Source organism: Zea mays, chromosome 1 (genome assembly GCF_902167145.1).
Source record: "Zea mays cultivar B73 chromosome 1, Zm-B73-REFERENCE-NAM-5.0, whole genome shotgun sequence".
In the NCBI taxonomy this organism is placed as follows: Eukaryota; Viridiplantae; Streptophyta; class Magnoliopsida; order Poales; family Poaceae; genus Zea; species Zea mays.
The window spans coordinates 238,916,629-238,988,717 of NC_050096.1; the positions used below are offsets into that span (position 1 = coordinate 238,916,629).

Sequence of the window (72,089 nt, forward strand, 5' to 3'; positions counted from 1 at the left end):
ACAGGTATGAAGTGGGCTGACTTGGTCAAGCGGTCCACTACTACCCAAATGGAATCGTAGCCGGCTCGAGTGCGAGGCAATCCGACTATGAAATCCATACCAATTTCATCCCATTTCCACTGAGGGATCTGCAACGGTTGCAACAATCCAGCTGGTCTCTGGTGTTCTGCCTTAATTCTTCGACAACTATCGCACATAGCCACATGCTCTGCGATTTCTCTTTTCATTCCGTACCACCAGAATTTCTTCTTCAGATCCTGATACATCTTCTCACTGCCAGGGTGAATCGAATAAGCTGTCTCATGAGCTTCCTTAAGAATCAACTCCCGAATAGACTGGACATTGGGAACACACAAGCGGTCTTTGAACCATATCACACCTTCTGCATCTTCTCGAAAATCTTTGCCTCTGCCATCTAGAATCAATCGCCGAATCTCACTGATCTTCTCATCATTCTTCTGCGCTTCTTTGATTTCGCGCTCCAAGGTAGGCTCCAATTCAACTGTGACTCCTCGCGAATTGTTCAGAAATCCGAGACTCAACCTGTCAAACTCCTTGGCCAACTCATAAGGCATCGGGCGAGCGACCATCAGATTGACTTGACTCTTTCTGCTCAAAGCATCTGCCACTACGTTTGCTTTGCCGGGATGGTAATGAATCTCCAACTCATAGTCTTTGATCAATTCTAACCATCTTCGTTGCCTCATGTTCAACTCTGACTGAGTGAATATGTACTTCAGACTCTTGTGGTCTGTGTAAACATCGCATTTCTGTCCATACAAATAGTGCCTCCATGTCTTCAGTGCGTGAACCACTGCTGCCAACTCTAGATCATGGATTGGGTAGTTCTTCTCATGAACCTTCAGCTGTCGGGACGAGTAAGCCACAACTCTTCCCTCTTGCATCAACACACATCCCAAACCTGTGTAACAAGCATCACAATACACCGAGAAGGGCTTGTGCACATCAGGCAAGACTAGGACAGGCGCTGTAGTCAACTTCTCTTTCAGCGCTTCAAAGGCCTCTTGGCATTTCTGGGTCCACTTGAACTCAACCTTGTTGCCTAGCAACGCTGTCATTGGCTTCGCAATCTTCGAAAACCCTTCAATGAATCGCCGATAATATCCGGCCATTCCAATGAAGCTCTTGATTCCTCTAGCATCTGTTGGCGCTTTCCAGTTTAGAATGTCTGCCACTTTCTTCGGATCCACAGCCAATCCTTCCTTGTTGATTATGTGACCCAAGAACAGGACTTCACTGATCCAGAACTCACACTTGCTCAACTTTGCATACAGCTGGTGCTCTCGCAATCTTTGCAATACCATCCTCAAATGTTCTGCGTGCTCTTCTTCGCTTTGAGAATAAACCAGAATGTCATCAATAAATACCACCACAAACTTATCAAGGTAATCCATGAATACACTGTTCATCAGATTCATGAAGAACGCTGGTGCATTGGTCAAACCAAAAGACATCACTGTGAACTCATACAAACCATACTTGGTAATGAATGCCGTCTTCGGAATGTCCGAAGGTCGGATCCTGAGCTGATGATAACCTGACCTCAGATCTATCTTGGAGAACACACTGGCTCCTCTCAACTGGTCGAACAGATCTTCTATTCTGGGCAAAGGATACTTGTTCTTGATCGTGACCTCATTCAAAGCTCGATAATCGATGCACATCCTCTTGGTGCCATCTTTCTTCTCCACAAACAAGACAGGGGCGGCCCAAGGCGAGGTGCTTGGCCGGATGTAACCTTTCTCTGACAGCTCATCAATCTGCTTCTTAAGTTCATCCAACTCTGGTCCAGATATTCTGTAAGCTCTCTTGAAGATAGGGGCGGTTCCAGGAAGAAGCTCTATAGCAAATTCAACTTTCCGCTCTGGTGGCATACCCGGTAAATCCTTTGGAAACACATCTGGGAATTCAGACACAACCTTGATACTCTCATTTGGGTCTGCTTCACTGCTATCGACAGCCATCTGATAACAACTTCCTTTCTTTGGCTCAGGCGGGACTAACTCGGTCACCACTTCCTCTCCTAGTGGGGACACTAACTTGATTGTCCTTTTATCACAACTGATAACTGCCTGATACTTATCTAGCCAATTCATCCCTAGGATGACATCTATTCCCTGAGTACCCATTACTATAAGGTTGGCGGGAAATGCTATCCCCCTTATTTTCACACTTATATTCAAACAAATGCTATCGGCTCGAATTCTACCACCGGCTGAATCAATTTGAATGGGGGTTGACATGGTAGTTATTGGAAGATTATGCGCTTCTACCCATGATGCAGTAATGAAAGAATGTGTTGCTCCAGTATCAAATAACACTTCTGCAATATGGGAATCGACTGGGAACATACCTACTGTCATGCCGGGGGTCTCCTGAACTGCTTCAGCTTCCAAGTGATTCAATCTTCCATGATTATAGCGCTGCTGAGAGCGATTGCCTGCTCCAGGCTGAGGCACATTCTGCTTTGCTGGGGCATTGGGGCCTGACTGCTGCTGGGCTGCCTTTTTCGGACATTGCATCACCCAGTGGCCTTGCTCTCCACAGTGGAAACATGCCCTGTTTCCAACTTGAGCTGGTGCTGCCTGACTGTTCTGCTGATTCGCTGGGGCAGGAAGACGAGGTGCTTGCTGATTCTGCTTCTGAAACTGACCTCCTGACTGATTGCTCTGACGGTTCTGGTACTGATTCTGAGGGTACTGCCTTTGGAACTGCTGATACTGCTGACGCTGCTGATGCTGCTGAGGTGGACGCTGGTTCTGCCTGAACTGCTGAGGTTGATTGCCTGAGAAACGGGGACGGCTGCTGCTTCCAGGCTGGGGTCCACTGATCTTGCGCTTACGATCTTCCATCTCCTTGCGCTTTCTCTCTGTCATGATTGCTCTGTCAATCAGGTGCTGGAATGTCGGGAAGGTGTGATTCATCAGCTGATACTGCAGAGGGTCAACCAAGCCTCTCAGGAAACGGTACTGTCGCTTGGCGTCGGTGTTGACATCTTCAGGAGCATAGCGAGACAATTGCAGAAACCTGTCCCGATACTCACTGACAGACGATGACCCTTGCTTAAGGGCCAGGAACTCCTCCTTCTTCACTGTCATCAGACCTGCAGGCACATGGTACTGACGAAAGCTACTTCTGAATTCTTCCCAGGTGATGGTGTCGGGGTTGGCATGGGTGGCGAGGTAAGACTCCCACCATGACTGGGCTGCTCCTCTCAACAGACGGGGACCATACAGAACTTTCTCCCTGTCATCGCACTGAGCGGTATGCAACTCCCGCTCCACAGTGCGCAGCCAATCTTCAGCATCCATGGGGTCAGAAGAGTGAGCGAACGTTGGTGGATGACCTCTCATGAATTCAGCACGCTTGTCTCTAGGCATCTGAGGCATCTGAGGCTGGGGTGGAGCCTGCTGCTGTTGCTGCTGCTGCTGCTGTTGAATGGCGGCCAGAGTCTGACCGATGGCTTGAACTGCCTGAGTCTGCATCAGAAACATCTGCTCGATGGACATCGGGGGCGGGGGCGGCAGGTGCTGCTGCTGGGGCACCTCATCCTGCGGAGCGGCTCGCTCCTGCTGAGCACGCCTTCCTCCTCTACGCCTGTTCTCTGACATCTGCAGAACGCAACCACACATCAGAACTGATCTGGCAAAGCTTGCAGCATAAGAAAAGAGTATAGAATTCTCCAACAGCACTGAACAGATGAGCATCTTCACTGATCTCCAACACAGACCACACAGCTTCTCAGATAAAGAGGAAAGGAGAATAATGGGTTTCCCAACTATATAACTAACTTTATTGACATAGTACGTAAACCAAAATGCAGGGGATACCCACACTCTGGTGACAATCATTACAAAGATCCAAACCAAACATAGTTCATCATGACAAACATAAATGCACAGGATATAGCAAACTACCCTGTCTAACTAAAACTAACTAAGATCGAGACTAACGCTAAGACTGAAGCTTCCATGTATATATTTATTTCGTATTAATTACAAGATCCAACTCTAACGATCTATGGTTCTAGGTTGATCTTGGTCTTGCAGGCGGGATTGCCATAAGACTGGTGTCCACGCTGAGGTGAGCGGTACGGGTGCTGAGTCCCAACGGGAGCGGGGGAACCACCATCCAGAAAACGACGTTCCGCGCGCTCAGCCCGCAGCAGGGCGATCTCAGCACGAGCCCTACTCAGCTCATCTAATGCATGGTCCAGCTCCGTGGTTAGCACGGCGGCTAGGTTGACTGTGCTGCTCAACCTAGGATTGCCCTCACCGACAGGTGAGACAATCACGCCTCCTGTGCTGCCAGATGGACGGCGGGGGTAATACTTCAGGTCAAGACCGTCAGCTGCCCCACCGAAAACCGAGCAGTAGTGCGAAAGCGCACGCCGTGCAGCATCTTGCATGGCTGCCTCAGCTGAGTCCCGTTCAGAGATAGAATAGTGCTCTGAACAGGCCTCCGCACCCTGGAGACTGTCCTCCGGGCAGCGCACCAAGCAAGTCGCCTCCCAGCGGTCCGGGTAGACCCCGCGACTATGCTGGTAGACCACACAGCGATACTCGACGGACCAAGTATGCCGGTCAAATGCCCGACGTAGCAGGGTGTCGAGCGCATCGTGGAAGTGACACCCGCGAGCAGCGTCGCGAGTGATGGGTCGAGCAACCCATCCTTCCGGCTCAGGGTTGGCAGAGAAGTCGGTGTCGTGGCTCGAGCTGTCGTCGCCATCTCCGTCGTCTGGGTCTCCTCCAGCAGCTACTCCAGAAGCTGGGGCGCCCAGTGGTGGTGCAGGGGGCGGCTCCAGAGAAAGCACAGGGGAGCAGCTCCTCACAGACTCTATCTCCTGGTGGAGCGAGAGGGAAGAGCTCCGCTGCTCCTGTCGTCGACGCTCCTGCTCCTCACGCAGGCGGTGGTGTAGTCTCTCCAAGTGGCTGGACTGTCCGGCCACAGGACGGCGAAGCGGACGCTCAGCAAGGCGGGAAGGTAAGAAGGGGATGACTGACTTTCGTGCAGTGTGTCTAAGTCGAGCCATCTACAAAAGACATCGCAAGCAAAAGGGTGAGAACAGAATTAATATGACCAGCAAGTAATAAGTAAATGAAGGATCAGAATGAAACATAATTTTCAGCAAGGTATTATATATAGTAGAACATAGGTTTGGTCAGTAGGACCAACTTTTGAAGAGATATCAAAGTCAAGGAAGAGACAGAGGTCTATAGTCCTTAGAACGACCATTCTACTCTAGGTTAGCGGTCCTACAGTCAGCACGGCTTTGATACCACTTATGTCACACCCGGTTTTAAAAAGGCAAACCGAATGCGAACCATGTACGTGCCAGGATCAGTTATTCACGTACACAGCAGTTACATAATATGGACATCATCACACAGTGCTCAAAATAGTATTAATAAGGGGAAATAATCGATTACATCCTACGTCTGAGACGTCCATATAGTTCTTACAATAAATCAAAGTGCGGAAAAGAAACGTAGATAACGCGGCCTTCACAGGCAGCCGACTGGGGGTTGCCGCTAACCCACACCTAGAACTCGTCGTAATCTTGGAACTCCTGGAAGTCTCCTTCCACAGCTTCATCTTCGCCTGAGCAGTGGTTGCAATGCTGACAACCTGGGGGGGGTTTGGTGTGTAGAGCAAGGGTGAGTACACATCAACATACTCAGCAAGTATCCTGTTTGGCTGTAGTGGACTAGCTTTATGTGGGGATAAGTCAAGCAGTTGCTTTTAGTTGGTCAGGTTATTACTTACTAGTAGAAAGCCAAGTTTTAGCATTAACCCAAGTTATTAACCCAATGTATCCTTTCCAAACGGAAAGAATACCACTTACCAGCATCATAACCATAACCAGAACCATCAATCTCATAACCACCTGTACCACAATGTCTCTGATCAAGTACCACTAATCATTGGAGCTCCCTTGGCCGCTCATAACCGCGAGCACGGCTGATATATCAGTTTCATAACACTCTGCAGAGGTTGTGCACTTTACCCACAAGCCGTGATTCCCATTCTGCCCGGAGATCATGACTCTCCATTGATCACTACCAAGGTGATCCAGCAGGGCATCACTACGAAGCCTTTACAAAGATTCCCCGGGGCTGTAGCCACCCGTTAGGTTTCCTAAATGCACCGCACTCCTCCCCAAGGGGCGAACCCAAACTTGGCAGAGCGAGCCGCATACACCGAGCCCCATTGACGGCACGACGGCTAAGTGAACTACACCCCGGATCCTCTAATTATTCAGCTAAGGGCACCCCATTCCACCCTCATGGTTGCACTGTTTTCCCGGGCGGTCATCCATAGAACAGGTCCTTACGGAGAGGCACTCGAGAAACCGCTCGAGTCCCCTTGAAAACCACAAGTATAATCATAAAGAAGAACGGGAAAACAGCGTATCATAGATAATCACATCATGTTCATTGATTAGAGTTGAGCAATAGCATCAGACTAAGTAGTAATAATCCGACCCAAATAGGTAAACAAGGACATGGATAACAAAAGCTAGTCAATCCTTAGGTATAAATGTGTAAAGCGGGAGGTGAATTAAAGAATGAATAGGACATAGATGGGTCAAAGGACACTTGCCTCCACCAAACGACTGCTGCTCAGGGGCTTCTCCTGCGAATTCCTCGGGCTCTTTGACCGGATCGTTCTCTATGCGAGCGCAAACATACATACATACATCCACATATTTAATACAAAAGAACAGTACACCATACAAGATAACAAATAAAGCGAATATGCATCAAGTATGACATTCGATAACGCATTTGTTGTGGATAGAAAGAAACGGGAAAGGTCTCGCAGGGGGTTAAATCTTATGCACTAATGACACAATTGGTTCTTAACAAAATAATTCTGTTATACATATTTATATATACTAATGGAAACCTAATCACTTCTAGTTGATCAACATTGCACGGGGTAAACAATTAACTACGTGAATCAATAGCATAACGGAATTTTAAATTAAACTTCCTATTTTCCCATAGCATGAACAGTGATTAGCCTACTTAAAATACAGTAATTATGATCACAGAAAGTAAATAAAATAAAATAAAAAAAAATAAAAAACAGAGGGGGGGGGGCGGTTGAACCGGCCCTAGGGCGGTTGAACCGGCCGGGCAGGGGGCGGCGCAGGGGCGGGGCGGCCGAGCCGCTGGGCGCGCAGGGGCGCGGGGCAGGGCGCGGGGGCGGCCGAGCGGCCGAGCCGGCCAAGCCGGGGGCGCGCGCGGGGGGGGGGGTGGGGCGGGCGGCCGAACCGGCCATGGGGCCGAGCGGCGAGGGGTGGGGCGGGCGGCCGAACCGGCCATGGGGCCGAGCGGCGAGGGGAAGGGGAGGGAGGAGAGGGGGAGGGAGGAGAGGGAGGAGGGGGGGGGGGGGGCTCACCGGCGACGGGGACGGGGCGGCCGAGCGGGGCGGCCGAACGGCGACGGGGAGGGGCGGCGGCCTAGGCAGGGGCGGCGGCTAGGGCAGGGGGCGGGTAGGGGGCGGCGGCTTGGGTGGGGAGGGAGAAAATGAGGGGGGAGAGGGAGAGGGTTAGGGGATAAGGGAAAGAGGGGGGGGGGGCTCACCGGCGACGGGGACGGGGCGGCCGAGCGGGGCGGCCGAACGGCGACGGGGAGGGGCGGCGGCCTAGGCAGGGGCGGCGGCTAGGGCAGGGGGCGGGTAGGGGGCGGCGGCTTGGGTGGGGAGGGAGAAAATGAGGGGGGAGAGGGAGAGGGTTAGGGGATAAGGGAAAGAGGGGGGGGGGCGGCTGGGCCTACTAGGCCCAAGAGGGGGGCGCCAGGGGGCGGCTGGGCCGGCCGGGGTCGGCCCACGGCGCGGGAGAGAGAGAAAAAAAAAAGAGAGAGAAAGAGAGAGAGAAAAGAGAAAGAAAAGAGAAAGAAAACATTTTCGAAATCCGATCTTTCTACATGAATGCATTTGCACTTTCAAAGCAATCAAAAGAAATGCAAGGTTCGGCATGGTGCATCAAACAACATAAAGTATTTAGGGTTTTTATACGTACGGGAATTCCAAACCGAATCCCGCTAGAACTTTGGAAAAGGTCAAGGTTTAGCGAGGGAAAAAGAAAAAGAAAGGTAACGCCCGAATTTTGGCGAGTAAAGAAAAGAAAAAAAATTCAACTGCAAAATTCGGGGCGTTACAGTAACCGCAAAAACGAACGAAAAAACAGTCTGCTCGTTTTCGATACCGTTACCGAAGACAATCTACCGGTTTTCGTACCGAAACCGAAAAAACCGAAGTATACGAAAACGATCCAAAAAACCGGTACTCGGAACGGGACGGGACGGGATTTTCCCGTACCGTTTTCATCCCTACGTCTAGCTGTCTTTGGTAAACTTGGTTTATGAGTCTGTTTGTGAGCCTAAGCGCTCTTTGGATGTATCGATACGCGGTGTACGCTATCTTGGATGGCGTAGAGGCCGAGACCTTATTTTTATTCTATTATTTAAAAAACAACCACAACGATGGTTACTGATAGCTTAGAGGTTCCATACTTCCAACTTTGAGAAAAAAATTTCTGTGTTTTTTCTGCGAAAATAAATTGATTAATGTGAAATTTTATATGATTTTTCTAAAATTCTTGCATTCCAAAGAAGGTTTAAGATGCTCCATCAGTCCATCTCTCTCCTGCCAGCTGGAGGATGTACGCTCTACCTCCCTCTTGCTCTCCAACAAGATCCCTCGGTGCCACGCTGCATGGAGGAGAGAGGTTCCTCACTCGTATGGATTTTCTCCTTTCGTTATTCACTACTTTTACCTGTGAAACTAATTTTTTAAGCTTTATTACCTAATAGAAATATGTATTACGGTACTATAAATATTACATAATTTTTAAACTTTTAAAAAATGATATAAAAATGTCAAATAGATGAGTTACCATGTATAGGGACCGAATAGTTAGAATTGTTGGAGAAATAGGGGTATCTTTGACGCGTAGTTTGGATGCTTGGAATTGAATTCTATTCTAATAATTGGAATTTAGGCATAGATTAATTAAACTAATATAGTTTTATATAGAACATATATACTATTGATAGTTATATGAGAGATATTTATGTGCTATATTTCTACTATAGTGGAGTGAGCCGAAGAACGTAAGTTGCATGGTAGAAATATAGACTAGCGATATATAAAATTGATTTTCACCGCTTATCCTGTGCATTTGAGATAGAATTATATCCAAACTTTAGAAAGGTGAGGAATGCCAAATTTTAAATAACATAGCCTACTCTATTAAGTAGATTTTAATTCTTTTAAAATGAAGGAATCCAAACGGCCTTTAGGGGAATGTATTTAAATACAAATAGAAAATATGGATTGGAGGATTTAGGAGAGAGAACCGTTGAAATCAGTTTAAACTCTAATAGGGTGTTTGATTTGAGGAATGAGCTAGTCCATCATCTTCTTCTCACTCATTATTTTTTGTGGTTTGTGGAATGAATGAGTTGATCCATCACAACCTCATATACCACTATATAATCCACCGGTTTAAACTTTGCAAAACACACTCAATATATTGCATCCATATTTTACACACCATTAAAAGTAACAGTTCAAATCTCTAGACAACTCTGTTCCCACTTACTCAAATCTGATGGTCAGTGTTATACTGTTATTTGGATCATCTCTCATCATTTATCCCTCCCACTCTCTCGTGATCCGGTCACTCCCTGCCTCCCCCCTTCCCTGCGACCTCGCCGTCCCTCACGCTACCATCACGTCCCTCACGCTACCATCATTTCCCTTCGCCGCTGTTGTCGTTGACTCCTCAAAATCATAGCGTTAGCACGAGCTATATGTTAGTTCCTTGTAATTAGTTAGTACTAATATGAGGAATCATAATTAGTTAGTACTAATATGAGGAATGAAGTCAATGCCACCAAATTTAAAGAATGAACTCTAAAAGTCTGATGAAAGAAAGCAACTATAGGTGATGTGGTAATTTCATGTTTATGGAAACGATATCCTTTAGAGTTGATTTGGTGACAAGAGGATCACGGGAGGATTGGAGGGGATTGAGGGGGAAATGAACTAATTTCCCCCTCAACCCCCTCCAATCCTCTCGGGATCCCGGGTCACCAAATCAGCTCTCAGGGTCCGGGAATGTACACGATATAGAGAAAAAAATGAATTTGAATCCAGTTTGTTTCACTTTTTCTCTCTTTTTATCTCAGCATCATCCAATACAGTCCAGCAATCATGCCAGGTAGAACATTGACTTTAATGTTCCTTTTGACAGTTATCATCAATATAGGTCTGTTTATTGTGTTGATGATTTGGACTACACAAAGAAAATGGCATGCTCGATCCTTGCTGAGCCCGATACCAACCACTACGATCATGTTTCTCCTCCTCACCAGCCACATCAAGATGTCTTGCGGGTTGGCCTAGACATCATATGTTCAGATTTCTGCAGATGTGAAACGGCATCAGTATGTGTTCATATGGGCTAGTCAGGTGATAATATTATCGACATATATTGTTGACTATTCTAATTAAATCACTACCCTGCCAACCCATTCATGGATTATTTATTTGGTACAACTTCAACTGGTAGCGTACACACTAACTGTCTGAAAAGAACTATATGTTTGGTATTATATGGCTAGCAAGCAGATGCAGTTCAGCAGTTCAGCACCATGAGCTAACAAGTAACAGAGTGGCAGCTGAAAAAACAGGAAGAAGACACGGACCTGTTCAGTGTAAGGTAGATACTTCCCATCAAATGTGACCACCACACGATCTTTTCCGTCGGCCCCTTCAACCTTGTCAACTGAACAATAGAAGTCTATGGCTGACATGCTGCAATAAGAAGCAATGGTAATATGATAACACCATTTTAGCAAATACGATTCAATTTTTTTTAGAAAAATATTCAATGGAGCTTCATGGACAGGATTTCCAGTTTTCCACACTAATATACTTGCAAGCTGGACCTTTTCAAGTGTGTGGTTACAGAGGCTTCGTCAGGCTCAGGCTTAAATAAAGCTGCACAAAATTCAAAGCATTCCAGGTCCTAACAAGTGTCTACAAGTACAAGTGAACATCACAGCAACAGCATATAGCACAAAAACAATCTCAAATGTGAATCCAGGTGTCCATATTTTTAAAGGATTATCCGTTCATAATCATAACTAATGGATTTACTAACTATATCACATAATAGTTCATGCCAGATTACCAGGAACAGGAATTTATGCATAAATGAAGCACTGGTATCTCTTACATTCCATCACCAAACTCCTCATTGATGATTTCCTTGATGCTCTCTCCAAAATGCATAACAGCTTCATTCAATCTGTGAGCAACATATAGTAACAATGTTGACAAAAAGGTTATTCTAATATCTTGTTAGTGCTGATAAACTGAAATAAACTAACAAAGCTCTGGATAAAAGCTACTCCCTCCGTTCGAATTATAGTTCACTTTGGCTTTTTCCTAAGTCAAAGATCATTAACTTTGACCAGGTTTTTAGAAAATTATATGACATCAATAGGTTCAAATAAAAGCACTTTTAGAATATATTTCATGGAGAATTTTGGGGGTGTTTGGTTGCCAACCACACTTTGTCGTAATTCACCTTAGGGCTTGTTTGGTTCTACCCCAATCCATATGGATTGAGGGGTTTTAATCCCTAGTAAGTTAAAATCTCCTCCAATCCGTATCAATCCCCTCCAATCCATATGGATTGAAAATAACCGAACAAGCCCTTAGGCAAGTTTGACTGAATCTGCAAGTATTTGGTTGACAATTAACCTTAGGTAAGATTATAAGGTTTTTGTACTCCACATGTCGTAGAGTAAAAACGTGTGGCAAGATTTGCTTACACATGGCAAAGTACGGCTCCAAATTTTCTACCGACATGTTTTGTGGCTTGCCACACCCACACTTGCCTAAGGTTATTAATGGCAAATTATGGCTCTGTTTGAGACCACGAAGCCCAAGGTGGCAGCCGAACAAATCGCCACCAAACGCCACGCGGTCTCTTCAATTATCGCCACCACAGGCCACAGCAGCGCACACACCGTGAGAATGAACTATGGATGTGATTTTACGTACCGCTCAGCCACCGCAGCTTGGCTACTGCATAACACGGAACACGGTGGGATTATGCAGTCCAAAACAGAGCCAATGGCTGGGAACCAAACAGCCCTCTTAACGACACAAAATTTGATGTTGTACATATTGGTGTATTTTCCTGTAAATTTGGTTAAAGTTAATAAGTTATCCTAATTCCTAAACCTGAAAAGGCCAAAGTGAACTACAATTTGGAACCAGTTTCTAGTTATCAGGCTGTCGAAAAGAACAATATTGAAGACCGCCAAGCTCAACATGCAAACCTGCAGAATCTGAACATTCCAAACCAAGGATATGAGCCATTATCTTAAGCCTAGGAGTTACCTAGTATGTGGATTATGGACTTCATACATTCTTTTACATTAATTCAGTAATTCTTAACTCAATAGGGAGAACATCTTAAGACTATACCTATAGAGCAAGAGTTTTAAGCAAAGCACATTTTGTTGTCATGCTTTTTTTTTTTTTTGCTTCTCTCGTCTTTAATCCAAACCAGTCTTCTGAAATGCCAAAAGTCTCTGTTTAAACATAGGAAAGCTGTGCCCAAATACTTGAGATTGAGTCAGAGTTATTCAAACGTCAAACTGCACTAAACCGCAATATTCCTGGAGAACAAATATATCCCTTGCTAACTAGACCCCAAGCGCTTGGTGTAGCCAATTAAACAAACAAGATTTCGCTACGCTCGCCTGACGAGTCACGTTCCGATTCAGATTGGGGGAAAGCAAATTGCCCCCCGTCGTCGTTTGCAAAGGGGATGGGGGGGGCGCCGCGCACCTGTAAATGGCGGGCTCGTGGACGATGTTGGGGTGGTAGGACCGGAAGGGCGGCTGCATCATGAGTTCGATGAGGTCGTCCGTGAGCGTGGGCAGGGCCGCCCTCAGCGCGGGCACCGTGTCGGCCTTGAGCTGCGCCTGGCGCCGCAGCAGCTGCGCCACGTAGACGTTGGTGAGACCCGTCTCGGCGGCGATTCCCGAGAAGGTCTTCCCGGACACCTCCTTCGCCTCCATCAGCCGTCGCACCACCGCAGCCTTCTCGCCGCTCGCCTCCATGCCCAACCTTCGGAATTCCGATCCTTCCGCGCTCGCCCTCTCGCTCGGATGCCCACCGCGCTGCTCAGTAGATGAGTCCGTGAGTGGGTGGGTGAGTAGAGTACTGGGGAAAGTGGGCTGGTGAGACACAGGCACGGGTGATGACAGTATGACACTGATGTGTGCGGCGCGGCGTGTAACGCAACGGCCAGGTGGATCGTGTCGTGTCATCGTGTGTGGCTGTGGGTGTCTATCGGCTCTCGTGCATCACTCACAGGATGCCTCTCGTCTCGCTGCACCACGTGGGTTTCAATCTCCTCTTTTGCTAGCTACTTAAACGGTGAGTGCAGGTGCTAGCTTCTTAATAGGTGTAGTTCTTGATTTTGTTAGCTTCTGATTTGTGCCGACTAATGAAAACGCCTAGTGTCCGCGGCTATTGTTTTTGTTTTGTGTTCATTGAAACTTGATTCAAGTTCTGTGGTCACTGAATACCGAATAAAATCACCGATACCGAACTGCTCGGTTTTTGGTTTCGCCACGCACCGATCGGTTTCAGAAACCTCAACACCGAAATTTTGGAATACCAAATATACCGAACCGAACTATCGGTTAAAACCAAATTCCCACCCCTGCTCGACTGTCGTGTGATCGTGTCCCAACTAGGACTTTTCTGATTTTATGGTTAATAAGAATTTTTTGGTTTTTTAAATACCATGAAAATATAAATGGCTAAATAGATTATGTCTGGTGGACTAATCTTAGACACAACCTATTTGATGATATCGTGGTCCTGCCTAACATAAAGGATTATATTTTTTTGCGTGTTTTCAAAAAATAGTTTATATTCACTACATAACAACGACCTCTGGTTCTACTAGAGCGTGGGTTTGAAATTTGAATCCTCCACGCGACCGCGCACATTATACTTTTGGGGCATTTTCCCTATTTAATCAAAGAAATAAGTTTACATAACACCTAACCTTTAAAGGGAGGTCTACTTAATCCTCTCACCTTCAAAACCGATTGTTTAACCCTCTCACCTATACAAAATCGAATAAATAACCTCTTAAGTTTTTAGTTGACGGTTTTGATGACGTGACACTGATATAAATCACACCAGTTTTGTTTTTTCAATTCTGTCTTCTACTAGTGTCTGTATTTTGTGCAATTTTACACATAAATCTATAATTATATATTATATTTGCCCAAATTTTCTTGTAATTTGTGAAGTAACAGTTTAATTACTAAAAAACTACATAAAATAGCTTAATATTTTGTCCCTGATTTATTTATTATCTTATTAGGCTAAAGAAATTTACTAGAGCCAAACAATACAATTACTAAACTACTAATTTTTTTGTTGATTTTATTATGCAAGCTAAGTGTTCTTTCTTCTTATTACTAACTAAATTAAGTTTATATTTGTTTTTTTGAAACACCTATCAAACAATAGAAAAATAATCTCCAATTTTTACACAGACCTTCTCTTAGCTAAACTTATATATACAAATATTTTCAGAATTTTCTAAGAAATATAAAATTATGAGAAATCTAAACCTATATTAGTCTAGATTACAAGTTTGCCATGCAAATATTTGTGTATGTTGGTTTAGATAGTAGAATATTTGTGTAAAAATTAGAGATAATTTTATTAATGCTTCATAAGTTTTTATAAAAAACAAATGTTTAATTGATTTGGTTAATAGTTGCAGGGCAGCGCCAACCAGTTCTTGCAAACTATGTATGCTTGCTACAGACGTATTGCTATGTTGGTGCTGTATTCTAGGCTTTCCAGTTCCGCTAGCCGTTGCCTCCTGTCGTCTAGCTATGGCGGTGATCCAAGATGTGTTGTTGGTGTCGCCCGCCAAAGCTAGCGTCGAGTTTCTTCCGACAATGCCGACTTGTCTGTTTTGACCACGTGAGACGTTGGATCATCATTGGGCGGCTCAGATTATGGAGTTGTTTTTGCTACCCGTCGTAGTCGTTATACCAGTACGATGCCCGTGCGTTGCGACGGTACATACTTTTTTCATTAAGAATTTAGGTGTTCTTTGGTTCACGAAATGCGACGTAAATGGTAATGGTTTACATTTGAGTAATAGTGGTAACAAGTTTGAATATGACGATATCAATTTTTTTGTATGATATTGGATTACGGTTGGACTTAAACAAACATGATTTAAGTTTATCAGTTACCCATTACGTTACAAATATGTAAACCAAACGACACCTTAGTGCACGATTATATAAAAACGAACACATATATTATCATCGACATCAATATCTCACTTTTTCTAATAACCAATACATTGTTAGTGTCACTAGAAGGCGGGCATCCCAGCACGGGTCATATACTTCGTAAACAGAAACAAAACATGTAGATGACATCTTATTGAACACAACGAAGAATCTCACATGAACTGTGAAACTATTTTTGAAGGATTTTATATGTGACTTTATGTCTAACTTCTCTGGCATCACCAGATCATTCAAATCACCTAATCTAACTCTACATGTGGTAGTCATTTGACAACTTGCGCAGACACTAATAACAACTCCGCTGATATGGCGGTTGAAAGTCGCCTAGAGGGGGGGTGAATAGGGCGAATCTGAAATTTATAAACTTAAGCACAACTATAAGCCGGGTTAGCGTTAGAAATATAAACGAGTCCGAGAGAGAGGGTGAAAACAAATCGCAAGCAATATAAAGAGTGAGACACAAGGGTTTGTTTTACCAAGGTTCGGTTCTCGCAAACCTACTCCCCGTTGAGGTGGTCACAAAGACCAGGTCTCTTTCAACCCTTTCCCTCTCTCAAACGGTCACTTAGACCGAGTGAGCTTCTCTTCTTAATCAAACGGAACACAAAGTTCCCGCAAGGACCACCATATAATTGATGTCTCTTGCCTCGGTTACAATTGAGTTTGATCACAAGAAAGAATGAGAAAGAAAAGAAGCAATCCAAGCGCAAGAGCTCAAATGAACACAAATGTCGTTCTCTCTAGTCACTATTTGATTTGGAGTGATTCCGGACTTGGGAGAGGATTTGATCTCTTTGATTGTGTCTAGAATTGAATGCTATAGCTCTTGTAATGTGTTGAAGGTGGAAAACTTGGATGCCATTGAATGTGGGGTGGTTGGGGTATTTATAGCCCCAACCACCAAAATGTGGCCGTTGGAGGGCTGTTGTCGCATGGCGCACCGGACAGTCCGGTGCGCCACCGGACACTGTCTGATGCGCCAGCCACGTCAGCAGGCCGTTGGGTTCTGACCGTTGGAGCTCTGACTGGTGGGGCCTCTGGGCTGTCCGGTGGTGCACCAGACAGGTTCTGTAGACTGTCCGGTGCGCCAACTGCGCGTGCTCTGACTCTGGCGCGCACTGTAGCGCATTGAATGCGGTTGCAGTCGACCGTTGGCGCGAAGTAGTCGTTGCTCCGCTGGCACACCGGACAGTCCGGTGAATTATAGCGGAGCGGCCTCCCATTTTCTCGAAGGTGGCAAGTTCAGCTTCGAGTTCCCTGGTGCACCGGACACTATCCGGTGGCACACCGGACAGTCCGGTGCGCCAGACCAGGGTGCCTTTGGGTTGTCTTTTGCTCTCTTTGTTTGAACCCTTTCTTGGTATTTTTATTGGTTTATTGTGAACCTTTGGCACCTGTAAAACTTATAGACTAGAGCAAACTAGTTAGTCCAATTATTTGTGTTGGGCAATTCAACCACCAAAATCAATTTAGGAAAAGGTGTAAGCCTATTTCCCTTTCAATCTTCCTCTTTTTGGTGATTGATGCCAACACAAACCAAAGCAAAATATAGAAGTGCATAATTGAACTAGTTTGCATAATTGTAAGTGCAAAGGTTGCTTGGAATGAAACCAATATATTTTCATAAGATATGCATGGATTGTTTCTTTATATTTTTAACATTTTGGACCACGCTTGCACCACATGTTTTGTTTTTGCAAATTCTTTTGTAAATTCTTTTCAAAGTCTTTTTGCAAATAGTCAAAGGTAAATGAATGAGATTTTGAGAAGCATTTTCAAGTTTTGAGATTTTCTCCCCCCGTATCAAATGCTTTTCCTTTGACTAAACAAAACTCCCCCTCAATGAAATCCTCCTCTTAGTATTCAAGAGGGTTTTAGATATTAGTTTTTGAAGAGGGTGTTCCAATTTGAAATTCTATCAAAAATAGGATACCAATTGAGAAAATCTATCATTTCAAAACCTTTTCTTAACTCAAATTTTGAAAATTGGTGGTGGTGCGGTCCTTTTGCTTTGGGCTAATACTTTCTCCCACTTTGGCATGAATCGCCAAAAACGGATACTTTGAGTGAAATATAAGCCCTTCTAACTACTTTCTCCCCTTTTGGCGAACAAAATATGAGTGAAGATTATACCAAAGATGGAGAGTTGCTCGGAGCGACGGCGAAGGGTGAGTAATTTGATGGAGTGGAGTGGAAGCCTTTTATTTTGCCGAAGACTCCAATTCCCTTTCAATCTATGACTTGGTTTGAAATATACTTGAAAAACTCATTAGTCATAGCATATAAAAGAGACATGATCAAAGGTATATGAATGAGCTATGTGTGCAAAATATCAAAAGAAATTTCGAGAACCAAGAATATTTAGCTCATGGCTAAGTTTGTTAAATGTTTGTTCATCTAGTGGCTTGGTAAAGATATCGGCTAATTGTTCCTTGGTGTTAATATATGAAATCTCGATATCTCCCTTTTGTTGGTGATCCCTAAGAAAATGATACCGAATGGCTATGTGTTTAGTGCGACTGTGTTCAACGGGATTATCTGCCATGCGGATTGCACTCTCATTATCACATAGAAGAGGAACCTTGGTTAATTTGTAACCATAGTCCCTAAGGGTTTGCCTCATCCAAAGCAATTGTGCGCAACAATGGCCTGCGACAATATACTCAGCTTCGGCGGTAGAAAGAGCCACAGAATTTTGCTTCTTTGAAGCCCAAGACACCAGAGACCTTCCCAAGAACTGGCAAGTCCCCGAAGTGCTCTTTCTATTAATTTTACACCCCGCCCAATCAGCATCCGAATAACCAATTAAATCAAATGTGGATCACCGAGGGTACCAAAGCCCAAACTTAGGAGTATAAACTAAATATCTCAAGATTCGTTTTACGACCGTAAGGTGAGCTTCCTTAGGGTCGGCTTGGAATCTTGCACACATGCATATGGAAAGCATAATGTGCGGTCGAGATGCACATAAATAGAGTAAAGAGCCTATCATCGACCAGTATACCTTTTGATCGACGGATTTACCTCCCGTGTCGAGGTCGAGATGCCCATTGGTTCCCATGGGTGTCTTGATGGGTTTGGATTCCTTCATCCCAAACTTGTTTAGAATGTCTTGAATATACTTCGTTTGGCTAATGAAGGTGCCTTCTTGGAGTTGCTTCACTTGAAATCCTAAGAAGTACTTCAACTCCCCCATCATCGACATCTCGAATTTCTGTGTCATGATCCTACTAAATTCCTCACATGTAGATTCATTAGTAGACCCAAATATAATATCATCAACATAAATTTGGCATACAAACAAATCATTGTCAAGGGTTTTAGTAAATAAAGTAGGATCGGCCTTTCTGACTTTGAAGCCATTAGTGATAAGAAAATCTCTTAGGCATTCATACCATGCTCTTGGGGCTTGCTTGAGCCCATAAAGCGCCTTAGAGAGTTTATACACGTGATTAGGATACTCACTATCTTCAAAGTCGGGAGGTTGCTCAACATATACCTCTTCCTTGATTGGTCCATTGAGGAAGGCACTTTTCACGCCCATTTGATAAAGCTTGAAGCCATGGTAAGTAGCATAGGCAAGTAAAATGCGAATTGACTCAAGCCTAGCTACGGGTGCATAGGTTTCACCGAAATCCAAACCTTCGACTTGTGAATACCCCTTGGCCACAAGTCGGGCTTTGTTCCTTGTCACCACACCATGCTCATCTTACTTGTTGCGGAAGACCCACTTGGTTCCTACAACATTTTGATTAGGACGTGGAACTAAATGCCATACCTCGTTCCTAGTGAAGTTGTTGAGCTCCTCTTGCATCGCCACCACCCAATCCGAATCTTGAAGTGCTTCCTCTACCCTGTGTGGCTCAATAGAGGAAACAAAAGAGTAATGTTCACAAAAATGAGCAACACAAGATCAAGTAGTTACCCCCTTTTGAATATCGCCAAGGATGGTGTTCACGGGGTGATCTCGTTGGATTGCTTGGTGGACTCTTGGGTGTGGTGGTCTTGGAACTTGTTCATCTTCCTTATCTTGATCATGGGCATCTCCCCCTTGATCATTGCTCTCCTCTTGAGGTGGCTCAACTTCTTGATCTTCTCCTTCATCATTTTGAGCCTTATTCTCATCTTGAGTTGGTGGAGATGCCTGTGTGGAGGAAGATGGTTGATCTTGTGCATGTGGTGGCTCTTTGGATTCCTTAGGACACACATCCCCAATGGACATGTTCCTTAGTGTGACGCACGGAGCCTCTTCATCACCTATCTCATCAAGATCAACTTGCTCTACTTGAGAGCCGTTAGTCTCATCAAACACAATGTCACAAGAAACTTCAACTAGTCCGGAGGACTTGTTAAAGACTCTATATGCCCTTGTGTTTGAATCATATCCTAGTAAAAAGCCTTCTACAGCCTTAGGAGCAAATTTAGATTTTCTACCTCTTTTAACAAGAATAAAGCATTTGCTACCAAAGACTCTAAAATATGAAACATTGGGCTTTTTACCGGTTAGGAGTTCGTATGATGTCTTCTTGAGGATTCGGTGTAGATATAACCGGTTGATGGCGTAGCAAGCGGTGTTGACCGCCTCGGCCCAAAACCGATCCGAAGTCTTGTACTCATCAAGCATGGTTCTTGCCATGTCTAATAGAGTTCTATTCTTCCTCTCCACTACACCATTTTGTTGTGAGGTGTAGGGAGAAGAGAACTCATGCTTGATGCCCTCCTCCTCAAGGAAGCCTTCAATTTGAGAGTTCTTGAACTCCGTCCCGTTGTCGCTTCTTATTTTCTTGATCCTTAAGCCAAACTCGTTTTGAGCCCGTCTCAAGAATTCCTTTAAGGTCTCTTGGGTATGGGATTTTTCCTGCAAAAAGAACACCCAAGTGAAGCGAGAATAGTCATCCACAATAATTAGACAGTACTTACTCCCGCCGATGCTTATGTAAGCAATCGGGCCGAATAGATCCATGTGTAGGAGCTCGAGTGGCCTGTCAGTCGTCATGATGTTCTTGTGTGGATGATGAACACCAACTTACTTCCCTGCCTGACATGCGCTACAAACCCTGTCTTTCTCAAAATGAACATCTGTTAGTCCCAAAATGTGTTCTCCCTTTAGAAGCTTGTGAAGATTCTTCATTCCAACATGTGTTAGTCGGCGATGCCATAGCCAGCCCATGTTAGTCTTAGCAATTAAGCAAGTGTCGAGTTCAGCTATATCAAAATCTACTAAGTATAGCTGACCCTCTAACACTCCCTTAAATGCTATTGAATCATCACTTCTTCTAAAGACAATAACACCTGTATCCGTAAAATGACAGTTGCAACCCATTTTACACAATTGCGAAACTGAAAGCAAGTTGTAATCTAAAGAATCTACAAGAAAAACATTTGAAATGGAATGGTCAGGTGATACAGCTATTTTACCCAATCCTTTGACCAAACTTTGATTTCCATCCCCGAATGTGATCGCTCTTTGGGGATCTTGGTTTTTCTCATAGGAGGAGAACATCTTCTTCTCCCCTGTCATATGGTTTCTGCACCCGCTATCGATGATCCAACTTGAGCCCCCGGATGCATAAACCTACAAAACAAGTTTAGTTCTTGATTTTAGGTACCCAAATGGTTTTGGGTCCTTTGACATTAGATACAAGAACTTTGGGTACCCAAACACAAGTCTTTGACCCCTTGTGCTTGCCCCCAACATACTTGGCAACTACCTTGCCGGATTTGTTAGTTAAAACATAAGATGCATCAAAAGTTTTAAATGAAATTTTAGAATCATTTGATGCAATTGGATTTTTCTTCTTAGGCAATTTAGCACGGGTTGATTGCCTAGAGCTAGATGTCTCACCCTTATAAATAAAAGCATGATTAGGGCCAGAGTGAGACTTCCTAGAATGAATTCTCCTAATTTTGCTCTCGGGATAACCGACATGGTACAAAATGTAACCCTCGTTATCCTGAGGCATGGGAGCCTTGCCCTTAACAAAGTTAGACAGTCTTTTAGGAGGGGCATTAAGTTTAACATTGCCCCCCTTTTGGAAGCCAATGACATCCCTAATGCCAGGGCGTATCCACTACAGGAAACAGCTAAATTTTCGTGAGCCAAAAACCCATGAAAATAAGCCTAAACCGACGAAAATATAGTATTTTCGTCGGCAGGCCGACGAAAATAGCCGCCGAAAATAAGTTCGACGAAAATAGGCATCTATTTTCGTCGGTACCGACGTAAATCACCTATTTTCGTCGGTTTGCTCAAGGCCGACGAAAATAGTCAGTCGACCATTTATTTTCGTCGGCCTAGGTGGCCGACAAAAATACTCCAGGATATTTTCGTCGGCCTAGGTGGTGGCCGACGAAAATAGCCTGGGAACATATTTTCGTCGGCCACCACCGAGGCCGACGAAAATTGATGGTTCCCCCCCCCCCCAAAACAGATTTTTCTGCACCTATTAATAATTCACAGCAATATACACAATATCACAATTCACATATACAGATTCACAAGCCTAATACATAATTCACAAAACACATTCACATATACATAAACTCTAGTTTGCTGTGTTTAAAAGTATCCATAAGTCTAGAGTCCATAAGTCTAGACACATTCACAGAGTATCCATAAGTCCAAAAGTCCATTGTCCATTCAAATACACAATTCACAAAACTCTAGTCCATAAGTCTAGAGTCCATAAGTCCATAAGCTACTAACTACTCACTACTCACTCCTCACTGATCACTCCGGCGGGCTGTGGGAGTTTTGGCCACTCCCTCCTCCGCCACCAGGAAGGTGGCCACTCCCTCCAGCACCATGGACGAGGAAGTCTTGAACGTTGACACCACCCTCCGATCCATGAGCATGTGACGCTGAACCCTACAATTCATCAATCATTCAAATAAGGTTGTATACATATACATTGCTGTGTTTGGTCAATATTTGCATAAAACTAAACATGGAACGTCACCTGTGATCCATGGTGAGGAGGAGGTTGTCCATGCATCCACGGGTACTGTTGTGCTGGCCACCCCATAGGTGGTGGCACCCACCCCATCGGTGGCGGTGCCATCCACGCTTGAAATGGCTGAGAGCCCGCCGGTGGCTGGGAGACCGGTGGCACCCATCCCAGGACTGGCTGCGATCCTTGGGGTGGAGGCGTCCAAGTGCCTGGAGGTGCCTGCGTCCACCCAACACCGGTCCACTGTGGCTGCGACGTTGGAGCTTGTCCTGGCCACTGTCCCCATCCTTGTGCCTGCGAGCCATTTTTGATAATAAAAAAAGAGTTGCTATGGAATTGAAGTGTTCAGATAGTGTTACCTGGGGAGGGCGAAAAGCGGGCAAGTTCATATCAGGGCCGAGTCGAGTAGTCATTTCCTGCAAATGGATGCAACGTTAGAATCACAACATTATACTTTGAATTCAACGACGACACGTGATGAGATAGACGGATTACCTGAAAATAAGAAGCCATATATTGCGTCAGCTGTCCAACCTGCTCCTGCGCTGCTCGAGCCTGCTCCTGTGCTGCTCGAGCCTGCTCCTGTGCTGCCCGAGTCTCCTCCTCCAGCTGAGCCTCTCGAGCAGACCTGGAGGAGCGAGAACTCCCTCCCGAAGACGATGCCTTCCCTTGACCTATTGTCCTGTTATATTCCACAACGCCGGTGCCAAAGGCAAACCTGCATGATACACATAGTTGAGCCATTAAGTGGACACATTCTTGTTAATGAAATCGTCGAATCAAACACAAACACCTCACCTGCCATGTTTTCTACCCCACCATTGTGGTACAACGCCGAGGCATCTAAGTCTGAATGCATCCAGTCGAAGTCAGGCCCATGGCGTTGAGTCATTTCCTCCCCATATGCATTCTGCAAAGAAAGTTAGAGTTGGAGTTAAACACAAAATATGCAATTTAATTCGTAAATACAAACTTGTTTACCATTTTCTCCCTTGCCGCCTCACTGCATAGCACATCAGGGTTCGCCGGATCAGGGCCACGGTGACCACGGACGTAAACCTCCATAAAACTTGGAGAAACTCCACTTTCAGCTTCCTGCATTGAAAGGGAAATGTGCCCTTGGGCCATTTCTAAGTATTTTGGTGATTGAGTGTCAACACAAGTGCTTCAATGTGAATCAATGCCCATGGATGAACAAAGTGCAAATCTTCAACAAAGGTATGTTTCTAAGTCTTAGTACATTGGTTTTGTGTACTAATATATTTGTCTAAGTGTTAGAAACAGATAGAAGAAGAGAAGAGAAGACTTGGCTGTGTACAGCCAAGGGGCTGTTTCGGTCTGGTGCACCGGACAGTGTCCGGTGGTGCACCGGACAGTGTCCGGTGCGCCAGGCTGCCCCAGCCGAAGAGGCCGCTCTCGGGTTTTTCTCCGGCGACTTCGGCTAAAATTCACCGGACTGTCCGGTGTGCACCGGACTGTCCGGTGAGCCAACGGTCGGCCGGGCCAACGGTCGGCCGCGCGATCGGCGCGCGACACGTGGCCGAGCCAACGGTCGGAAGGAAGCACCGGACTGTCCGGTGTGCACCGGACATGTCCGGTGCGCCAGCGGTGCGCAGATCTGACTCTGACAGCAACGGTCGGATGCGCTGTTTAAGGAAACAAATCGGGCACCGGACAGTGTCCGGTGTGCACCGGACTGTCCGGTGCGCCACGAGACGAAGGCAAAGATGGCCTTCCAGATTTGTTCCCAACGGCTCCTAGCTGCCTTGGGGCTATAAAAGGGACTCCTAGGCGCATGGAGGAGCATACCAAGCATTCTTTGAGCACTCTTGATCACTCACACATCAATCTCGCGCACTTGTTCGACATTCTAGTGATTTGAGCTCCGTTCTAGTGTGCTAGTCTTTTGAGCTCAAGTCTGGGTCTTGTGTGTGCGTATTCGCTGTGATCTTTGTGTCGTGTGTGAGTTGCTAATCCCTCCCTTACTCCGTGATTCTCTGTGAACATCTTTTGTAAGGGCGAGAGGCTCCAAGTTGTGGAGATTCCTCGCAAACGGGATTGAGAAAAGAAAAGCAAGAACACCATGGTATTCAAGTTGATCATTGGATCACTTGAGAGGAGTTGAGTGCAACTCTCGTCCGTTGGGACGCCACAACGTGGAGTAGGCAAGTTTTGTACTTGGCCGAACCACGGGATAACCACCGTGTCATCTCTGTGATTGATTTCTTGTGGTCATTGTGTTTTGACTCCTCTCTAGCCACTAGGCCATAATTGTGCTAACACCTAACAAGTTTTTGTGGCTTAAGTTTTTGAAGTTTTACAGGATCACCTATTCACCCCCCCTCTAGGTGCTCTCAATTGGTATCGGAGCCGTTCTCTTCAAGAAAGGGACTAACCGCCCGAAGAGATGGATCCTAAGGGGAAGGGAATCGTGATCAACGATAAGGAGAAGGAGTCCTTCGTCAATGAGCCCAAAGATGACAAGCCTACCGACTCCGGCTCGGGTCATAGACGAAAGGAAGGGAAGAAGAAGAAGACGAGGCGCATCAAGGAGATCGTCTACTACGACGACAGTGATGAGTCTACATCTTCCCAAAAGGACAACGACCACATCGACTACGAGCAAAGGAAACCGGTTAATTCTAACTTTTCTTTTGACTACTCTCGTATTCCGCAAAGTTCAAATTCACATTTGCTTTCTATTCCACTCGGCAAGCCCCCACACTTTGATGGGGAGGACTACGGATTTTGGAGCCACAAAATGCGTAGTCACCTATTCTCTCTCCATCGTAGCATATGGGAGATTGTAGATAGTGGAATGCACTTTAATAGTTCGGATAGTCCTATATTCATTAATGAGCAAATCCATAAGAATGCACAAGCTACTACTGTTCTTCTAGCCTCATTGTGCAGGGATGAATATAATAAAGTGAGTGGCTTGGATAACGCCAAGCAAATCTGGGATACCCTCAAGATCTCTCATGAGGGAAATGACGCTACCTTGCTCACCAAAATGGAGTTGGTGGAGGGCGAGCTTGGACGGTTCGCGATGATAAGGGGCGAGGAGCCAACTCAGACATACAACCGGCTCAAGACCCTTATCAACAAAATAAGGAGCTACGGAAGCACGCGATGGACGGACCACGACGTCGTCCGACTAATGCTCAGGTCCTTTACCGTTCTTGATCCTCATTTGGTGAATAATATTCGTGAGAATCCCAGGTACACCAAAATGTCGCCCGAAGAAGTCCTAGGAAAATTCGTCAGCGGGCGAATGATGATCAAGGAGGCAAGGTATGTGGACGACGCCTTGAATGGACCGATCAACGAACCACAACCTTTTGCTCTCAAAGCTACAAGAAGCAAGGAGGTGCTACCTAGCAAGGTGGCACAAATTGAGGCGGTCGGACTTAATGATGAAGAGATGGCTCTCATCATCAAACGCTTCAAGACGGTGCTAAAGGGTCACAAGGGGCAGCCAAGCAAGACCAAGACGAAGGGGAAGCGCTCATGCTTCAAGTGCGGTAAGATTGGTCATTTTATCGCTAACTGCCCCGATAATGATAGTGACCAGGAAAAGGGAAACAAGAGGGAAAAGAAGAAGCATTACAAGAAGGCAAAGGGCGAGGCGCATCTAGGCAAGGAGTGGGACTCGGATTGCTCTTCTTCCGATTCTGACAATGAAGGACTTGCCGCCACCGCCTTCAACAAATCAACCCTCTTCCCCAACGAGCGTCACACATGCCTTATGGCAAAGGAGAAGAAGGTATGTACTCGCAATTCTACCTATGCTTCTTCAAGTGAGGACGAATCTAGTGATGAGGATGAAGTAGATTATTCATGTTTGTTCAAGGGCTTAGATAGATCTAAGATAGACAAAATTAATGAATTAATTGATGCCTTGAATAAAAAAAATATACTTTTAGAAAAGCAAGAGGATTTGTTGTATGAAAAACATGATAAGTTTGTAGAGGCTCAAAAATCTCTTGCATTAGAAATTAAGAGGAATGAAATGCTTGCTTGTGAAGTGTCAACATGCCATGATTCTATTTCTAACTTAAAGAGCATAAACGATGATTTAAATGCTAAACTAGTAGAAGCAAATAAATCCAACTCTTGTGTTGAACATGTTGAAATTTGCACTAGGTGTAAGGATGTTGATATTAATGCCTGTAGTGAACACTTAGTTTCCATTTCAAAATTGAGTGATGAAGTGGCTAGTCTTAATGCTCAACTTAAGACTAGCAAAAGTGATTTTGAAAAACTAAAATTTGCTAGGGATGCCTACACGGTTGGTAGACACCCCTCAATTAAGGATGGACTTGGCTTCAAGAGGGAAGCCAAGAACTTAACAAGCCATAAGGCTCCCATTCCCGCCAAGGAGAAAGGGAAGGCCCCTATGGCTACTAGTGCTAAAAGGAACCATGCCTTTTTGTATCATGATAAAAGACAAACTAGAAATAGAAGTTATGATGCTTTTGATTCATATGTTTATGATTCTCATGCCATGTTTGCTCCTAGTTCTTCTTATGTGTATGATAGAAATGTTACTAGGAGAAATGTTGTTCCTAAAAGAAATGTTGCAAATGTTCATAGAAAAATAGTGAATGAACCCTCTACAATTTATTGTGCTTTGAATGCTTCATTTGCAATTTGTAGAAAGGATAGAAAAGTAATTGCTAGGAAGTTAGGGGCAAAATGCAAAGGTGATAAAACTTGCATTTGGGTCCCTAAGGAAATTGTGACTAACCTTGTAGGACCCAACAAGAGTTGGGTACCTAAGTCCCAAGCCTAAATTTGCCTTGCAGGTTTATGCATCCGGGGGTTCAAGCTGGATTATCGACAGCAGATGCACAAACCATATGACGGGGGAGAAGAAGATGTTCACCTCCTACGTCAAGAATAAAGATTCCCAAGATTCAATTGTATTCGGTGATGGGAATCAAGGCAAGGTAAAAGGTTTAGGTAAAATTGCAATTTCTAATGAGCACTCCATATCTAATGTGTTTTTAGTAGAGTCTCTTGGATATAATCTGCTATCTGTTAGTCAATTATGCAATATGGGGTATAACTGTCTATTTACAAATGTAGATGTGTCTGTCTTTAGAAGAAGTAATGGTTCACTAGCTTTTAAGGGTGTATTAGACGGCAAACTTTATTTAGTAGAGTTTGCAAAAGAAGAGGCCGGTCTAGATGCATGCTTAATGGCTAAGACTTGCATGGGCTGGCTGTGGCATCGCCGCTTAGCACATGTGGGGATGAAGAACCTCCACAAGCTTCTAAAGGGAGAACATGTGATAGGTCTAACCAATGTTCATTTCGAAAAAGATAGACCTTGTGCAGCTTGTCAAGCAGGGAAACAGGTGGGAGGAGCGCATCACAACAAGAATGTGATGACCACTTCAAGACCCCTGGAGCTGCTGCATATGGACCTCTTCGGACCCGTCGCCTATCTGAGCATAGGAGGAAGTAAGTATGGTTTAGTTATTGTTGATGACTTTTCCCGCTTCACTTGGGTGTTCTTTTTGCAGGAAAAGTCCGAGACCCAAGGGACTCTCAAACGCTTCCTCAGGAGAGCTCAAAATGAGTTTGAGCTCAAAGTGAAGAAGATAAGGAGCGACAACGGATCCGAGTTCAAGAACCTTCAAGTGGAGGAGTTCCTTGAAGAAGAAGGGATCAAGCACGAGTTCTCCGCTCCCTACACACCACAGCAAAATGGTGTGGTAGAGAGAAAGAACAGGACGCTCATCGACATGGCGAGGACGATGCTAGGAGAGTTCAAGACCCCCGAGTGCTTTTGGACGGAAGCCGTTAACACTGCTTGCCACGCCATGTAACACCCTGAATCCATCAAATAAAGGTAACATAGTTTATATTATTAATTTTTAGTAGAAAGGCAAAAATATTGTTTTCAATTAATGAAAATGGCGATATAAATAAACTAAACAATTTCTTGACTAGATAAAATTTTGTCAAGTGTTTGATGCATTCATGCCAAGGCATAATTTTTGTGTGATGTATCCAATTTTTTTTTGGTATGAACATCTCATTTTATAAAGTGATAATGAATTGTTAAAATAATATTTTTATTTGAGAAATATGTATTGTGTAATTCTAATAATTTTTTTTCGTAAGTATTCGCAAGAATCTCATTTTTATTGATTTATCTCTTTTTGGTGAAGTCCATTTAATTAGTGAATTTGCTCTAAATGATTTATGTTTTAAAATGGTTATTTTATTATTATAATTGGAATCCTATATATATATACATATATATGTATGTGTATATGTATACACATACGTTTTAAGTTAAAAAAATAATAAAGGATTTTTTTTAAAAAAAATAGAAGAAGCAAATTTCTACCGCATGCACCTATGACCCAAAATCCTAGCCGACCAATCACATCTATCTCTCCCTCTTTTCTCCCTCTTGCAGGTGGACCCTACCTTTATTTCTCTTTATTTTATTCCTTTTCTTTTCTTTCTCCCGCACGGCTCTCTTTCTCTCTCGATTCCTTCTGTCTGTTTGCACGCATGGCCGTCGTTTGGGAACGCTGGTTCGGCTCCCCGCGGATTCCACCTCACCTCTATGGAACACCACCGCGCACCGGCTGTTCTCCTCCCCCGAGTGCCGTCCGCTCTTCTCCCCTCTTCACTACTGCTAACCGTTTCTTCTACACAGCTCCACCCCCATTAATGGCTGTCGACGCCCTGGCTGTTTCCCTTCCATGTGGAACCGTTTCTCTGTTATTGATTCTCACACCATCATTAATGGCGCTCTTTCTCTCCCCAGCGGCGTCCGTTTCTTCCTCCTCAGCTATAAATCTCTTTGCCCGCACCTTTGTGGATCCGTTCCCATCCCTATTTTCACCACTGACCCTCCCCACGGGCTGTCCTCGCGAAATCCTTGTGCCGCAACTCACTGTCGTCGTGCCCCAAGCAAGCTTCTTTGCGCGTCTCTACTCGCCCTACATTCGTCGGACTATTGCCAGCGCCTTGCTGCCCTCGCCAAATCCCAGCGCCTCTATCTGGTGTCCCCTTGCCCTCGCCGAATGCCACACAGTCACCGCGCCATTGTTATGGCTTGTTGTACTCGTCGTTCGTGCCTCACCAATCGTCGCCATGCTCCATTGCTGCCTGCACGCACTGCGTCGTTATCTGTTCTCGCCGTTGACGCTGCTGACAATGACCGCTGTGCCAAGTTTGCCGAAGCATTCTACGTCTACGAGTCCTCTCGCTGGAGTGCGCTGCCGTGCCGGTTACTTGCCCAATCTCGATCCCACCAGCAGCAGACACCATTCTTCGCTAGCAACCTTCGTAGCTCGTCGAGGCCTGTGCACATCGTCAGAACCTCGCGCCGTCGACCCATTCCTCGCCAGTTGAAGCTGCTACTCGCGCCTTGCTGCGTACGCCATCGTCGTCGTCAGGAGATCCGCCCCTGCGCCAGCTCGCCCTGTTCGGGGTTCGCCGCAGCGTGTCTCTATTTGGCGTGGTTGCTCCTTGCTGTACTCGCTACTCGTCGGAGACTCCTCGCCATGACGCCCTGCTGTTCGTGAATTTTCCTCACCGGAGCATTATTCGCGAAGCCATGACGTCGTCGCCGTTCATCATCGCTGCGCTCGAACTCGCCCAACGACCCCGCAATCGCCCGTTCCCTGCTCCATCCCTGCTCTGCTCGTCGCCTGTCGAAAGGTAGAAGACAAGTGAATTTTGTATGCTGCCTCTATGGTATATGATTAATACCGTACAAATTTATGCGACTTGATTTCAATTATAAAATATATATGTGAAATCTAAATAAAAATAATAATAACGGTTTGTTAACTCCATAATTTATGTGGTAACCATATTAAACTAGCTTTTGATTAGTTCTCTTGTTTTCATAATAAAAAAAAGAAATATTTATGCATAATGACATCTATATAAAAAATGTAAATGTGTTAACTACTCCTTCTAGTCTACATTTATTTATGTGTAGGTCCCTGTTAGAATTTTTATTATAAAATGTAAATTTAGAACCCAAATAAAATAGAAATGGTTTTGTTAGTTTTATTAATTAGGTGATAAGTATTTTAACTAGTGTTTCCAACAATTCACGTATTTTCATAGTTCCATTTAAGTTACTATTATACAAGAAGTATTAAAATGGCCTTTTCAATGAATACCATGTTTTCATAATTTAACAATGTTCATTATAGATGTTTAAGTATAGCCATATTAAATAAAAACTTAAAAGAATATGTAGACCATATGTTTCTTAATAAAAATAGAAGATAAAAATATGTTAAATTAATAGATTAATTGTATTTTCTTAATTAAAAGATAACATGAGTCATTGCTTTTATAAACTAAAATGATAGTTTATACATAATTTTCTTTCTAATAAATTAGAACATTTGTTCCTACAATAGATTTAAAGATAATTAATAGATTAATTATCCTTTATCATAATTTATTAATCAAACCGATAGTCAATTTGTTCTTAACTAGGTTTATGGCATGATTAATGATTTCATAGAATTTAGTGCATATTATATGTGAATCACTTAGCTTTTCCTAAAGGATAAAATAAAGTAATAAGAGTTTAAGTTCTTTTATAACTTATAATGTTACTTTATATATTGACTTCAAATATAATAATATAGGCTATGTGTTTTAATGAAATTAAAAGATAGTTATTTGTTTATTATCCTTTTTTGCATGAAAATTCACTTAAGACCCATAACCTAACTCGTCTTAAATAGGTGATTAATAATATAATTATGATCTTTTCACATAAAAAGTTGTTTACTCTATTTATGAGCTTTTTATAAAAATAATGTGTTTCATAACTTATTAACCTTAGATATATAACCTATATCTTTTCTAAAAGGGTTAAAAATGTTTAATATCGTTATAACGTGTTTTATCGTCTTATAAACCCTTAATCTTAGACATATCGCATATAACGTTTTATAAAAGACTAAATTGGTGAACCAAATATTTGTATATTTTAATTAGGATATTTTAAGCTCATGTCATGTTTTATAAAGTATAGATCACATATTTTTGAAAAGAATACCTTCTTATTATAACCATTACTTGCGACGTTTTGGAAAAGCAAACTCTCTTTTCGTTAGGCTCTCTTTTAGCTTTATGTATGGTGAATGTTGTATTTTATTGAGTGGTGTTTGTTTCTTCTTGTTTGTTTGTGTGATATTCAGTGGTTGATCTAATAGTTGAGAATCAAGTGCTATTCCGTGGAAGAACCTCAAATTTTCAGTAAGCAAGGCAAGTGGACTTCTCCCTCTGCATACTCTGTTTGATCCCAAACAATACATTTAATAAAGTTTATTCTTTTGGATATATATGCATAATTTGATGGGTTACCTATTTAGATAACCTTTCCAACCTTATTCCTTGATCAAACCTGGGAATTATACTTTATCTTCGTAGCTATGCTATTGCTACAACTTAACTTTATGCAGTCACTCCCGCTTATGATATTAATGTTCCAAAATGGTAAGTTTACATTATTGTTGTTAACCCGATGGTTAAACAAGATTATTGCATATTAATTGGAACATGGAGTGACCACCCAGGAAAACAGTGCAACCACGAGTGCTATCATGGCTCTGGCTTTGGTAATTAGCTTTATATGCTTAGTGCCTAGCAACCTTACCTGAAATATGGGCAAGAGGGGGAGCGGTAGGTGTTGGCAGCCCACGTTAACATGGGGACGTATTCTTGGCTAAGGTACCTCACCCAAGGGGCCACCACCATCGTCTTTAGAAACCTTAGCGGGTTGCTTCGTATTAAGTGTATTTTGTGAAAGCCTCATAGTGGATCCCTAGCCACTCACCTTGGAAGTGTTTACGGGTTTTGGCCGACCCAGGCTAGAGGGGATACACGGCTTGTGGGTAAAGTTGTACCACCTCTGCAGAGTGTAAAACTGATATATCAGCCGTGCTCACGGTTATGAGCGGCCTGGACTCCTCACATGATAATTGAACTTGAAGATGGAAATAAATCGAGATCCGATGATCTGTTAATGGTTTGCTTAAGTGGTTTCACTTAAGTGTTTTTGAAATACTCTTGTAACTTTGCTTAATGGGAATACTTGGGATTCACACTTATTAGTAAGACAGGTGTTGTTAATAAAATGTTGACCAACTAAAATGCTTACTGCTCAACCTTTGCCTCACCTTGTTACCTTGCATTAGTTTTTCCCCCACTTGCTGAGCCCCGACCATAAGTGAGCTCACCCTTGCCTAATTTTGATCAGAAGTTTGCAGATGAAGATATGATGCTGAACTCCATGGATGCTAGTCTAGTGATACCCCCGGTCATCTTCCTGTGGATGGATGTCCATGTTTCGCTGTACTTTGATGAATAAAGGTTAAGACATTATGTCTGTTCGAAGTGTAATATGTTAATATAATCGTTATTTACGCTGTTATGCATTGTTCTTTTGATATATTACACTTGTGACGTCAACATATGTGTGGAAATAGATCCTGGCACACATATGCGATGCACCCGGCTCTGCCCTTGGAAACGGGTGTGACAGAAGTGGTATCAAAGCAATGTGACCGTAGGTCGCTAGATTAGTTAGAAATGGAAAGCCCAGTTAGTCGTTCAAAACTTGACTTAATTGTCTCCATAAAAACTTACTTTATATCAAAACTCGTCTCTTTTATCTTCAACCCTTCTTGTCTGATTCTTCGTCTATCAGAAGGTTCTAATGAGAAGCATTGCAAGATGATCAAGCTAGGATTGCAGAACTTGAAGCGAAGTTTGCCAGAAGAAACCTTTTCGAAGCTATCAATGATGCCCTATTCTCTGTCTTATCCTCACTCCGCAAGAAGTTTTGTTATGGATCCCCTGGATCTATTATTTGACTTCTTGGCTAAGGTGATAGGATTGTTCTTTAGTATTAAGATTTTCGACTAGATCGGTAATGGCGATATTATATTATATTATAAGTGGTTTTTTTAATCCCTAATATTGCTATATAACCCTTGACTTCTTATACTTTTTTTTCTTGCCATTGTATTGCCACCCTTGCACAATATCTACCTTGATACATTAAATTTGTTGCCTCTCTACTTTTCTCCTTGATAATGCTTTCTCCCTAACTCACTTCATATCCTTGGTTGTATCATTTATCCTCACTTTAAAAGTTCATGGTTATCTTATTTCACTCTTGGCCACCAACAAATATGTCTTGTCTACTTACTAGCTATTTCTTACCCAACTCCCTAATGTTATAATATCTTACTTATCCCAAACCTTGTCTCACCTTTTGTTTTGGTTGAATGAGTAGAATTGGATTGTGTTGTGCTAATATGCTTGAGTTCATTGTCCTTTGTGTTCATGTTTGATTTGCTTCTTTGAAATGATTGTTGGTGTATTGTGTGACTTTTGTCCACAATGACATCAGTTAGCTAGGTAAAACCTTAGATAGATGGGTTTTCTCTACTATCTATAATCTGTCTTTGCTCAACCCTTTCGTCCCTTCCATTCTTCCATACCCATACAGATGTCAGACCTTGGAATGTCAACTGCAAGTGATGTCACTAAGTGCAAAGAATACATTGTGTTAGCAACTCCTCCAGCTAAGTCTCATATGGAACAGTTCAAGAAGGCGCATGCACAATTTCTGCAAGCAACCTCTCAAGTGGTAGCTAGACTCCAACAAGTTGATTTAGTAGAATTTATAGCACATGAGCAGACTACCGGTAACCATATGACATCAACCACAACATCACCCTCGATAGTTGACTTAGAAAAGTTGTTACAGGCACAAGCTCCGATAATACAGAAAGCATCTCAACTCACCTCCTCATACCAACAAGTGTTGGCAAGTCGAAACGTCACTAGAAATGAAACAGCCAATCAACAGACACAAAAGGATGCACACCAACAGACAAGTGATCTTGGAACATTTTGTTGTTGTGCGTACTATGGAATTCCTTGTCACCAGATCAGTACAAACGAAAGTGAAACTACAAAATAGAAGAACCAAATTTTGTTTTCTGGCATAAAAAGACAATGGTCTCCCCAAGAACAACTAATAGCAGATTCTCGAATACCTAATGCACTGTCAGTCGATGAGTTGCCAGGTATTCCAAAAAGGAAACATCACAAGGATGCCCAGCTCCAAAATGAAGCAAATGAGTGTTAAATTGATGGATGGATTATCACCTGCACACAGTTTCAGCCCCGTCGCTGCATCAGGTCCAAGAGACGAAAAGAGAAACATGGAAAAAGTCAAGAAATAACTCCAAGAAAAGCTTGTTATCAATGTGGACGTGAAGGTCATTACTTCCGTAACTGTCCTGAGAAGTGTTCACTACCGGATACCTCCAAGATAAAGCTATCTCAGTCTCCAGACATGGGATATGAACCAAAATGCACATAAACTTCCATCAACATCGTGAAGAGCAACAAAAGGAATAGAATAATGTTTGGATACATGAGTAGTCCACCTCAACCATAAGCAAAAGCCCCGGAACACATGGATACCCAACCAGAAGAATTAAGCCAGACTTAGCTATATGAGATACAGACACCCAATCATCCCTCATCACCTGTTGGTCAAGTAAAGTTGACTCGCAAAGAACTCAAAGCAAGAGGTGCTTGCTATTACTGCAAGAACGAAGGACATATTATTCGTCAATGCCCCAAGAAGCGTCTAGACCAAGTAGAGAAGAAAGCTGCCAAGCAAGACCCGAACAAATGATCCAGAATACCAACCAGTTATAAGTATGATGATGAAGATCGCTTGATTAGTAGTCATTGCGGAGCGAAGAAATGAAGAAGTTCCTTAAGTTTAGAAGAGTTCAACGTGAACCAAGAATCTACGAGTAACCATATATCACCATTGTTTTCTTGCTAGCCTTCCCTAATCTCGAGGACGAGATTCTTTTTAAGGGGGTAGATTTTGTAACACCCTGAATCCATCAAATAAAGGTAACATAGTTTATATTATTAATTTTTAGTAGAAAGGCAAAAATATTGTTTTCAATTAATGAAAATGGCGATATAAATAAACTAAACAATTTCTTGACTAGATAAAATTTTGTCAAGTGTTTGATGCATTCATGCCAAGGCATAATTTTTGTGTGATGTATCCAATTTTTTTTTGGTATGAACATCTCATTTTATAAAGTGATAATGAATTGTTAAAATAATATTTTTATTTGAGAAATATGTATTGTGTAATTCTAATAATTTTTTTTCGTAAGTATTCGCAAGAATCTCATTTTTATTGATTTATCTCTTTTTGGTGAAGTCCATTTAATTAGTGAATTTGCTCTAAATGATTTATGTTTTAAAATGGTTATTTTATTATTATAATTGGAATCCTATATATATATACATATATATGTATGTGTATATGTATACACATACGTTTTAAGTTAAAAAAATAATAAAGGATTTTTTTTAAAAAAAATAGAAGAAGCAAATTTCTACCGCATGCACCTATGACCCAAAATCCTAGCCGACCAATCACATCTATCTCTCCCTCTTTTCTCCCTCTTGCAGGTGGACCCTACCTTTATTTCTCTTTATTTTATTCCTTTTCTTTTCTTTCTCCCGCACGACTCTCTTTCTCTCTCGATTCCTTCTGTCTGTTTGCACGCATGGCCGTCGTTTGGGAACGCTGGTTCGGCTCCCCGCGGATTCCACCTCACCTCTATGGAACACCACCGCGCACCGGCTGTTCTCCTCCCCCGAGTGCCGTCCGCTCTTCTCCCCTCTTCACTACTGCTAACCGTTTCTTCTACACAGCTCCACCCCCATTAATGGCTGTCGACGCCCTGGCTGTTTCCCTTCCATGTGGAACCGTTTCTCTGTTATTGATTCTCACACCATCATTAATGGCGCTCTTTCTCTCCCCAGCGGCGTCCGTTTCTTCCTCCTCAGCTATAAATCTCTTTGCCCGCACCTTTGTGGATCCGTTCCCATCCCTATTTTCACCACTGACCCTCCCCACGGGCTGTCCTCGCGAAATCCTTGTGCCGCAACTCACTGTCGTCGTGCCCCAAGCAAGCTTCTTTGCGCGTCTCTACTCGCCCTACATTCGTCGGACTATTGCCAGCGCCTTGCTGCCCTCGCCAAATCCCAGCGCCTCTGTCTGGTGTCCCCTTGCCCTCGCCGAATGCCACACAGTCACCGCGCCATTGTTATGGCCTGTTGTACTCGTCGTTCGTGCCTCACCAATCGTCGCCATGCTCCATTGCTGCCTGCACGCACTGCGTCGTTATCTGTTCTCGCCGTTGACGCTGCTGACAATGACCGCTGTGCCAAGTTTGCCGAAGCATTCTACGTCTACGAGTCCTCTCGCTGGAGTGCGCTGCCGTGCCGGTTACTTGCCCAATCTCGATCCCACCAGCAGCAGACACCATTCTTCGCTAGCAACCTTCGTAGCTCGTCGAGGCCTGTGCACATCGTCAGAACCTCGCGCCGTCGACCCATTCCTCGCCAGTTGAAGCTGCTACTCGCGCCTTGCTGCGTACGCCATCGTTGTCGTCAGGAGATCCGCCCCTGCGCCAGCTCGCCCTGTTCGGGGTTCGCCGCAGCGTGTCTCTATTTGGCGTGGTTGCTCCTTGCTGTACTCGCTACTCGTCGGAGACTCCTCGCCATGACGCCCTGCTGTTCGTGAATTTCCCTCACCGGAGCATTATTCGCGAAGCCATGACGTCGTCGCCGTTCATCATCGCTGCGCTCGAACTCGCCCAACGACCCCGCAATCGCCCGTTCCCTGCTCCATCCCTGCTCTGCTCGTCGCCTGTCGAAAGGTAGAAGACAAGTGAATTTTGTATGCTGCCTCTATGGTATATGATTAATACCGTACAAATTTATGCGACTTGATTTCAATTATAAAATATATATGTGAAATCTAAATAAAAATAATAATAACGGTTTGTTAACTCCATAATTTATGTGGTAACCATATTAAACTAGCTTTTGATTAGTTCTCTTGTTTTCATAATAAAAAAAAGAAATATTTATGCATAATGACATCTATATAAAAAAATGTAAATGTGTTAACTACTCCTTCTAGTCTACATTTATTTATGTGTAGGTCCCTGTTAGAATTTTTATTATAAAATGTAAATTTAGAACCCAAATAAAATAGAAATGGTTTTGTTAGTTTTATTAATTAGGTGATAAGTATTTTAACTAGTGTTTCCAACAATTCACGTATTTTCATAGTTCCATTTAAGTTACTATTATACAAGAAGTATTAAAATGGCCTTTTCAATGAATACCATGTTTTCATAATTTAACAATGTTCATTATAGATGTTTAAGTATAGCCGTATTAAATAAAAACTTAAAAGAATATGTAGACCATATGTTTCTTAATAAAAATAGAAGATAAAAATATGTTAAATTAATAGATTAATTGTATTTTCTTAATTAAAAGATAACATGAGTCATTGCTTTTATAAACTAAAATGATAGTTTATACATAATTTTCTTTCTAATAAATTAGAACATTTGTTCCTACAATAGATTTAAAGATAATTAATAGATTAATTATCCTTTATCATAATTTATTAATCAAACCGATAGTCAATTTGTTCTTAACTAGGTTTATGGCATGATTAATGATTTCATAGAATTTAGTGCATATTATATGTGAATCACTTAGCTTTTCCTAAAGGATAAAATAAAGTAATAAGAGTTTAAGTTCTTTTATAACTTATAATGTTACTTTATATATTGACTTCAAATATAATAATATAGGCTATGTGTTTTAATGAAATTAAAAGATAGTTATTTGTTTATTATCCTTTTTGCATGAAAATTCACTTAAGACCCATAACCTAACTCGTCTTAAATAGGTGATTAATAATATAATTATGATCTTTTCACATAAAAAGTTGTTTACTCTATTTATGAGCTTTTTATAAAAATAATGTGTTTCATAACTTATTAACCTTAGATATATAACATATATCTTTTCTAAAAGGGTTAAAAATGTTTAATATCGTTATAACGTGTTTTATCGTCTTATAAACCCTTAATCTTAGACATATCGCATATAACGTTTTATAAAAGACTAAATTGGTGAACCAAATATTTGTATATTTTAATTAGGATATTTTAAGCTCATGTCATGTTTTATAAAGTATAGATCACATATTTTTGAAAAGAATACCTTCTTATTATAACCATTACTTGCGACGTTTTGGAAAAGCAAACTCTCTTTTCGTTAGGCTCTCTTTTAGCTTTATGTATGGTGAATGTTGTATTTTATTGAGTGGTGTTTGTTTCTTCTTGTTTGTTTGTGTGATATTCAGTGGTTGATCTAATAGTTGAGAATCAAGTGCTATTCCGTGGAAGAACCTCAAATTTTCAGTAAGCAAGGCAAGTGGACTTCTCCCTCTGCATACTCTGTTTGATCCCAAACAATACATTTAATAAAGTTTATTCTTTTGGATATATATGCATAATTTGATGGGTTACCTATTTAGATAACCTTTCCAACCTTATTCCTTGATCAAACCTAGGAATTATACTTTATCTTCGTAGCTATGCTATTGCTACAACTTAACTTTATGCAGTCACTCCCGCTTATGATATTAATGTTCCAAAATGGTAAGTTTACATTATTGTTGTTAACCCGATGGTTAAACAAGATTATTGCATATTAATTGGAACATGGAGTGACCACCCAGGAAAACAGTGCAACCACGAGTGCTATCATGGCTCTGGCTTTGGTAATTAGCTTTATATGCTTAGTGCCTAGCAACCTTACCTGAAATATGGGCAAGAGGGGGAGCGGTAGGTGTTGGCAGCCCACGTTAACATGGGGACGTATTCTTGGCTAAGGTACCTCACCCAAGGGGCCACCACCATCGTCTTTAGAAACCTTAGCGGGTTGCTTCGTATTAAGTGTATTTTGTGAAAGCCTCATAGTGGATCCCTAGCCACTCACCTTGGAAGTGTTTACGGGTTTTGGCCGACCCAGGCTAGAGGGGATACACGGCTTGTGGGTAAAGTTGTACCACCTCTGCAGAGTGTAAAACTGATATATCAGTCGTGCTCACGGTTATGAGCGGCCTGGACTCCTCACATGATAATTGAACTTGAAGATGGAAATAAATCGAGATCCGATGATCTGTTAATGGTTTGCTTAAGTGGTTTCACTTAAGTGTTTTTGAAATACTCTTGTAACTTTGCTTAATGGGAATACTTGGGATTCACACTTATTAGTAAGACAGGTGTTGTTAATATAATGTTGACCAACTAAAATGCTTACTGCTCAACCTTTGCCTCACCTTGTTACCTTGCATTAGTTTTTCCCCCACTTGCTGAGCCCCGACCATAAGTGAGCTCACCCTTGCCTAATTTTGATCAGAAGTTTGCAGATGAAGATATGATGCTGAACTCCATGGATGCTAGTCTAGTGATACCCCCGGTCATCTTCCTGTGGATGGATGTCCATGTTTCGCTGTACTTTGATGAATAAAGGTTAAGACATTATGTCTGTTCGAAGTGTAATATGTTAATATAATCGTTATTTACGCTGTTATGCATTGTTCTTTTGATATATTACACTTGTGACGTCAACATATGTGTGGAAATAGATCCTGGCACACATATGCGATGCACCCGGCTCTGCCCTTGGAAACGGGTGTGACACGCCATCAACAGGGTCTACCTTCATCGTCTCCTCAAGAAGACGTCGTATGAGCTACTAACCGGTAACAAACCCAATGTATCGTACTTTCGTGTATTTGGGAGTAAATGCTACATTCTAGTGAAGAAGGGTAGAAATTCTAAGTTTGCTCCCAAAGCTGTAGAAAGGTTTTTATTAGGTTATGACTCAAATACAAAGGCGTATAGAGTCTTCAACAAATCATCGGGTTTGGTTGAAGTCTCTAGCGACGTTGTATTTGATGAGACTAATGGCTCTCCAAGAGAGCAAGTTGTTGATTGTGATGATGTAGATGAAGAAGATGTTCCGACGGCCGCTATACGGACCATGGCGATTGGAGAAGTACGGCCACAGGAACAAGATGAACGAGATCAACCTTCTTCCTCAACTATGGTGTATCCCCCAACCAAAGATGACGAACAGGTACCTCAAGTGGAGGCGCTTGATCAAGGGGGAGCACAAGATGATCAAGTGATGGAGGAAGAAGCGCAACCGGCACCTCCAACCCAAGTTCGAGCGATGATTCAAAGGGATCATCCCGTCGACCAAATTCTGGGTGACATTAGCAAGGGAGTAACTACTCGATCTCGATTAGTTAATTTTTGTGAGCATTACTCCTTTGTCTCTTCTATTGAGCCTTTCAGGGTAGAAGAGGCCTTGCTAGATCCGGACTGGGTATTGGCCATGCAGGAGGAGCTCAACAACTTCAAGCGCAATGAAGTTTGGACACTGGTGCCTCGTCCGAAGCAAAATGTTGTGGGAACCAAGTGGGTGTTCCGCAACAAACAGGACGAGCACGGGGTGGTGACGAGGAACAAGGCTCGACTTGTGGCAAAAGGTTATGCCCAAGTCGCAGGTTTGGATTTCGAGGAGACCTTTGCTCCTGTGGCTAGGCTAGAGTCAATTCGAATCTTGCTAGCATATGCCGCTCACCATTCTTTCAGGTTGTACCAAATGGATGTGAAGAGCGCTTTCCTCAACGGGCCAATCAAGGAGGAGGTGTACGTGGAGCAACCCCCTGGCTTCGAGGATGAACGGTACCCCGACCATGTGTGTAAGCTCTCTAAGGCGCTCTATGGACTTAAGCAAGCCCCAAGAGCATGGTATGAATGCCTTAGAGACTTTTTACTTGCTAATGCTTTCAAGGTTGGGAAGGCCGATCCAACTCTTTTTACAAAGACATGTGATGGTGATTTGTTTGTGTGCCAAATTTATGTCGATGACATAATATTTGGTTCTACTAACCAAAAGTCTTGTGAAGAGTTTAGCAGGGTGATGACGCAGAAATTCGAGATGTCGATGATGGGCGAGTTGAACTACTTCCTTGGGTTCCAAGTGAAGCAACTCAAGGACGGCACCTTCATCTCCCAAACGAAGTACACGCAAGATCTGCTAAAGCGGTTTGGGATGAAGGACGCCAAGCCCGCAAAGACTCCGATGGGGACCGACGGACACACCGACCTCAACAAAGGAGGTAAGTCCGTTGATCAAAAAGCATACCGGTCAATGATAGGTTCTTTGCTTTACTTATGTGCTAGTAGACCGGATATTATGCTTAGCGTATGCATGTGTGCTAGATTTCAATCTGATCCTAAGGAGTGTCACTTAGTGGCGGTGAAGCGAATTCTTAGATATTTGGTTGCTACGCCTTGCTTCGGGCTCTGGTATCCAAAGGGGTCTACCTTTGACTTAGTTGGATACTCAGACTCCGACTATGCTGGATGTAAGGTCGATAGGAAGAGTACATCGGGGACGTGCCAATTCTTAGGAAGGTCCCTGGTGTCATGGAACTCTAAGAAACAAACATCCGTTGCCCTATCCACCGCTGAGGCCGAGTATGTTGCCGCAGGACAGTGTTGCGCGCAACTACTTTGGATGAGGCAAACCCTCCGAGACTTTGGCTACAATCTGAGCAAAGTCCCACTCCTATGTGACAATGAGAGTGCTATCCGCATGGCGGAGAATCCTGTTGAGCACAGCCGCACAAAGCACATAGACATCCGGCATCACTTTTTGAGAGATCACCAGCAAAAGGGAGATATCGAAGTGTTTCATGTTAGCACCGAGAACCAGCTAGCCGATATCTTCACTAAGCCTCTAGATGAGAAGACCTTTTGCAGGTTGCGTAGTGAGCTAAATGTCTTAGATTCGCGGAACCTGGATTGAATTGTAGCATACATGTAGTTATGCTTTTGATCATGTTCCTTTTTGCATTATGTTGCTTATTATGGTGCTCAAGTTGTACAAACACTCCCTGGACCTCACAAGTCCATTGCAAAGTGATGCACATGTTTAGGGGGAGATGTGTTACAACTTGACCCTTTGAGACTAACCATATGCTTGAGTTTGCGTGATTTAGTCTCGAAGGAGAATTGAAAGGGAAAAGGTGGACTTGGACCATGAAAGACTTCCACTGCACTCCGATGAGAGGGTAACTAATTCCAAGTTCATCTCATGAAATCTTATTGCCATTTGCTCTTAATTGAAGACTTTGGTGAGGCAATGGGGTTAATAGGCCAAGATTGATCCCGTTTTGGTGCTTGATGCCAAAGGGGGAGAAAATAAAGGCCAAAGCGATAAATGGATCAGCTACCACTTGAGAGATTTTGAAAATAGTAGAATAGAGTTTTTGTGTTGTTAAACTCTTTTATTGTCTCTCTTGTCAAAAGTTGGCTTCTTGTGGGGAGAAGTATTGATTATGGGAAATAGGGGGAGTTTTTGAAATCTTTGATCAATCTCTTTTGGAATAACTGATCAATCTCTTTTGGAATGACTCTCTTTATGCTTCAACATGTGTGTTTGACTTAGAGATAGAGATTTGAGTTTGATTTGCAAAAACAAACCAAGTGGTGGCAAAGGATGATCCATATATGCCAAAATTGAATAAAACTCAAAGTTAGTTTTTATTTGAAGTGATTTTGCACTTGTTCTAGTTGCTTTATGTTGTGTTGGCATAAATCACCAAAAAGGGGGAGATTGAAAGGGAAATGTGCCCTTGGGCCATTTCTAAGTATTTTGGTGATTGAGTGTCAACACAAGTGCTTCAATGTGAATCAATGCCCATGGATGAACAAAGTGCAAATCTTCAACAAAGGTATGTTTCTAAGTCTTAGTACATTGGTTTTGTGTACTAATATATTTGTCTAAGTGTTAGAAACAGATAGAAGAAGAGAAGAGAAGACTTGGCTGTGTACAGCCAAGGGGCTGTTTCGGTCTGGGGCACCGGACTGTCCGGTGGTGCACCGGACAGTGTCCGGTGGTGCACCGGACAGTGTCCGGTGCGCCAGGCTGCCCCAGCCGAAGAGGCCGCTCTCGGGTTTTTCTCCGGCGACTTCGGCTAAAATTCACCGGACTGTCCGGTGTGCACCGGACTGTCCGGTGAGCCAACGGTCGGCCGGGCCAACGGTCGGCCGCGCGATCGGCGCGCGACACGTGGCCGAGCCAACGGTCGGAAGGAAGCACCGGACTGTCCGGTGTGCACCGGACATGTCCGGTGCGCCAACGGTGCGCAGATCTGACTCTGACAGCAACGGTCGGATGCGCTGTTTAAGGAAACAAATCGGGCACCGGACAGTGTCCGGTGTGCACCGGACTGTCCGGTGCGCCACGAGACGAAGGCAAAGATGGCCTTCCAGATTTGTTCCCAACGGCTCCTAGCTGCCTTGGGGCTATAAAAGGGACTCCTAGGCGCATGGAGGAGCATACCAAGCATTCTTTGAGCACTCTTGATCACTCACACATCAATCTCGCGCACTTGTTCGACATTCTAGTGATTTGAGCTCCGTTCTAGTGTGCTAGTCTTTTGAGCTCAAGTCTGGGTCTTGTGTGTGCGTATTCGCTGTGATCTTTGTGTCGTGTGTGAGTTGCTAATCCCTCCCTTACTCCGTGATTCTCTGTGAACATCTTTTGTAAGGGCGAGAGGCTCCAAGTTGTGGAGATTCCTCGCAAACGGGATTGAGAAAAGAAAAGCAAGAACACCGTGGTATTCAAGTTGATCATTGGATCACTTGAGAGGAGTTGAGTGCAACTCTCGTCCGTTGGGACGCCACAACGTGGAGTAGGCAAGTTTTGTACTTGGCCGAACCACGGGATAACCACCGTGTCATCTCTGTGATTGATTTCTTGTGGTCATTGTGTTTTGACTCCTCTCTAGCCACTTGGCCATAATTGTGCTAACACCTAACAAGTTTTTGTGGCTTAAGTTTTTAAAGTTTTACAGGATCACCTATTCACCCCCCCCCCTCTAGGTGCTCTCATGCATGAAAAAGAAGAGTTAAACCATATAATTTTCATAGATGTAACATACAAGTTTGATTTATATACTTACCATGCGGCGTGCGGTACCAAGGTGTCCATCGGCGCCGTACCTGTGCCCCGGTCCTTCAGTGCCACGGTTGGCACGGTGCTTGTTGGACTCTGCAATCCACTCAGGCGACGCTCATCTCTTAGCCAACCACCTCCAGGCTTCCATGTCCTTCGACAGCCAATCCACAACGCTCTCCAGGTACTGCTCCTCTGTGAGGTAGATCTCATTGGCCCCTAATGCTTTGCTCATTTTCTGACCCTTTATCTTCTTGTAGTAGTAGTTGACGGCCGCGATGCGAGCATTGTACATGGCATCCTTGATTATCTTATCAGCGCACTTCCGAAAGTGCCTCTTCACACGTGTCCACTGAGCCTGATCCTCCTCGATGTCATCCGGCAATTGGAACCTCCCCTACATATCAATGGAGAAGTTAAGTTAAAGTAAGATTAGGAGAAGCAATAATTCAATGAATTGCTTATATACGAAAGTAAACTCACCCAGAACTCGTCCCACACAGCCACCTGACAAGTCCTTCGTTTTTTTTTTCCGAACTTCCCCCTCCGCTACTGCTTTCCCCTGACTCCCCTGGCTCGACATAGTCCTTTAGACCCCAGTCAGCCCACTGCATAGTCGCGAACCTCTCGCCATTGAGCTCCACCATGCCAGGGTAGTAGAAGCGACAGAGGCTACCCAACACCGCGTTCACCTTGGGACGTCTGCCTGTACCGTCCCAAGTCAAGTCTTCCCATGACCTACAAAAATTAATAAAACAAGTAAACTAGTGCAATCACGTTCACATTAAAAAATTAACACAACAGAAATAAGCCCCACCATTCTCCATGCGGCCGGATGAGCCTCCTCTCGGCAGGTCTCGGACCAAGCGCATTGCTCTTCTTATACCTAAGTATACAAGTAAATTCAATATGATGAAATGATTAGAAACTAATATCAATTAAACTAATATGCATAATAATACCTGAAGGACGTAGAACCATCTGACGCGTCGCCCGCGCTGCCTGCCCCCATTGGGTCAACCTCCTCATCCTGCTCACCCTCCTCATCCTGCTCACCCTCCTCACCCTGCACATGAGCATCCTGCTGAGGAGTCTCCTGCTCACCCTCCTCACCCTGCACTTCGTCTAGACAGTCGAGAAGTTGCTGCTGCCTCTGTCGGCTCTGTGAGGTGCCCTGAAAAAGCCCACTGCCCGAGCTGTCCTCGCTGGCCGCGCTGCCCCCACTCCTCCTCGATCTCCTATGCTTGAACATGTTCAACTGTAGATAAATTAATGTCAAACCACAGTATATGAAACAAATAATATGAAAATTAATAATGTGGAAATTGGAATACATAGATTAATTGATTAACTAAAAGAAACATACTAATCAAAAGTCATCCGCATCCGATGATGCTTCTTCGGCTCGTTGTTTATTCATACGCTCTTGATTTCGTTGGATCCTTACTGATCTTCTAACGACGACAGGTCGTTTGCGCTTTGATCTAGGTTCTTCAATTAAGTCGCTTGAATTGCAACAGAGATTTTCAAGTCCTTCTCCATTGGTCACATGGAATCGGTGAGCTATGTCTTGATTCGACGCCGCTTCTGGTTGAAAAACAACATCATCGTTGTCCCTGCTCGTACTCACGTAGTCAGCACTCTCTGGAGCGACGACTTGTGGGTTGACTTTGATTGCAACCCACCAAGCCCTAAGGCTTGGGTGAGGATATGGCAAGTAGTACACCTGTTTTGCCTGATTTGCAAGGACAACATCGCTCATACTGCTCGGAATCCTAGAGCTATGCTTCACCTCGACATTACCATACTTGTCGACACGAGTCCCACTATGAGCATCAAACCAGTCGCACTCGAAAAACACGACTTTAAGTTCTTTGGGGCCATCGAAAATCAACTCTACAATGTTTTGAAGAACACCGTAATAGTCCACTACTTTGTCATCGTCAACATATGAACTTGCCAACACACCACTATTGGTGGTGGCTGCCAATGGTCGACTCTTCTCCAATTTCGCGGTTCAGAAGCGATATCCATTTACATCATAGCGAGTATAGTTTCGGACGGACACAAAGGTATGTGCCATTTGCTGCAAGTCCGGGTGCACAGAGTTTTTGGAAACCTATACAAGTAATTAGTATATGCATTATATCTTCCAAGTCCAAAATTCAAAGATTAAGTATGGACAATGAGAGAACGACAATTACTAACATAATTACGAAACCACTGCACGAAGTTTGGTCCACCTTTCAACCCATCACGTCGAAGATTTTCTAATTGGATGGCCGTAGGTTTATGTTGGGTCTATGCTTCGTCGCCGAAGGTCTTCGAGGGAGAAGCTCAAAAGATACAAAGGATGACACAGCGCTGAAGCTGCCAAGCAGGGAAGCTTCGGCATGTTCGCAGAAAAAGGAACCGACTTAAAGATGAAAAGGCCATTTAGACCTCGGTAGAGTGCTATAGAATTATCAGCAAATGTAAAGGGCATGTATGTAATTTTGTATGGGTCGTACCCCGTGCCTATAAATAGGTGAACAGTACCCCCGTACTGTTCACGCGGACTTGGCATTTGCTTTTGCGTCACACTTGTATTTTCATCTCCTTCCAAGCCGAAGGTACATTTATAATTCGATATTGTTTCTATTTTTCTATGATGATATAATAAAGTGAAATAAATGATGTTATATGATTATTTGTGTTATCCTTTAACTTTCATATGCTTCGTCTTTCATTAATGTACACTGTAATGATGAAGGTTTGTCCTTCATAACCTTCGTCCGGAGATCGTTATATCCTAAGGGAAATAATGCCTCAAAGGACGAAGGACTTTATCGTTTAACATTTTCTATGTTGCCTTGTTCTTAACTCATAGCACTTGAGAACAAGTCCCCAACATTGGCGCCCACCTCCGGTGAACTCACTTCCACTTTTTTGAGCTGATGGCTTCGTTCAACGACCAAGCTGGAGCTGCTTCGGACCCGAAGCTGGTGCTCCCGATCACAGGTGGCTCGTCCTCAGAGCCAGCTAACAAGAAACAGAAGAAGGAAGCACAGAGAAGGGTACAGCATGTTGGGGTGCAAGGACCCTTCATCAAGACAAGATGGTCTCACATTCCTATTACCTTCTCCCAAGAGGACCTTCAGCTCAAAGATTACCCACACAACGATGCCATGGTTATCTCTTGTGTTATCAAAGGATTTCTGGTCCACAATGTCTTGGTTGACACAGGCAGTGCAGCTGACATCATATTTGCTAAAGCCTTCAGACAAATGCAAGAGCCAGAAGATAAGATTCATGATGCTACACATCCTCTCTGTGGCTTCGGAGGAAGACAGATTGTAGCACTGGGCAAGATCACCATGTCAGTGACCTTCGGATTCATCAACAACACTAGAACTGAGCAAGTTGTGTTTGACATTGTTGACATGGAATATCCTTACAATGCAATTATTGGTCGTGGTACTCTTAATGCCTTCGAAGCAATCCTTCATCCTGCTTATCTTTGCATGAAGATACCTTCGGATCAGGGACCCATTGCTATCCATGGAAGTCAGGAAGCCGCAAGAAGGGCCGAAGGTAACTGGACTGACTCAAAAGCAATCCATAATATAGATGGAGCCGAAGCTTGTGCACTGTACAAATTCAGAAGGGAGAAAGCAGCTTCAGCAGATCAGCCGAAGCCTATGCTCTTATGTGAGGACATAGCAGAGCAGAAGGTGCTGTTAGGCTCTCAACTATCCGAAGAGCAGGAAAAAACCTTGATAAGATTTTTGTTCAATAACAAAGATGTTTTTGCATGGTCAGCCAATGATCTATGCGGAGTTAATAGGGATGTTATTGAGCACTCGCTCAATGTCGATCCATCCTTCAGACCCAGAAAGCAAAGGCTTCGGAAAATGTTAGATGATAAGGCCGAAGGTGCTCGCAACGAAGTCAAAAGACTCCTCAGTGCAGGAGTTATTAGAGAAGTGAAGTACCCAGAATGGCTGGCTAACACTGTTATGGTAAAAAAGGCCAATGGTAAGTGGCGAATGTGCATCGATTTTACAGATCTTAACAAGGCTTGTCCGAAGGATGAATTCCCACTACCAAGGATAGACTCTTTAGTTGATGCAGCAGCTTCGTCAGAGCTCATGAGTCTGTTAGACTGCTATTCAGGCTATCACCAAATTTGGATGAAGAAGGAAGATGAGCCGAAGACTAGCTTCATCACTCCAAGTGGCACATATTGCTATCTTCGGATGCCTGAGGGGCTCAAAAACGCTGGAGGAAGTTTCAGCCGAATGACTGCGAAGGTTCTTCAATCTCAAATAGGCAGAAATGTGTTAACTTATGTTGATGACATCATTGTCAAAAGCACGAAGCTGGAGAATCATATTGCTGATCTGCAGGAGACCTTCGCCAGTTTCAGGCAAGCTGGCTTGAAGTTAAATCCAGAAAAATGTGTCTTCGGAGTGAAGAAGGGGAAATTTCTTGGATGCTTGGTTTCAACAAAGGGAATTGAAGCCAATCCAAGTAAAATTGAAGCTATACTTCGGATGGAGCCACCAACTACAAAGAAGGGGGCTCAAAGATTGACAGGAAGGTTGGCATCTCTCAATAGATTCATATCCAGATCGGCAGAGAGAAATTTACCATTCTTCGAAGTGCTAAAGTCGGCCGAAGTCTTTCAATGGGGACCAATCCAGCAGAAGGCTTTCGAAGAACTGAAACAGTATTTGATAGATCTAACAACATTGACTCCACCAATGCAAGGGGCTCCTTTATTGTTATATGTGGCAGCTTCGCACTCAGCGGTAAGTGCAGCACTTGTTCAGGAGAAGCTTGATGGTCAAGTCAAAAGGCAGGCCCCAATATATTTTGTTTCCGAGGTCCTTAGTCTATCAAAGAAAAATTATACAGAGTTGGAGAAGATACTGTATGCTGTCTTGATGGCCTCCAGGAAGCTTCGTCACTATTTCCAAGCTTACAACATAATTGTTCCTTCATCACAACCTCTGAAGGATATTATGAGGAACAGAGAAGCTACTGGAAGGATTGGAAAATGGGCTACAGAGCTCAATGAATTTTGTATTGAATATGTTCATAGATCTTCGATTCAGTCGCAGGCACTGGCAGACTTTATTGCTGATTGGACACCAGGGGCTCAGGAGGAGGAAACAAATAAAGATAACGAAGCCTGGACAGTGTTTTGTGATGGATCTTGGGGAACCTTCGGAGCAGGAGCGGCTGCTGTGTTGGTTTCACCTTCCAAAGTCAAAACCTGTTATGCGGCAAAACTTGATTTTAATTGCACAAATAACATTGCTGAGTACGAAGCATTGATTTTAGGTCTTCGGAAATTAAAAGCAATGGGAATCAGAAGGGCCATACTTAAAACTGATTCCCAGGTTGTTTCGGGTCATATTGACAAAAGTTGTAAGGCTAAGGATCCGAAGCTTGAAAAATATCTGGATATGGTTCGAAGAGTCGAAGCTTCCTTCGAAGGGTTTTCTGTCAAGAATATCCCTCGAGGACAAAATGAGCATGCTGATCTGCTAGCTAAGTCAGCAGCACAGGGGCTGCCTTTACCTTCGGATGTATTCTTTGAAACAATAAAAGCACCTTCGGTGGAACTCCTTGAAAGAGCAGTTCTTAATATATCTCCTGTTTTTAGTGAAGATTGGAGAACTGAGATCATCTCTTACCTTCAGGGTAAATTTCTTTCAGATGACGAAGCTTATAACAAGAGAATAGAGGCAAGAGCTCGTCCATATGTCATGATAGAGGGGGAGTTGTACAAACATGGAGTTTGTGCTCCGTTGCTCAAATGCTTATCCAGAACCGAAGGTATAGAGTTAATGAAAGAAATACATGCAGGCCTGTGTGGATCTCACATCGGATCTAGGCCGTTACTTGGAAAAATTTTCCGTCAAGGATTTTATTGGCCGAAGGCAGCTTCGGATGCAGCAGAATTGGTTCAAAAGTGCGAAGGTTGTCAGAAATGTGCAAGAGATCAAAAACAACCTTCGTCCTTGACACACCTCATACAACCCACCTGGCCATTGCAAAGGTGGGGCCTTGACTTGTTAGGTCCGTTACCACCGGCCCAAGGGAACTTGAGATATGTTGTGGTAGCTGTGGAATATTTTTCTAAATGGATTGAGGCGAAGCCTTTAGCCACAATAACTTCGGCTACCGTCCAAAAGTTTTTCTGGCAGAATATTGTTTGTCATTTCGGGGTGCCAAAGGCTATCACTGTGGACAATGGAACACAGTTTGACTCCGAAGCTTTCAGGGATTTCTGTGACCAAATTGGTACGAAGATCCATTTTGCATCAGTCAGGCACCCGGAGTCAAATGGACTCGTTGAAAGAGCCAACGGCATTATAATGACAGGAATAATGAAGCTAATCTTCAATCAGCCTAGAGGAAAATGGCCAGATCAGCTAACCAAAGTGGTGTGGAGCCACAACACGACAACATCAAGGTCCACAGGCTTCACTCCATTTAAGTTATTATTCGGTGACGAAGCAATAACTCCAGAGGAAGCTAAAGCCGGATCAATAAGGATAGTAGCTTCGGCAGAATCAGATTCCGAAGCTGCTTATTCTATAGAAAAAGATGCTTTAGAAGGGATCAGACTGCAAGCCGTGAAGAATATTAATAAATATCAAGCTGAAACAGTCAAATGGCGGGATAGAAAGGTTCGGCTAAAAAATATTGAGCCAGGGCACTTGGTACTTCGGAGGGTGGCCAACCCGGAAACAGTGGGCAAATTGCAGTTGAAATGGGACGGGCCTTTCTTAGTAGCATCTTCGTCAAGGCCCGGGTCATACAGATTGAAAGATATGGACGGCAATGACATTCCTAGGTCTTGGAATGCGGATGAGCTTCGGCGATATTATGTATAATTCGATGTAATTTTTCACATTTTTATTTTTTCTTTCATGGCACCCTTTTCCTTTCCAAAGGGGGAGAAAGGTTTTTAATGGGGCCAGCATATGTAATTTCCTTTTTTAGTCTTATAAGAGCAAAATCCCCCAAAGAATGTAAATGTAAAAGCTGAGAGCGCACCATCGAGTGCCGAAAAGTAAAAACGACGAAGCTCCAAAGACGTTCCTAAGGGAATGCAGAGCTTATACCGCCTAAGTAAAAGGCGAAGAAGCTCCAAAGACGTTCCTAAGGGAATGCAGAGCTTATACCGCCTAAGTAAAAGGCGAAGAAGCTCCAAAGTCGTTCCTAAGGGAATGCAGAGCTTACAGCGAAAAGTCAACGCTGATTCCGCCAAAAGTAAAGGCGAAGAAGCTCCAAAGTCGTTCCTAAGGGAATGTAGAGCTAAGGTGTGATTGTTTTTAAGAAAATAATGGCTATAAATATAGCTTCGGATACGTGTTTGGCCATTCATTTGCACAACACATTACATCATAGCATTTGCATTCATAAACATTCATCTAGGCATATGTAGGATAATCATCTTCATCGCATAAAATGATTGCTTCGGCAAGAAGAGAAAAAAGAAAGGGAAAAAGAGCTTCGTGCACAAAAAAGAGGGGAAACTGTTGTTTTTATGAAGGAGAGCTTCGGAAAAAAGGAAAATGTTGTTTTCTATGCTTCGTTGCGTACGAAAAGAAGGGAGGGTGTTTTTTTCGCCTTCGGCTCAAAAAAGGAAATTTCGTCCACATCAAAGCATTTCTCATAAATCAGTGAAAGGTTAAGGATATATTACAAGGTATGAACAGTATACATGGAAGTTTTGTTTACATTTACAAGAGTTATCTCAAAAGTTTTTCAAGTACTGTCTGCAGTCTACTATCTAAATCTCCAAGGAGCTTCGGCTTCGGCGTTATTTTTGATCATCAGCTTCGGCTTCGACATCCTACATGAATAAGGTCATTGGAAGTCAGAATCAAGTTTATAGGAAAAGGTAAGCACAAGGTATGATTTCTTACTGGATCAAGGTGGCTACGAGCTTCGTCTCCAGCTTTCTCTCGACCACCTTTTGTCCATATCATTTTTACAAACCGATTTGAGATGCTTCGGGCGAGATCAGGGATGTCATCCAGGATTGATGGTGACAAAGTAAAATTTGGCCTATTGACAATTTTCCCATGATCACAGCCAGCCTTCATGAAGGCTGCAGCAGTCCCTCGAGAAGCCACCCAGGCACAGAAGTCACCATGCCCAGCTATGACTTCGTCGAGCTCGTCAATCTCCCCCTCAATGTGTTCGAAGGTTTTTGGTAGATCTTCAGCTGAGGGGGTAAATTTTTCGCTGCTAGCTCCAACCGAGTAAAAAATCTTTCTTAAACGTTGAATGCACTTGTTGCTAAATTCCAGGCATTTTTCTTGAAGATTGGTCAGTAGTTTTTTCAAATCCGAATTCTGCTGAGCTTCGGCTTCAAGTTTTTCATTGAGATCTTGTTTTTCTCGTTTGAACTGCTCAGACTGGCGGAGAAGCTTCGAGTTTAGTTCTGATATTTTTGCTTCAGCTTCCGCCAGTAAGCCTTCGGCTGCCTGGAGCTCAAAGTTCTTTTTCTCAAAAGCATCTGATTGCTCTTTTATTTTGTTTTCCAAATTTCCGATTATAATTTCATGCTTTTTATCTTCAAGATCTTGCTGCATTTGCAAGGCTTTGCTCAATAACATACTCTACACAAACACAACCTTCGTCAGACATGTTTTTATTAGAAGCAATAAAGGTTAAGAGACAAGTCATTCACCTTGAAGTTGGAGTAAAATAAACTACCAACGACATGTTGTCGTCGGTAGCGGCTGATGTCTGCTTCTAGCTTCGGGAATCCAATACTTTTGGACAGAGTACTGATAACTTTGGCCCCTGTTTGGTCCCGAATACACTCTAATTTCTCGTCATCAACGCCTCCGAAGAGGAGTGCCCCAGGTTTATATCCACAGGATTGGGCATACTCTTTAAGCTCTTCTATTTCAGCTTTTGTTAGATGTTCTCCAACTAAGTTTTGGAATGCGAAGACTTCGTCTTCTGAAGCTTCATCAGCAATTTCTTTTCCTTTCTTTGACGCTGCGGTCACAGTCTCTTCGGCAGCAGCGGCAGCTTCTTCTGCAGCCATGTCTAGCAGCATTTGGTCAATATGTTCAATTGTGCTCTCTAAATTCAAATCTTCAGCTGAGGTAACTTCGGCGACTGCGGCCTCCGAAGGTGCAATTTCAATATCTGCTTCCTCTAAAGCTGCTCGTGTCTTTTGGGCCGAAGCTCTTGGCGGCGTTTTGTCAATTACCTCTGTCACGGTAATGATTCTTTGTTTCCTTGCCTTGATTGTTTTCTTCGATTTCTCGGGCTCCTTGTCCTTCTGAAAAAACTTTGTCAGTTGTGGACCCAGTGGACTTAGCTTCGCAGGTAAGGATTCAGTCATTACCTTCAGAATTTCCTCAACAACAGCAGCAGAAGGCGATGCGGGGGTTTCTTCTGCTTCGGATATTTGTTGCTTCGGAGAAGAAGCTTTCCTTTTCTTTGGAATTTTCTTCTTTATTGGCTCTTTTTCACCTTCATCTAAGGCTTCAGTCCCCCTTTTCCTTTTTTGGCCTCCGGCACCTTTGTTCAGATCTTCGTAGTCTGGGTACTCGAAACCCAAGGCGTCCAATACTCGATTTAGCCTTCGTTTCGGTCGAGTGCCGAAGGCTGCGGTCATCAATTGATCTTCTTTTTTCGAATAATTGCCAAGTATCTCGTTGCACATCACTTCAATCATATCCAGCCACTCTTGGCAAGGAGCTTTAAAGTATTTCTTAAATTTGAAGCAGTAAGGCAAACGTACAAGTTCACCTTTTTTCTTTTCCCCCTCCAGCTTCGGCATCTCCCACTCTTTTACACTAGGGAAAACCTTGAAAGCCAAGAATTCCTGGACCAGGTCCCTTGTACTGATATTCTCTGCAATTATTTTGAATTCATACATTGCTTTTTGAGTCGGACCCTCTGGTAACATGTGGCACTGGGGGCGGGTTTCTCCGAAGGTCAGTTCAAGTGGACTCTGCACAAGCTTTTCCTTATCGTCATCAACCTTGACGTAGAACCATTCCGATTTCCACCCTGCTGCCCATTTGCTTCGGTAGCTGATCACAGGATACTTCGTAGTTTTCCGATAAGCAAAATTATAACAACCAAAATTCTCATGTAATCCATCTTTTCTAGCCTTTGTCTGATAGTGCAATTCGTGAACCCGGCAAAAGCTGTCCGCAAACGGTTCCACCGCCTGGCTTCGGAGTGCCCAGATATAAACATTAAGCCTAACGATAGCGTTGGGGGTCAGCTGGTGAAAATAGATTCCAAAATTCTTTAATATCTCTGCAATAATCCCATGAAGGGGGAATCTTAATCCAACCTTTAGGAAGCTCTTAAAAATAACAATTTCATCTTTTTCCGGCTTTGGGGTAGTCTCTTCTCCCCCGAAGCGTAATAGCTTCTTTTGATTTTCAGTAAAATAGCCTGACTTTACCATCTTGGACAAATCAGCCTTCGAAACAGTAGATTTCCCGAAGTCCAAATGGCTGGGTTTGCTTGGTGTAGCAAGGTGATAATCATCTTCGGGGTCAGTTTCCTCAGCATCTTCTCCTTCTGCTTCAGCGATTGTTTGTTCTGCATCATCAATAGGAGTCTTTTCCGAAGTCACTAGCCCGGATCGTTGCATGGCTTCGGAGATAGGAACGGTCTCCGAAGCTTCAGTCTCCTCCCCCTCGCGCTCAACCCTAGCGGTAGAGCGGACTCTGGCCATTTAATTATGAACTTGTGAAACTTTAAAATTTTCTTCCTCCGAAGCAGATTTCAAACAGGAGCTTCGTCCGGTTCTAACAGACAAGCTTCGGTGATGGTTAAAAATTTTGGCAGGAAAACAGTGCAAATAGCAATGAATGCTGTGGTAACTTCACACCTACTCGTCTGTTTATATAGTGCTGCAGGTAAGAAGGCGAAGCGCCAGAGTTTTTACACCAGGCGCACACCCGCTTGCGCTCGCTGCGCAGTGGACCGCAGGGACAAACAGTAAAATCTGCAAGGTGGGACCGCTACGCGCTGGGAAATTAAATCGTTTCTCGGCAACAAGCTCAGGGAGGGTGTTTTTTGGACCTTCGGCTCCCCGAAGCTTAAGAGACTTTTTTTTCACGGATCAAGCTCGTTACGAAAAACGATCTAGCACCGCGAAAGGGGCTACTGTTGGGTCTATGCTTCGTCGCCGAAGGTCTTCGAGGGAGAAGCTCAAAAGATACAAAGGATGACACAGCGCTGAAGCTGCCAAGCAGGGAAGCTTCGGCATGTTCGCAGAAAAAGGAACCGACTTAAAGATGAAAAGGCCATTTAGACCTCGGTAGAGTGCTATAGAATTATCAGCAAATGTAAAGGGCATGTATGTAATTTTGTATGGGTCGTACCCCGTGCCTATAAATAGGTGAACAGTACCCCCGTACTGTTCACGCGGACTTGGCATTTGCTTTTGCGTCACACTTGTATTTTCATCTCCTTCCAAGCCGAAGGTACATTTATAATTCGATATTGTTTCTATTTTTCTATGATGATATAATAAAGTGAAATAAATGATGTTATATGATTATTTGTGTTATCCTTTAACTTTCATATGCTTCGTCTTTCATTAATGTACACTGTAATGATGAAGGTTTGTCCTTCATAACCTTCGTCCGGAGATCGTTATATCCTAAGAGAAATAATGCCTCAAAGGACGAAGGACTTTATCGTTTAACATTTTCTATGTTGCCTTGTTCTTAACTCATAGCACTTGAGAACAAGTCCCCAACAGTTTACTAGTAGATTTCCAACATTCTTCATCAAACATGCTGGACATATTACAAACATGGAGATTACACACTATAGAAATTATGAGATGAGAAAATGGACGTAACTATGAGGAAAACTTACTCGAACGCCTCCTGTGTGCTGTCAATATTGCTATACATATATAGCATTAGCGTGTTCAAATCTGATGCTTCAATGTGACGTACACTCCCTTTTCCAACTGCTTTACCCGGATTCGCAAAAATTTGAAGGGTGCTTTGGGGTGATTCATTTTCGACATGAAGTCGCACTGAAGGCGCAAACACATTGTTGGCTCGAGCGAAATACCTGGTTGAGAATTGAGATATCTCCTTAAGGGCAAAAGCCTCCGCAATACACCCTTCGACTCTAGCCTTGTTCCGAACAGACGCCCTGAGCTTTTTCAACGCCCTTTCTATAGGATACATCCACCTGAATTGCACTGGTCCGCCTACCAAAGCTTCCCAAGGCAAATGCACAATTAGATGTTGCATCACATTGAAGAATCCTGGCGGGAAAACCTTTTCAAATTTACAAATAAGAATTGGAATTTCTTTCTCAAATTTCTGCATCAACCTCTTCGATACCGTCTTTGCGCATACTTCCCTATAGAAGTAACTCAACTCTGCAAATATGCTCCAAAGCTCATCCTTAAAATAGCCTCGAAACATCACGGGCATCAGCCTCTCCATAATAATATGGTAGTCATGGCTTTTCAAACCGATCAATTTACCGGTCTTCAGATTGACTGCCCGTTTCAGATTTGCCGCATACCGATCTGGAAATTTCAGATTCTTCAACCACTTAAATATTTCTTTCCTTTCATCCGGCTTGAGGCAGTAATCAGCTCGCGGCCTACTTTCATGCCCTTTATCGCTTACTTTCAACTCGAGCATCGGCCTCTTACAAATTTCAGCCATGTCTTTTCTTGCCTTCATATTATCTTTCGTTTTATCAGTCACATCGAAACATGTGCTTATGATGCTTTCAGCAACGTTACGCTCTTGGTGCATCAAGTCTATGTTGTGCTGCATGATCAAGGCTTTTGCATACGGAAGCTCCCATATTGATGAAATATGGGTCCAGTTATGGTCCTCCCCGTAGCCTTGGAACCTATCATTTTCTCCTTGCTTCAGACAAGCATGCCATGCCATTATCTGCGGTGCAGTTTGCCTCTTTGGTGGCCCATTTCTGATTTTGGCTCCACCTCTGAATGCAGTAAGTGAATTCCTGAAATCATGCTTGAATGGAGTCCAACGTCGATGAGCATCAAAGAATGACACTTTCCCACCATGCTTCAATCTGAATGCATCTGTATCATTCATACATATGGGACAGCACAACCGACCATGGACACACCATCCAGACCAATCTCCATACGCCAGCAGATCATGCACTGACCACAAATAAGCAGCGCGCATGGTAAACTCCTTTTCAGTATGGCTGTCATAAGCCTTCACACCTCTCCACAATTGTTTCAGCTCTTCAATTAAAGGGCGAACAAACATATTCAGCTTTGGCCCTGGATGCTCGGGGCCTGGGATGACTAGTGCAAGGAACATGAACTCTTCTTTATTGACCAACTCAGGAGGAAGATTATATGGCACAATGAAGACAGGCCAACACGAGTACGGGCTTGCACTGGTATTGAAAGGTGTGAATCCGTCCGTCGATAGACCAAGCCGTACACTCCTAGGGTCGTTTGCAAATTCGGGATCAAACTCGTCAAATGCCTTCCACGCATCACCGTCCGACGGATGGACCATTATGTCTGGATCAGTGATGAGACGTACACCATTCTTTGGCCACGTCATATGCAAAGCTATTTCCTTGTTGAGGAACAACCTTGAAAGCCGAGGAATGATGGGCAACCGACGAAGTTGCTTAGCTGCAACCTTCGTAACTACCAATTCACCCTCATCATTTGTCACCTCGACATATCTAGAAGCTTCACAATGCTTACAACGGTCCAGTTTGTCATCCTCCTCAAAGAATAGCATGCAACTGTTGGGACACACGTCGATCTTCTCATATGTCATCCCAAGACCAGCCAACATCTTCTTTGCGAAGTACATATTCTTTGGCAACTTATGATTCTCCGGGAGAACCTCGCCCATAAGTTGGACGATGTCGTTGTAAGCACTGTTTGAAATGTTGTGCTTCGACTTTATCGCCATTAGTCTTGTGAGAGTCCCAAGAACTGACATCTGAGTGTGCTCGTGCAGTCTCTCTTCTCCCGCGGCGAGTAGCCGGAAGAATTCTTGAGCATCGCGTGGAAGCTGCCCCGGCTCCTCAGCGTTCATTTCAACCTCCCTACCAAGATCATGCAACATATCGTCCATCCTATCATGATCGTCATCAAGCTCCACCTCCGCGTCAACGTGTCTAATAGACTCTCCATGCCGGTACCATACAAGGTAGTTCTGCATAAACCCACTTTTGCAAAGGTGTTTCTCCATTTCTTCCTTCTTCTGAGGCCACTTGTTCTCGCAGCGATTGCAAGGACACTTCACTAGACGACCAGTTGCATCTTTGAAAGCATGCTCAAGAAAAGCCTTTGTTACACCCATCCATTCATTCGAATGTGCCCCATCCTTTCTCCACCCGTCATACATCACCCTCCGATCACCGTCCATTTTAAAGGCTAAACAAAAGTCAAAGAACATCAACGATCGTCCGTGGCTTAATTAGGTGAACTCCCTATTAGGTAAAGGCCCTAAACCCACCCAAGAGTGTAGGCTGATGCTTGTGATTTATGACGTGTAGCCTACGATTGTCGCTAAATTTCGGCAGCATAACCCCGCTGCTCTCCAAGCACACGCCTGAACATGGTGTGTTGGAGAACAACTGGGTTACACAACCGAAATTCTGCGTCTATCATAAGGCACATGTCACAAATCACAAGCATCGGCTTACACTCTCAGGCTGTCCAAAATACGTGGACAATTCCGGAACGGCGAACCTCACAAGCCAATGTGACGTTCGCCGTTCCCGAACGAGTGACGCATACGGTTCGCTACGGTTAACGATTAAAACTGAGAATAATGTATACCTGAGAAATTACGAAAACAATGTATACCTGAGAATAATGTACGAGTCTAGCTAACGGTGGAGAAGGTCAAGTCGGAAGAACACCTATGTACAAAAAATATTATTGTCAGTAAAAAATTCGGCAGCACCTCCCCTATAAACTGATGTTTCTAAAACCTGCAAATAAACGACAACACGATGGTTGCCAACACAGAAAACTACATGATAGCTACATAATAAACAATATGCTGACCAGTATATGCTAAACAATATGCTACAAGTATATGCTAACTATATACTCACTAACTTTCCTACAAGTATATGCTAACTATATACTCACTAACTATATACTCACTTTACCATGTGCTAAGTAACTAAAAAAATTTAAAATTTTACTTGTCGGACTAGGAGGCGAGGCGGAGCTCGGTGCGGTGGAGAGAGCCGGTGCCCGAGGCTCTCGGGCCGAGGGCGGTGGTGGGGGCGAGGCTGCCGCGCAGTGGGGGTCGTGTCGCCGGAGCTGCACGGGCGAGCGGTGCCCCTTCGAGAGGCGAGGGCGCGAGGCGAGGGCGACGCGGCGGGCGCGAGGCGAGGGCGGCGCGGCGGGCGAGAGGCGAGGGCGCGAGGCAAGGGCGGCGCGGCGGGCGAGCGGCGAGGGCGGCGCGGCGGGCGCGCTGCGGCTCGGCGGGCGCGAGGCGGCGACGCAGCGGCTCGGCGGGCGCGAGGCGGGCGCGCGGCGGCGACGGCGGGCGCGCAGCGGGTGAGGGCGCGTGAGGATGGGCGGCGTTGCGGCGAGGGAGGACGCGGGGCGGGCTACGACGGCGGCGCGACGACGGAGGTCGGGCGGGCGGCGGCGCGAAGAGTGACTGCCGAGCGAGAGAGAGAAACTGCGCGCTGAGGCCGATTAACGGACCACTATTTTCGTCGGCCTCAGTGAGGCCGACGAAAATAGTGGTCAGTTAATGCCGTATTTTCGTCGGCCTCAGAAGGCCGACGAAAATAATTCCGTATTTTCGTCGGCCGGGATAAGACCGACGCAAATAATTGACTTATGTTCGTCGGCCTGGCGTTGACCGACGAAAATAAACCTCATTTTCGTCGGTCTCGGGGCCCACGAAAATGTCGTTCCTATTTTCGTGGGCAGGCCGACGAAAATAGGTACGGACCCACGAAAATAAGGTGTATTTTCGTCGGTTCCGTAGGCCGACGAAAATAACTATTTATTTTCGTGGGCCGACCGACGAAAATATCTAGGCCCACGAAAATTTAGGCGTTTCCTGTAGTGCTCCCACTATAGAGCATGCTTATAGCAAATTTAAAATTTTCATTTTCTAAGTCATGCTCATTGATCCTAGCATTAAGTTGAGCTATGTGATCATTTTGTTTCTTAATTAATGCTAGGTGATTATGAATAGCATCAACATTAATGTCTCTACATCTAGTACAAATAGAAACATGCTCAATGGTAGATGTAGAGGGTTTCCAAGATTTTAGTTCAACAATCTTAGCATGTAATATGTCATTCTCACTTCTAAGATTGGATATGGTAACATTGCAAACATCTAAATCCTTAGCCTTAGCAATCAAGTTTTCATTTTCATTTCTAAGGCTAGCAAGAGAAACATTTAATTCTTCAACCTTAGCAAGTAATTTAACATTGTCATCTATAAGATTGGGAATTGAAGTATTACAAACATTTGAATCAACCTTAGCAATTAAACTAGCATTCTCATTTCTAAGGTTGGTAATAACATCATGGCAAGTGTTTAGCTCACTAGATAATTTTTCACATTTTTCTACTTCTAGAGCATAAGCATTCTTAAACTTAACATGCTTCTTGTTTTCTTTAATAAGGAAGTCCTCTTGAGAGTCCAAGAGTTCATCCTTCTCATGAATAGCACTAATTAATTCATTTAATTTTTCTTTTTGTTGCATGTTTAGGTTGGCAAAAAGGATGCGCAAATTATCCTCCTCATCACAAGAGTTATCCTCATCACTAGAGGTTTCATATTTAGTGGAGGATTTTGATTTTACCTTCTTCCTTTTGCCGTCCTTTGCCATGAGGCACTTGTGGCCGACGTTGGGGAAGAGGAGGCCCTTGGTGATGGCGATGTTGGCGGCGTCCTCGTCGGAGGAAGAGTCGGAGGAGCTCTCATCGGAGTCCCACTCACGGAACACATGGGCATCGCCGCCCTTCTTCTTGTAGTACCTCTTCTTTTCTCTTCTCTTTCCCTTCTTGTCGTTATCCCTGTCACTGTCACTAGATAGTGGACATTTTGCAATAAAGTGACCGGGCTTACCACACTTGTAGCAAACTTTCTTGGAGCGGGGCTTGTAATCCTTCCCCCTCCTTTGCTTGAGGATTTGGCGGAAGCTCTTGATGATGAGTGCCATTTCCTCGTTGTCGAGCTTGGAGGCGTCGATGGGTTGTCTACTTGATGTAGACTCCTCCTTTTTCTCCTCTGTTGCCTTGAATGCGACCAATTGTGCTTCGGGCGTGGAAGGGCCATCTAGCTCGATGATTTTCTTTGAGCCTTTGATCATCAACTCAAAGCTCACAAAATTTCCTATCACTTCCTCGGGAGACATTAGTGTATATCTAGGATTACCACGAATTAATTACACTTGCGTAGGGTTAAGAAAAACAAGTGATCTAAGAATAACCTTGACCATTTCATGGTCATCCCATTTTGTGCTCCCGAGGTTGCGCACTTGGTTCACCAAGGTCTTGAGCCGGTTGTACATTGCTTGAGGGTCCTCGCCTTGGTTGAGTCGGAAGCGACCGAGCTCCCCCTCGATCGTCTCCCGCTTGGTGATCTTGGTCACCTCGTCTCCTTCGTGCGCGGTCTTGAGTACGTCCCAAATCTCCTTGGCGCTCTTTAGTCCTTGCACCTTGTTATACTCCTCTCGACTTAGAGAGGCGAGGAGTATAGTGGTGGCTTGAGAGTTGAAGTGTCGGATTTGGGCGACCTCGTTCGAATCATAGTCTTCATCCCCCGGTGATGGTACCTGCACTCCAATCTCAACAACATCCCAAATGCTAGTGTGGAGTGAGGTTAGATGATGCCTCATTTTATCACTCCACATATTATAATCTTCACCATCAAACATGGGTGGTTTGCCTAATGGGACGGATAGTAATGGAGTACGTTTGGAAATGCGAGGGTAACGTAGGGGAATCTTACTAAACTTCTTGCGCTCATGGTGCTTAGAAGTTACGGACGACGTGTCGGAGCCGGAGGTGGATGGCGATGAAGAGTCAGTCTCGTAGTAGACCACCTTCCTCATCTTCTTCTTCTTGTCACCGCTCCGACCCAACTTGTTGTGTGAAGGGGATCCCTTCACCTTGTTGGCGGACTCCCCGGATGGAGCCTTCCCATGGCTTGTGGCGGGCTTCTCGCCGGTCCCGATCTCCCTCTTGGCGGATGCTCTCGACATCACTTCGAGCGGTTAGGCTCTAATGAAGCACCGGGCTCTGATACCAATTGAAAGTCGTCTAGAGGGGGGTGAATAGGGCGAATCTGAAATTTATAAACTTAAGCACAACTACAAGCCGAGTTAGCGTTAGAAATATAAACGAGTCCGAGAGAGATGGTGAAAAACAAATCGCAAGCAATATAAAGAGTGAGACACAAGGATTTGTTTTACCGAGGTTCGGTTCTCGCAAACCTACTCCCCGTTGAGGTGGTCACAAAGACCGGGTCTCTTTCAACCCTTTCCCTCTCTCAAACGGTCACTTAGACCGAGTGAGCTTCTCTTCTCAATCAAACAGAACACAAAGTTCCCGCAAGGACCACCACACAATTGGTGTCTCTTGCCTCGGTTACAATTGAGTTTGATCACAAGAAAGAATGAGAAAGAAAAGAAGCAATCCAAGCGCAAGAGCTCAAATGAACACAAATGTCGCTCTCTCTAGTCACTATTTGATTTGGAGTGATTCCAGACTTGGGAGAGGATTTGATCTCTTTGGTTGTGTCTAGAATTGAATGCTATAGCTCTTGTAATGTGTTGAAGGTGGAAAACCTGGATGCCATTGAATGTGGGGTGGTTGGGGTATTTATAGCCCCAACCACCAAAATGTGGTCGTTGGAGGGCTACTGTCCCATGGCGCACCGGGCAGTCCGGTGCGCCACCGGACACTGTCCGGTGCGCCAGCCACGTCAACAAGTCGTTGGGTTCTAACCGTTGGAGCTCTGACTGGTGGGGCCTCTGGGCTGTCCGGTGGTGCACCGGACAGGTCCTGTAGACTGTTCAGTGCACCAACTGCGCGTGCTCTGACTCTGGCACACACTGTAGCGCATTGAATGCGGTTGCAGTCAACCGTTGGCGCGAAGTAGCCGTTGCTCCGCTGGCACACCGGACAGTCCGGTGTGACACCAGACAGTCCGGTGAATTATAGCGGAGCGGCCTCCCATTTTCCCGAAGGTGGCAAGTTCAGCTTCGAGTTCCCTGGTGCACCGGACACTGTCCGGTGGCACACCGGACAGTCCGGTGCGCCAGACCAGGGTGCCTTTGGGTTGTCTTTTGCTCTCTTTGTTTGAACCCTTTCTTGGTCTTTCTATTGGTTTATTGTGAACCTTTGGCACCTGTAAAACTTATAGACTAGAGCAAACTAGTAAGTCCAATTATTTGTGTTGGGCAATTCAACCACCAAAATCAATTTAGGAAAAGGTGTAAGCCTATTTCCCTTTCAGCGGCAGCACCGGAAAAAAGCAAGATCAAAATTCATTTGTCCACTTGATTTGTGTACCACAATATATCTTACCCCAGTTTTGTCAAAAGCGACAAAATTTAGTGAAGTACATAGATGTAATAATTATAATAAAGACCAAAGCATATTTTCCGTAATATTGTGTTCAGACAATGGTTGAACCTGTGTTCACAATGACACAATGTTTCAGACAATACGTGTTCCAAATGTTGAGGAATCAGGGTTGTTGTGTTCCTAAGTTTGAAACAATGGTCAGGCTTGTGTTTTTGTGATCATGCACTTGTGCATAATGTTGCTGATCCTGCACTTGTGACAGACATTGTGATCCTGCACTTGTGTATGCCTTTTGAGTTTTAGTCTGTTACCTGGTAACAGTCTCAAGCAGACAGATTGTATGGCTACACACACTATCTGCCACACATTGTATGTCTACACAGATTCATAGGCACACACTGTCTATAACACATCCAAGCAGCTATAGTTATGTACACAGATTCGGCTACACAATTGTACACAAAATCCAAAGAGAAGCATCACATTTCATCTAGATTGAGGCATAATTCCACAAAAAGAAACACAGATTGAAACATAATTTCATCAACATTCTGTACGTTAGCATAGCCAAAATACAAGCAGAATAAAACTTGATGTCTCTTCAATCACATACAGAGGTTTCAGATAAAGCACCCTACAACCACCCACATATCCTCCCAATTTACGTCATTGTCAAGTGCCCAATCGGCATCAGTTACCCCTCCATACATAGTTTTTTTGCATACAAATCATCAGAAATTGGGGGGACTAAGCTCCTTAGCAGCCATATGACCACGATCAGTTGCATCTTAGAGAAACATAGCCATCTCTTGAAGTCTCGACGACACTTCATTCAAATTCATTGTCCATAGCGAGTCAACAACCATCCTCATCTCTCTAGCGCAGTAGTTCATTTCCAGAACTGCGGAAAACAGTCCATCCATGACTTCCTTAAACCAACAGAACTGAAACAACAACTAATGGTTAGTTAGAAAAAACAATGATAATATAAAATGAATATGAGCAGACATTATGATGATACAACAGAGATTACAATGATATAACAGGAAGTGAAGAACCAATACGTCTGCTACTATAAGCAGGACATGATACTGGCCACCACTACTATCAACAATCCAGTAGCAGTCTCGATGATTGATGCAAATGAAGTCGGACGTGTTAGGCGTTATTCATAACAATGAACCTTACTATGGTCATATGTGAAGTCTAAAACAAGTGATGACAAGTACCAAATTAAGTTGTTGTACAAGTTCCCTGTACCGAGCTAGTGCTTGCTCAAAGCCATCACACGATTGGTTATCATAATAAAATGAATACGAATTTATTATGAGTAGTTGATGCGTGAAAGGGAAATAGGGTCAAACCTTTCCCTAATTGATTTTGGTGGTTGAATTGCCCAACACAAATAATTGGACTGACTAGTTTGTTCAAGATTATATATTCTACAGGTGCCAAAGGTTCAACACAAACCAATCAAAAGAACAAGTTAGGTCTCAAAAGAAAGGAGCAAAAAGGGAACCGAAGGCTGCCCTGGTCTGGCGCACCGGACAGTGTCCGGTGCACCAGGGTGCTTCAGCTCGAACTCTTCACCTTCGGGTTTCCCAGGCGCAGCTCCGCTATAATTCACCGGACTGTCCGGTGTGCCACCGGACAGTGTCCGGTGCACCACCGGACTGTCTGGTGCACCAGCGGAGCAACGACTATCTGCGCGCAACGGTCGACTCTGCAAAGTGAACAGTAGAATTCAGATGTCAGAGCAGCGAGTTAGAGGGGCACCGAACTGTCCGGTGTGCCACCGGACTGTCCGGTGCCACATGAGGACAGAGCCTCCAACGGTCGACCAGCTCCAAGACCTAACGACAGGATGACGTGGTGGCGCACCGGACACTGTCCGGTGGCGCACCGGACTGTCCGGTGCGCCCTTCGCCAGCAGACTTCACCAACGGCTAGATTTTGGTTGGTGGCTATAAATACCACCCCAACCGGCCACTTCAAGGTGTGGGAGCCCAAGCAACATTCCAAGTCATCTAGTTGACATACTCAAGCCCTCCCAACCACATATATTCATTGATCCATCCTATACACAAGATTTAGACCACTACAACCAACACAAGTGCCACAAAAGAGAGAGCAACCAAAAAGAGCTACTCATTTGAGTTTAGCACTAGTGCCTTGTGAGATACATCGAGAGATAGTGTGTGCTACATCTTTGTGTTCATTTGTGCGTGGAGTTTTGACTCCCATTGAACTTCCTCCAAAGTTTTGGAGGCTTGTAAAAGCTAGCAAGAGACACCAAAGAGTGTGGTGGTCCTTGCGGGGTCTTAAGTGATCCTTGAGAAGAAAAAGAGCTCGCCGATCTTGAGTGATCGGTGGAGAGAGAGAAAGGGTTGAAAAAGACCTGTCCTTAGCGGACTCCTCAACGGGGACTAGGCCTTCGAGGGCCGAACCTCGGTAAAACAAATCACCCGTGTCTCGTGTGCTTATTGCTTGTGATTTGTTTGTCCTTTCCCTTTCTAAGTTTCTCTTGCACTACTCCTTGCTAATTCTATTTGGTGTTGCTTTAAGTTAAACTCTCATTTAGTGAAGCAACATTGCAAGAGAGAACTTGTGTTATTGCTCTTCTTGCCTAAGCCCTCTTGCTTTAATCTCATAGACTTATTAGTAGTATTGATTTATCAATTCCGCATTATTTGAAAGCAATACTCTTTACAAGCAAGGACTTAGTTTTTATACTTCGATAATTATATATCTTGTTCTAACCACTAATCAAGGGATCTAGTTGGGGGATAAAGTTTTAATTTACAGGGTTCGCCTATCCACCCCCCTCTAGGCGACTTTCAATTGGTATCAAAGCTAGGCACTTCATATTGAGTCTAACAACTCGAAGTGATGGCTCAAAGAAGATCCCAAAAGAACAAGAACACAACTCGGAAGGAGGTAACTCTTGAGATATTATTTTCCGATTGTTCTAACTATGATTCATGGTCATCTAGTGTACTAAATGCTTTTAGAACTCTAGATCCTTGATTAGAACAGATTATAGACAAGAGTATCATTCCCTCTGATTATGATGCTTCCGAGGAAAATCAAAGATGTATACGCTTAAACCATCTAGCTATTGACATCTTAGGTAATTCTCTTAGCGAAGAAGATTATCATGCCTTCATTACAAATTATGATGAACATATTCCTGATGCGCATGATATTTGGACTAGGATTAAAAATAAATTTGATGAGTCTGAATATGATAGTTCATTTTGTGCTTCTACTTCCTTTGGTCTTTGTGATACTAACCCTTGCAAGGAAGAAGAAGAAAATGACCGATGGAGACCAAACGACGAATCCACCTCTCCAAGAGGTTTGTCTTCCCATTTTGATTCCCACATGTGTTGTGTGGCTAATGAAAATGATAGTGGAAGCACAAACGAGGATGATGAGAAAGAAAGAAGCTCTATGCAACTCTACGCTCGACTAAGCCAAGAAGATAAGGCGGTCATGCTCAAACTTCTAGAAAGAGCGAGAGAGCAAAGCGAAGCTCGTCAAAGACTAGAGAATGTTCTCTCCATGAAAATGCAATGCTTTGACGAGTTGACTAAAGAACATGAGGAGCTAAAACGCTCTCATGTTGATTTGGTCCAAAGGTACGAGACTATTTCAATTGAGCAAGATAACGCTTTATATTGTATCGCTCAATTAGTAAATAGTAATACCTTGCTCAAGGACCAAGTAGAAAAGCTAAAAGTTGAAAATCTAGCTTTTCAAGAAAAATATGATATGCTCCTATGCTCTCATGAAAATCTTATGGATGATCATATCATATTAAATATAGCTCATGAGGTTGTGATAGAAAACTTAAAATCTCAACAACCTCACTCATGCACATGTATTCAAATTGAAACTACATTACCATGTGCTAATGTTGTTGTCCATCGACAAGCAAATCCTTCTTTGAGCTAGAACTTGCAGGAACAAAAGATGATACATATCAAAAGCTCAAAGAAGAAAATGAGAGGCTAAAGATGAGCTTGACACAACTAAAAGGGAAGTGCATTGCTCAACCTTCTCAAGATAACCATGATCACATGGTGAAGAAGCTTGAGAAGGGAACAACCGTGGCATGCACTAAATCCCTTGAAGAAAATGTCAAGGACTTGAGGATTGCCAAGAGGAAGGAGCAAAAGAAGAAAATCAATACATCTTCCAAAAGCCTCAACCATGCCTCCATAAAAGGTAACATCCAAGGTAATAATCAAGTCACACTTCATACAAATAGAAATAAGAAGTGTAGTGAATGCTTTGAAAAGGGGCACTTGATTAGATCATGTCCCTATATTAAAAATGGCTTGATTATTAACAAGGATGATAAACTTTGTTTTAAATGTTCAAAGAAGGGACACTTTATTAAATCTTGTCCCCATTTGAAACAAAAAGGCATAGGGCTAGAAAAGAAAATATTTACTAACCATGTAGCAAGCAAGAAACAAGGAAGGAAGAAATCTTCAAGGCTTGAAGATCGCCTTTGCTACATATGTCGTAAGAAGGGACATCAATGCAAGGATTGTCCCATTGGTAACAATCTCACTCCTAGCTTGTCATTTAATTCTCATGTAACTAGGCAACCCAAAATTGCAACTTGTGCTAGAAAGGTAATGAGTTTACCTAGTGCTAACACAAAGGACTCTTGGGTTCCTAAATCTTTGTTGACTAACCTGGATGGACCCATCAAGAGATGGGTACCAAAATATGCTTGACAAGCTATGCAGGAAAAAGAGATGCTATGAAGCTTTGGGGTGCTTGAGAGAGTCAATTCAATTTTGTTTACTCAAGCTATCAATCTTCAATGATCGATATCCATGATTGACCCAAGGTTATTTTTCAAATTACTATATCTTAAACTCATATCATCTCGAGGGAAGACATTAATGTTGTAGGAAATAAAGAGTTATCCTGTGCCGAAAAATCAAGACATACAACATGGAGGAAAGCCAAAGGATGGTAACATTTATGTCTTTAGTGCAAAAATCTTAGAATATCATTTCTCATGTGTCTTGTGTAGTCACATAGAAAAGGAAAGCACTTCATGACACTATTCTTTGAAGAAATTCCTCTCTTATGGTAGATTGTATATTCATCATTCCTATACTATGGCAATCTACATGTTTTAAATTATTAAGTAACTCATGGCATGTTTTACACTTATTATCTTATTGTTGCCATGATTCTAGATATAGAGAGATATTCCAAGTTCCTAAAAGAATAGGGTGTCATGAAAGGAATTCAAATCCCTACAACACCTACAAAAGGAAGATTCTCTCTATAACTAGAATAGTGAGACTAATGCTTTTATCTTAGTAACCCATGTAGTCTCACTAGTAGAGAATATGTTTCTCTTTGGAGATGCGTAATTTAACATAAAAGGAAAAGTCAATCCAATGATTTATGTTGTTTTGCTTCTTGCTTATATTGGATATGATTCTTCTTCATCTATCGCTCTCCATGTTATGAATTAGATTTATTCCCATAATCTTAAAAGAACTAACTATGCTTGTTCCATAAAATAAAACTGAGCATACTTCAAGGAATAATCTAGTTCATATTATAGAGTTTTCATGCTTTAGTAATCCACTTTTCATTCCTTATCAAAATGATTACCAAAAAGGGAAACTAGTGCTTGTGTTGCTATTAACATTTCTCTTGAGCTTACTTATGAAAATCTACAAGAAAGTAAGTGCAAGTTTAATGCCACAAGCCTCAAAGGGTTGATCTTCACCCAAAGGAAGAAAGGTAAAAGCAAAGGTATGGGAACTCATCTTCTTAATCAAATATAGTTCCCATCAATGATTGTTTACTTTAATTATACCTATGAGAAGATTAGATTCTGTATTGGACCATAGTCGGCTAGATGTGCATTCAATCTCATTCTTATAACTGCACTTGTCCATTAGAATCTATTTCATGCCTTTGTTATATATGTTCTCATATTGACTTGCCTCCAAGTAATGATTAATAAATTCAATATGAAGAAGTAAATTTCCTGTGATTGATCAAAATGTCTAAAAATGCATATTTCTTTTGAAGTGCGCTAACATTAAGGAATTTACTTCAAGTATATGTGAATTTTGGATGATGAATTGTGTTTATTTCCTATCTAAGAAGTCATCCTTCATCATATACTCCCTTGTGCTATTAACATCTTTCTTGAGTATTTTCAACAAGTTTGGAAGGCAAAAGAAACAACTACAAAGGGAGGACACTCAAATGAAAAAGGAAGACATCAAGAGCAACAACACCTACTTGGATAATGAGATCTTCAAAACATTCAATGGTGTGGTTGTAAGCATTCTAAATCTTTTCATTATGAGAATACCAGGCATAAATTGTTTATTGCAAATCTTTTTAGCCTTGATCAATGATAAATAGTGCTTCTCCCTATTTGCCTTTTAAAAAAAGAGTGCATCCACCCATTTCTTTCATTCTTGATGCATATCTTTAGGGGGGCCTATTTCTATATCTTGATTATAGTGAGACTAGCACGTTATCTTAGTAATCTCATATAGTCTCATGTATGAGAACAAGTTTCTCATAAGGCATGCTACTACATTTCAATCCAACTTGGTAAAATAATGTCACCTTTATCATGGATTGTAGCTTTCAATGTTAAAGTAGCATATTTATTGGATTCTCCTATTTTTGAGCTTGATTGAAAACCTAATGCCTATGTTGTTCTTTTGATCGCATCTGTTGTTTGATCATTGAATAACTTCAATTATCACTTATGCTTCTTAGTGCCTCATGTAATTTCAATTTGATTTCAATTAGTAGCATATTATAACTTCAATCGACATCTATCTTGATATGCACTGAGTTAAAAGGAGAATTCATGATATATTTATGCAATTTGTGATCTACTTGATATCTAAAACAATGACTTAGAGAAGGATCACTAGTTGTAGAACTCTCTCTTGTGCAAAATATTTTCATACATCAACTTGAGTATAGGTCTTAAGCGACTAAGACTAAGGACAAAGCACAATGAATAGAGCATCTCTATGTGAAGGTACAAAAGGGTAAAACTACTCCATCTCATTCATACATGTACCTAAAATCTTCCTACATTCCTTGCATATCTTGTATAAAAGGAAGAGAAAGCATGTTCATGCATTAAACCCTGCTTCATACCTAGTTTAACTTCTCGAACATTAATTCTTACATCTTTGTTTAAACTGGGTGAAGTAATTTTATTGTCAAAGAGCTTAAAGCTTAACCTTGTAACGAGGATAAGCTGCCTTTGTTCCAAAGGTGGATGGTCCTTAAGCCTCTTTGAAATCCTTAAGGGTGAATGCTTGAGATGTTTATAACATGCTTTCATAAGTGCTTAAACTGTCATGAGCATCACACTTATACTATGACACAATGCACTTCACATTCTCTATGATATAGACACAATCTCATTAACCTAATTATGTGCACTTGGCATAGAATTATTTAAGCTTAATTGACATATCCTTTTAATCATGTCTCTTTCCCTTGGTACATTTGCATATTTCTTCTCTCTATTTATGCCAAGGCTAAGACTAATATGTTTTCATGAGCATCTCATGTATTAAGTCTTAGATTGAAAGGGAAATGGAGTATTCGGCAAAGACATCGCTTCCTATTATCCACTCTTTGCCGGTATTCCGCCGTCTCTCCAAATTTGGTACAATCTTCACTCATATATTATTTGCCAAAGGGGGAGAGAAAGTAAAAGGGCTTATATTTCACTCAAAGTATCCGTTTTTGGCGATTCATGCCAAAGGGGGAGAAAGTATTAGCCCAAAGCAAAAGGACCGCACCACCACCTTATTTTAAAAAGAGTTTTTCAAATTGATATCTTATTATGTTTAAAAGGGGGAGAAAGTAGCACCTTCAAAAATTGGTATCTTAAAACCCTCTTGAATACTAAGAGGAGGAATTTATTGAGGGGGAGTTTTGTTTAGTCAAAGGAAAAGCATTTGAAACAGGGGAAGAAAATTTCAAATCTTGAAAATGCTTCTCAAAATCTTATTCATTTATCCTTTGACTATTTTGCAAAACACTTTGAAAAGAATTTCCAAAAGAGTTTGCAAAAACAAAACAATTGGTGCAAGCATGGTCTAAAACATTAAATATAAAGAAAGCATCCATGCATATCTTATGAAA

General features: G+C 43.2%; 1 protein-coding gene across 1 annotated transcript; it reads right to left on the bottom strand.

The window, feature by feature from the left end:
- Positions 1–10,165: 10,165 nt before the first annotated feature.
- LOC100284448 (Cyanate hydratase) lies at positions 10,166–13,420 on the bottom strand. The gene is made up of 4 exons (NM_001157343.3): positions 12,904–13,420; positions 11,276–11,347; positions 10,743–10,851; positions 10,166–10,459 (listed from the first exon to the last, which is right to left on the bottom strand). Exons 1-4 carry the CDS (start codon positions 13,176–13,178, stop codon positions 10,415–10,417), a joined length of 501 nt encoding a protein of 166 aa, NP_001150815.1. The 5' UTR covers positions 13,179–13,420; the 3' UTR covers positions 10,166–10,414.
- Positions 13,421–72,089: the final 58,669 nt, after the last annotated feature.

What these genes read in the sequence shown, in the direction of transcription:
- LOC100284448 (NM_001157343.3), bottom strand. Translation starts at nt 13,178, where the DNA reads ATGGAGGCGAGCGGCGAGAAGGCTGCGGTGGTGCGACGGCTGATGGAG. An exon ending in CACGAGCCCGCCATTTACAG is followed by an intron (nt 11,348 to 12,903) that starts GTGCGCGGCGCC and finishes TGTTGCTCACAG; the next exon opens with ATTGAATGAAGCTGTTATGC. An exon ending in GAGGAGTTTGGTGATGGAAT is followed by an intron (nt 10,852 to 11,275) that starts GTAAGAGATACC and finishes TTCTTATTGCAG; the next exon opens with CATGTCAGCCATAGACTTCT.